This window comes from Camellia sinensis, chromosome 2 (assembly GCF_055761805.1).
Source record: "Camellia sinensis isolate YWXY chromosome 2, ASM5576180v1, whole genome shotgun sequence".
NCBI lineage: Eukaryota > Viridiplantae > Streptophyta > Magnoliopsida > Ericales > Theaceae > Camellia > Camellia sinensis.
Genome location: NC_138962.1, coordinates 26,095,239 through 26,167,327, shown reverse-complemented (window position 1 = coordinate 26,167,327; position 72,089 = coordinate 26,095,239). Strand labels below are relative to the sequence as shown.

The 72,089-nt window shown below is 33.4% G+C and overlaps 3 protein-coding genes and 1 non-coding gene across 5 annotated transcripts; 3 read left to right on the top strand and 1 right to left on the bottom strand.

Moving 5' to 3' along the window:
* The first annotated feature begins 39,871 nt into the window (after positions 1–39,871).
* LOC114285039 (uncharacterized) lies at positions 39,872–42,846 on the top strand. 2 transcript variants are annotated; one of them, XR_014360695.1, is made up of 4 exons: positions 39,872–40,094; positions 40,390–40,516; positions 40,628–40,774; positions 42,674–42,846. It is a non-coding gene; the product is annotated as an uncharacterized LOC114285039 (transcript). The 2 variants fall into 2 exon arrangements; XR_014360696.1 differs by having other exon boundaries at positions 42,619–42,846.
* Positions 42,847–44,474: 1,628 nt separating this feature from the next.
* Positions 44,475–45,832, top strand: LOC145788809 (arogenate dehydratase/prephenate dehydratase 1, chloroplastic-like). Its single transcript, XM_082907598.1, has 4 exons — positions 44,475–44,497; positions 44,631–44,829; positions 45,314–45,391; positions 45,476–45,832. The coding sequence occupies exons 1-4, from the start codon at positions 44,475–44,477 to the stop codon at positions 45,623–45,625; spliced, it is 450 nt and encodes a 149-aa protein (XP_082763724.1). The 3' UTR covers positions 45,626–45,832.
* A 4,417-nt stretch (positions 45,833–50,249) lies between these two features.
* LOC114285016 (uncharacterized) lies at positions 50,250–51,193 on the top strand. The gene is made up of 2 exons (XM_028227995.2): positions 50,250–50,306; positions 50,426–51,193. The coding sequence occupies exons 1-2, from the start codon at positions 50,250–50,252 to the stop codon at positions 51,191–51,193; spliced, it is 825 nt and encodes a 274-aa protein (XP_028083796.2).
* Positions 51,194–59,263: 8,070 nt separating this feature from the next.
* LOC114318221 (Protein kinase superfamily protein) lies at positions 59,264–63,661 on the bottom strand. Its single transcript, XM_028265081.2, has 7 exons — positions 62,903–63,661; positions 61,745–61,849; positions 61,471–61,593; positions 60,573–60,743; positions 60,348–60,477; positions 60,039–60,248; positions 59,264–59,575 (listed from the first exon to the last, which is right to left on the bottom strand). The coding sequence occupies exons 1-7, from the start codon at positions 63,484–63,486 to the stop codon at positions 59,456–59,458; spliced, it is 1,443 nt and encodes a 480-aa protein (XP_028120882.1). The 5' UTR covers positions 63,487–63,661; the 3' UTR covers positions 59,264–59,455.
* Positions 63,662–72,089: the final 8,428 nt, after the last annotated feature.

The window sequence follows — 72,089 nt, the reverse complement described above, 5'->3', positions numbered from 1 at the left end:
CATTAATCATCAATGGTCATATTCTTACTCGTCAAACATGAAAATAGATTCGTATATAATGTTGAGGAGTACTCTTACTAACTGTGTTTTTCTTTTTATCCTCTGTCTCAAATTTCTTTAATTTTGCTTCTCAAGCAGATACTCAGGTTAGGAAGTCTCTCCCTTGCAATTCTTTATTAGTTCCTCACTTTCTTTCTTGAATTGCAATGGGTTAATTAATATTTTGGGTTAATGAATGAACTCTCTTAGATTTCTTTAATGCTTTGGAATTTTCATATTTGGTCTTGGATTTTTTAATAACTAGATTAAACATTATGCTTTTAATGTTTGGTTTAGAAAAAAGTCTAATATAGTGTGTATAGTTATGTGTCTTGGTATAAAACTGTTAAAATTCTAGAAATTATGTGGCATGTTTGTTACGAATAATAGGAATGTATGATGAATTATGTGAATACTTATGGTTTTTTTTTTTAAATAATGATATACAAGTTCATTTTTTATACCCATTTTATAGACTCAATGATGTGTCAAGAATATGATTGGTTGATAATAAGATAATATTTAATTATCAAAGCTAAGTTGTATTTTTAATTCAGGATTTTCTAATCTACTAATTAATTCAATATATAAGAGCAGTTTCTTCTTGTTGAGATTTACTAGGAACATTGACTGTTTTGCAACAAGTATCATTACATCTCAATTCAATTTCATTGTCAGTACTATCGGTGGGAGAATAATAGGAAGAAGTATCACTGGAGGGAATATCATCGCTAGAAGAATGACTAGACGGTACTGGAGTTTGATTTGGAGTAGTGGCTAATTTAAATATGTCAAGTATTTGTTGTTCTGTAATTGGTTAAGTTTAGCTTTAAGTTTTTCTTTTACTTTACATTTATTGGAATAATGACCATTTTTTTCACAATTATAACAAGTAATATCCGGTTTAGGTTTTGACTTTTGAGATCGGTTTATCATGTTTAGGTTTTTTTTTATCTTTATTGGCCAATAAGGATTTCAACTTATTAGTATATTGTATTTTTAATTTAGGATTTTCTAATCAACTAATTAATTCAATGAGAGCAGTTTCTTTTTGTTGAGATTTACTAAGAACATTGACTGTTTTGCAACAAGTATCATTACATCCCAATTCAATTTCATTGTCAGTACTATCAGTGGGAGAATAATAGGAAGAAGTATCACTGGAGGGAATATCATCACTAGATGAATAACTAGAAGGTACTGGAGTTTGATTTGGAGTAGTGGCTAATTTAAATATGTCAAGTATTTGTTGTTGATTTTCATCAGTAATCTGTAATTGGTTAAGTTTAGCTTTAAGTTTTTCTTTTACTTTGCATTTATTGGAATAATGACCCTTTTTTCCACAATTATAACAAGTAACATCCGGTTTAGGTTTTGACTTTTGAAATCGATTAGATTTCTTATGATAATTTCTCTTTTTGGGTTTAGTATAATATTTATCAGTTGATTTAGAAGGGTAATATTTCTTTTTATACTTAATGGAGTATTTATAAGAAGATTTCATTTTTATTATTTTTACTTCGAGAAGGTGCTACGGGAGGTAAGCCATATTGTTCACAGAAGTTACCTAATTCATATTTAGCTTTATGTTTGTCTTTAGCAGCTTTTTGACTAAGTTTCAGATCGATGCACATATTTAGTCCTTCCTTTTGAATTGTGCTAATTATATCACCATAGGTTAAGTGATCATATTCTATAATACCAGTGGGTTGACTAAGAACATCGCGAATTTTATGGGCAAAAAGACTTGGTAATCCATTAATAAATTTTTCTTTCCAAAATGACTTAGTACAATCATCTCGAAGCATGACTCTAGAAGTAAAAACATCTTTATACCATCTAAAATCACTTAGAGTAGGGCAAGTTAAATTACAGAGTTGATCATGGATACGAGAATGAATATTAGTCGGTGTTCCTACAAAATGTTTGACTATGGTATATATTAAGATATTAATACCATCAGGTATACTAGAACCTATTTCTTCATCAAAGATAGGAAAACCATTATCATCCATTTGGACAGCATGTTGGATAGATTCTCGTTGATCAGAAGTGAGATATTTGTCCCACCAAGATTTGAGCATACCAGTAAATTCGGTAGTAATTAAAATAACAATTTCAGGTTGAGTATAATCAGGATAATTAGTAAGGTAACTGTTCGCAACCATGGATAAATGATTGAGTTTTTGGAGAATTTGATGTTCACTAAGACCATCTATATTCCATTCATATAATTTTTTAGCAAAAACAAAAAATTGATTGCTAATATTGGTTTCTTCAAATTGGAGATCGAGAGGTGTAGGTTTAGTGTACCAATTTTTGGTAAGAGTGGTAGGATTAACTTTAGGGTGTGTGATTCTATTAAGATGAAAAGGTTGAAATTGTTGTGCTAACTGAGTGATTTCATTATCGGTAGATGTATCAGAATGACTAAGAAATTCTAGAGAAGGTTGTTGTGTTAGGACAGTAATTCCTTTGCTTGTAGACATTTTAGTAAATAATTTTTCAATGGCTTCAACTGTAGTATTATCTTGAGTAGCTAAGCTTAATTGTTTTCTAGTATTAGGAAGATTAATAAGAGGTTTATCTAAAGGTTTACTTGTAGAAGTATGACTGGTAGAGTAATCCTCAAAAGTAGTTTCGAGTTTATCTAGTTGTTTACCAATAGTTTTTAAACATTGATTGGTATAATTATTTTGTTCAATGACCTTTTTAATTTCACATTCGTCACTAGGGAGTTTAAAAGGAGAAGCATGAACAGTGGCACCTTTATGTTCAATCAAAATGGTTTCTAAAGGAGGGTGACTAGATGAAATAGAAGTGGTAGGGGAAGTTTTCCATTTAGTTTTGGTGATAACATTTACTTTTTGATAATAATTTTCTAAATAATCAAAGAAATTAACTTCAGTATTGATTTCTGTCATAAATTTATACCATTTCTTGGTAATTTTAGCTTGTTGTTTTGTATCATAATTATGTCGATATGTGTGTCTTTTTGACTTATTTGCAGTAGATTGGAATTCAGCATGAAGTTTATTAAGGTCTAGAGTAAAAGGTTTACTTAAAGTTAACAATTGTGGATTGACAGAAGAGATAACTTCAAAATCAGTTTAAGTAAGTGAATCTTGAGATATAGCATCTTCTTCTTGAAGATGTGTGTGAGCGGAATAAACTGGTGTACTAATTTGAGAAGTAGAGGAATTATCAATTCCTTTTAATTTACTATGTATATGTTGGGTTTGCGAGGAAGGTTCGCAAATATGAAGTTTTCTATATTTTCTAGTGAATAATGGGGTATTGAAGATTTCATCTTCATCAGTTTTAGTAGGTAAACTGGAGGTACTATGTCGAGAAGATTGACTAGAAGGTCTATTAAATCTAATATGAACAGAACCATCATTAAATTGTTGAATATTCTGAACACCATATATAGTCAAAGCTTGTTGATTTTGGGAATAATTTTCATTTACCGTAACCCAATCATCTGGAAGATTTATATTGTTAGGTTTTTATTCTTGGCAACCCCGTTTGACAAAACTCCTTTAAGTTGTATTTGTTTTCGCACTTTTTATTTCAGTGAGACTATGAGTGTTTAGATGCGAATCCAACCCGAATTGTGCCTTGCAGAGAAGTTTGTGATGTTAATTCTTTCAAGATTGCTACTTCGCTGATTATGACGGGGATCGAGCTGCCCGGTCAGCTTGCGGGGGTCTTGGGAGCAGCGCCCCTTGGCAGGTCCGGGGCAGCGCCACGGCGGGGTCAAGGGGCTGCGCCCCCGAAGCAAAATGCAAAAATGCATTCCAAGTTGCCTGTCCGCTCGAGCGGACATTCCCCCGCTCGAGCGGAGAATGCTGAGTTCCAGAAGTTTATTCGCCTGCAAAAATACTGGATGTTGTTTTTTTCCGCTCAAGCAGAACTTTCCGCGCTCGAGCGTAGGTCCGCTCGAGCGGCCAATCCGACGCTCAAGCGGAGATCGCGGGACAGTTTTCTATAAATGCGTGTTTCAGGCTAAATCTAGGATAACTTCTCCAGATCTTCTTCTTGGGTCCTAGGGTTTATATCTGGGGATATTTTGCTAGTTTTCTTTGATGTTTTGATTGAGTATTCAACTCATGGTTTAAAGAGTATACATCAAAGGATTATTTGTTTGTTCTACACAAAAGAGAGAGTTGTTCTTCGGTGGATTCTGAAGAATTCGAGCTTGAAGCTTTGGTGGATTCCGGAGTGGCTCATCGTCAAGACAATTCTGAGGTGAAGACGGGGTTAGAAGAGGCACAAAGAATCGGGCGTGCATTCGCTAGGTAGTTGAATGTATGCCTGTGTAATTCCTTTATATCTTCTTAATGGATTGTTTTGTGGCTGTTGCCCGTGGTTTTTTTTTTATCACAATTGGAGGTGTCCAATTGTGGTTTTTTCACGTAAAATCGTTGTGTCGATTTGTCTTGATTGTTTGATTGGGATTGTTATATACTACTTAAAGTTGATACATAATTACAAATCAACATCTAGGGGATTTCTAGATTTTTCATATATCTTTCCAACAAATCATTTTTGGAATTGAAATGTTGGTTTCATTAGTGCTACCTTGGATTAATAAGGTTTTATCTTTGGGACTTTTAGTTAAAGCTTGAACATTTAAATTAGTTTTTATGCATTTGTAATAAATTCGATAAATTAATGCAATATTATGAACACTTTCTAACATATTGGTATATTCACCAGATAATTGTATATTTAATGTTAAAGCCTTTAATATACAGGGATCCCATAAACTTAAAGTAAAATCAGGAAAACAATTAAAATGTACTTGGACGTTTATGAAGACCAAATTCCATCATTTCCATTACACTAGCATGATAGTTAATAAAACAAGCATCTCTTAAACATAAAAGGACAGAAGTATTTTTACCTTGTTGAGTTAATGAGTTTATTCATACTTGGATTAATCCTAAATGGATAAAATTATGACCAGCTTTGAGATGCTTTCTGATTGACTCTTTAGATAATAATTGGCAAGTTTCCCGTGGTTTACTTAAAGCATAAACTTGTTCAACTGTTTTGACTTGTAAATCAACATTAAAGGTAGATTGTAAAAAACTAGTTTTATAAATTTCCTTAGTTTTTACTTTAGGAATATTCCAGCTTAAATCAATTTTAACATCTTGATATTCATGTTCTTCTTCATTAATTAGTATATCCGTACTAGGGATAGGAGCTAGGGTTGTAGATCTAGAGCTAACTGAAGAGTTACTTCTGAATAATCTACTCATTTTAATTCTATAAAATTAAATCCAATTTTCTAAAACTCGTTTTGTAACTTATCATGTTTTCACTTACAATGTGTTCGCTTATACCCTTTCCGAGAACCTCTATATCCTTTGACTGCCTAAACCTAAAGACTTACACTGGATTGGGACGAAAGGTGGGTGGCTACTGGCAAAGTGGAATACAAAGATAAGTTAAACAAGAATAGGGAGGCTGGAGTTAATTTAAATAGAGTGGAAATGAGAAGAATATAAATAGAAAAGATAACTCAATAAGAAACTCAACATACTAACAACTTGGCTCTGATACCAAAGAGACGGAAACAACACATAAATTTAATAAATTAACAAATTAAAACAGACAACTTAAAAATTAAAACAAACAAGTTAAATAAACTAAATAACAAGTTAAATAAACTAAATAAAATATTTTAAATAAGAACATATAAATAAATTAAGGCTCACAATATTAACTTAGAATTGGTTACTGGAAAATACAGAATTGTTTACTGGAAGTAAGTGGGAAATACAGCTTCTACTTGCATCCTTAAAAAAATTGGTTACTGGATAATACATAATTGTTTATTGGAAGTAATTGGGAAATATAGCTTCTACTTGCATCCTTAAAAACTGAATTTTAAAACAAACTTAAAATTTTACAGAGATTGAAAGAAAATTGTAAACTCCTTTTTTCTTTTTCTTTTTTTTATGCCCTATCTAGGTCTTGACTGAGAAGCCTCTTTTATAGGCAAAGTGGATAACTGTTGAGCTTGTGAAACTTGGAGCTGTGAGGTCCGTGATTGGAACTGTGAAGCTTGTGACTTCAAAAGCTGGGAAATGCTGTGAGACTTGTGACTTCTGAAAAGCTTGAAAATAAGAGGTACATAGGTGCAGAGAGCATCTTTCCGTGACCAAGAACTTTTTTATTTTTTATTTTTTTTTATTTTTTTACTTGCAGTGAGGGAACGTGACTGCACAGTTGACTGATGGGGAATCAATATATATATATATATATATATCAGCAGCTTTTCTCAAAGTAAGAGTAGTGACTGAAGTTAATTTATACATATATAGAATCCAATGGCTGATTGTTTAAGCATATGGGTCCTGAGGATCTTGAAACTGGGGCCTATAAGGATCATTATTGGTTGAAACCTCAGAGGAACTAGATTCTTCAGAGGTTTCATCTCCAACCTGTGACGTGGCTTGGGCCATCAATAGCTTGGCCATCTGGATCAATTCATCACTGGATGACTTGGTCTTAGCTTTGGGCTTTGACTGAGCTGACTTGGATTTGGATGATTTGGGCTTGGAAGAGCTGGTTGTTGGGCTTCTAACTCTGACTGGTGGAATTAGGCTTCCTTGAGTTCCTTGGGTGAGTAAAGCAGTTGGGTTCTGCTGAGCTTTGACCATTGCAGGTGTTGGTGCATGGAGATTGACTGGGAATTCTTCTTAAACTTGATCAATTATGCGTTGGGGTTTAAAATTATCCCACCATTTAAAAAAGTGTTTGCGGATAACCAGGTTATCAAAAATAGCATATTGCCATTTAAATATCCAGGGGACTTTGTATTTGGATATAAAAATGAGTAACCAAGGAAATTATTTTTGTTGTTGACTGAGTTTAAAAACAGAAGAGAAACAATTTACTTGTTCAGTTAAAACAGAGGGAAAAATTTCAGGAATAGCACCGTGCTGAGTCCACCATCGAAGAAACCAAGTGGGAAATTCTGACTTGAATTTATGGTCAAATTGGAGGAACCAAGAATGACTGTACGACTCATTTTGATACATGAGAACTTTAAACCAGGCATCCATATAGTCATAATAACTATATTGGATTTTATGACCAGGTAAATCTCTGAGTTGAAAAGGAGGACCCCATTCATCAAGAGAAACTATATTGTGGATGTAAAGAGAATGGTAAACAATTTTACTAGTGTATGTACGATCATAGATGGGTTTAATGACTATTGACTGATGATGAAAGAGAATATCTTTGTAGTAGGTAATTGATTTTTCTGGATGGAGTGGAACCAAATTCCATCCAGGAGGGAAACTAGATCAAGAACATTATGGGTATTCTTGTGAATAGGTTCTTTGAAAAAGAGATTAGTTGATTGAAATTTGACATAATCAGATCGGACTGATTTGACTGGGTTAGGAGAGTAAGGAGTGAGTGACTGAGAAGAAGAAGCGGATGGATCTGAAGCAAGAGCGGATGTATAACTAGGTTTAGGGATATTACCAAGAACTTAGTAACGGTTGATAGTGTCAATAGGATGATATCTGGTGACTAGGTCAACAGGAGGAACAGGAATGGATTTACTAGTTGGAACAATGGCTTTACTAGAAGGCCTTGACATCTGTAAGCAAATAAGGTGAACATAATTAGCATCCACTGAGGATATCTAATTTGTTCACATGGAAATGAAGACAATTAGTATAATGAGCAAGTAAATTGCAACGATTGGTAATTTGATGAAATTGTATGAATTGTGCACGGCGAGTAGTTTTGCGAGCTATCTTAAGGCAAGCAATACGGTAAGTAGTTTGGTAAACAAGTTTTCTATAATATGTGACTTTTAATTTATGGTAGGAAATAAAAGGAGTGGCCATAAAAGAAAGAAGGAGTTCACAATTTTTTTTTAGTCTCTGTAAAATTTTAAGTTTGTTTTAAAATTCAATTTTTAAGTATACAAGTAGAAGCTGTGTTTCCCAGTTACTTCCAGTAAACAATTTTGTATTTTCCAGTAACCAATTTTTTTAAGGATGCAAGTAGAAGCTGTATTTCCCAATTACTTCCAGTAAACAATTCTGTATTTTCCAGTAACCAATTGTAAGTTAATATTGTGAGCCATAATTTATTTACCTGTTCTTATTTAAAATATTTTATTTAGTTTATTTAACTTGTTTGTTTTAGTTTATTTAACTTGTTTGTTGTTAAATTCTATGTCGATTAATTTTTCTTTATGACAATTATTAAACCTCATTCTACCTTGTTACAGTTATCTTTGTCAAATTTACATAACCAGACACTTTCAAGTTAAGACACCATTGACGTTCAACCGCTAATTATGGACAACATTACTATTTTTGGTCATGTAAGTCATTTTGTTTTTTATTCATTTGAAAAAAAATACACTTTTCTTATAAGCTGAAGTCAATTTTCTTTTCTTTTCATTATTTTTTATCTAATTTCCTTATAACAAAATGCTTTTTTCTTATAATTTACAGATGGATGGAGACCTATGTCGAACTGTATTATTAACTCCTTTTACTCATTTTCTTACATGTATAAATTTTTTTATCTCTAATTCTTTTGTATTTTTAGGTTCAATTTCTTCAAGAAAAAAATGCTAATGTTGTTTTCCGTGATGAGCGTGACCTTAATATCATCCGTATTCGAGAGGTAGACCCAATTTAATTATATAGATTTTTTTTTATTCAAAACACCATATATTCTTATTTACATTTTTTTTTAAAACTTTCTATTGTTGCTAATGTTGTATTTTTATTTTTTGTAGGCAAAGGAAAAGGAAATTGCCAGGGCATTGTTGAAGAAAAACGAAAAGGCCACCGTTTCGGGCAAGGGAAAGGAAAATGCATGTTCAGAAGTATGGCTCTTTAACATTTTCATTATAAGTTTTTTTTTTTTGAAATATTTATTTTGGAGCCTGAACCTAGATCATGTTTTTTTTTTTTTAATGTAAAATTGACGTACCACTTGCACAGTGCCGTGTATTGTTTTTATAGTAAACAGTTTCATGTAAATTTGTGAAATATTTTTTTTAAGCATGCTAAAATAGTATTTGTACAAAAACATTATATGTGTTTTAAATTATTATTATTCTTTTTTGGCTTTTTGCTATTGGCATGAACATCTACAAGAGAAGAAAAAATGAAGAGAACAAAACAGGAATGAGGGGAAAGAGGGATACAGAATGAAAAGGTTTTCAATTTTTTTACAAAATATCATAAGGAAAGGGAATTAAGATAAAGTAAATTAAAACAAATGAAAAATGAAGAGAAAAGTACAAAATAGTAGATGATAATATTCATATTTTAGGCATCTTAAGGTTAGTATTGTAATTTTAAGTGTGCCAGTAAGGATTAATCAGTCCTTACAAAATATTAATTGCTAACCAATTATCAGACGATTGTGTTTTAGTTCTTTCAGCGTTAATGAAGAGGACTTTTATTGGTGGCTTGTTTAGGAGGATTTAGTAAATAACAACTAAGTGAAGAATAATTTAAGAATTTCATTAAGTAAAATGAAAAACTTACAATGATCTGACCCAACCTCGTAGAAGTTTACAATAACAAGCTATGAAACTACTCATATGAATGAAGTGCAGTATAGGAATTTGAAGTACATAAATGTAAAGAACTGTAAAAACTAGAAGGGAAAACAAAGTAAATAAAACTGGTTTTTGATCTGAGTCTAGATTTTTCACTCTGGGGCTTTCTCTGCTGTTTATAATTCTCAATGATAACCGTCAAAGTGGGCTTCTAACCGTCGAAATGTCCTCCTATGATTACTGAACATGTTCTCTCACAGTCAGTCCCACTGCGCCACCTTTATAGTTAGGCCTCCCTCCTAATTTTGAATTTGAACTTTGTGAGTAACCGTTAGGCACATCACCTTATATCCCTCGATCGTTCTAGTGCTACGCAGACCCTTATTATCAATACGGGCTGACATGTGTCTGACTATGGTTGGCAACTGGTATTAATTTCCCAAATTGCCCTCTTCATACCACGTGTTGAATTGTGATAAGCTTTTACAAATTATATAACCAACATTACCCCCCGCACTAATATACCCAATACTTGGTGATATTAGTGGATCAAGGCACTTTATCCACGTCCTAGGACGTGCATGGGCTTTGCATCTTCTTAGAACTGCAACCGACGTTCATCTTTGTAATGTTTGTACTGCATTAAATTCTCTTCTACACCTTGAACATTTCCTACTATCTGAGCATTCGAAAAGACTGATACAATCCTCATGGCCAAGAAAATCTTTTCTTTCATTGATCGAGCATACGAGGAGTCTATGGAAAATGATTATAGGCCTCGAAAAAATCTCGATGCATTTATTAATTACACCTATCCGCATCCATTTATGTGAGTTATGGAAGCTTTCGCAACGTACCAACCTCTAGACCCGAAGTTTACCAATTACGAACCCTTAGATCAAGCATTTGCAAAAATAGATCTTGGAAAATCTTCGTCTACCCTATCATCTTCTGCATGGGACACAGCTACTTCTTCCTCTACCCTACCAACCTCTGCATGGGACACAACTACTCCTTCTTCCTCCAGGTTCACTGGCTGGGGAAGCTAGCCAAAACCTGATGAATCCAAGCTAAGAGAGCGAATTAACCATCGATTCGTTGAATTCACTGATCCTCTATCTTTCCCTCATTTTGCTCAGAGCTCGGTGGTTTACCCCTATGTATCCATCGATCGCCGACTTACTTATAATGTGGTTCATATCTTCCATGCCTACGAAGATAGTGAGAGCAACTCCTCGTCCTAAGGACGCACAAGGATACAACCCGTCATTCTTAGCCAATAAGGCAAAACTTTGCTCTTCTGACTGGCTTGAAAGTGTGAATAACTCCCAGTTCCCTTCTTCCTTTGAAATGGACCCTCCTATGCCTCCTCTTCCTTAAAACCCTCACTGGATGGAAGAACTGAGACTTACTCTCTTTGAGAATTAGTTTCTTTCTTCCTACCAACCTCCAGATCTTCCCACTATATTTGAGCGATATCAAGCTCAACTTCTACTTGCAGCCTTTTCTCACTTGCCCTTCAATGTTCTTAGAGGTGATATTCATCTTAAGAACTTTCGATAGGCTTGTGACATTATGACTCGAGGTCATGTCCTCAACCCCATTGTTCAAGCAGAACTTCAGATGTTTTTGGATCAACTCCCATTGCTTCTCCATTGGTACCAAACTTCTTCGGCTACCACTCAATCTTTGGACAAAATCTCAGCCCATCGAATTCACACCTAGTATGAAGCAGAGAATCTTATCGACGAATATAATGACATCAAGAATAAAGACTCTGCATACTAGGATGATCTAGATATGGATGAGATGGAACAAGGATTGAAGGAAATGGAGTTCGAAATGAAAGCTGAACAACTTTTTCATCAAATAAGAACATATCACCTACAGCAATCCAGCTTGGAGATGATAGAAGACAGAATAAAAAAAGAACAAAAATTCATTGACCACTGTTAGAACAAATTCCATGAACTTGTTATTCTTTCTATTCCTTATTTTTATGAAATTGAATTTGTAGCCAAGAAGTCTTTCTAATGTAATTACTTTCATATTAATAAAGCTAGGTTTTCCTTTTTTTATTCGGCATGGTCTGGTTTTACATTCCAATTGCATACTTGTAAGCATTCTATTCCCCCAAATCAAACAAAATCATAGCTTCAAATTTACCAATTTTGTCATTTGAAACCCGATTTGAACATTTCTAATGGAACACTGGAAACCTAATTTGAATATCTCCAACATATGGAGTATAATTAACTATATTTGTCTTAGGTCTTCTCATTCCAATCATATGGTTTAACACAATCAACAGCTTCGAATTAACTATTTTTGCTTCGAAAAAATAGTCTACGTTTTTCGAAGTATGGAAACTTCCCTTAGGGATTGCACTGTTTGATTCTTAAAAAGTGAGTCCCTTTGGGCTTTTTCACTGCTTAACCAACTATTGGCTTTTTGCAACTTCGAAGTCTAAAACAAACAAATTCTAGTTGCAGAGTATTTTAAAGTTTACTTCGAAGGACTTTATTTTCAACAAGAAACTTAAAAGAAAGTCTTTAATACTCCTGAAACAAAGCAAAACCTGAGCATTTTGTACTCTTAGGTATAAAACGTGCTTCAAAATCAACTGCCTGCTTTCGAAGCCCTAGCTGGATATTTGTCATCTGGCTTTGGAGCTAAACCTTGGCTTCGAAGCCAAATATTTTATTTCGAAGCCAATCTGAGTGTTTGAGATACGTTTCCCTCCCAAACGATCACTTTTGAGAGAAACTTTTGATATCCGTACCGTCAGTACTTCTTATGAATTTTGCCCATTTAAACTGATTGGGCATCTTTTGGATAGAAAGGTTTAAAAACCCTTTCCTTTCGTGCTTTTAATTCACTTGCTTGCCCAACACACAAACCCTTCATCTCTATTGACTTCTCCTCTTCTTTACCCTCTTTCTCAACTTCGTCCTCTAAAAACTTCTATCAATGGCTTCTTTCTCCTCGAAGATACCAGTCAGAGAGCGTATGAGTCCATCCGTAGCTTTAAAAAGGATCATTGTTGAAGAATGTGAGAAATACAAAACTGGCAAGAAAAGTGCTATTGATGGGCGCATTTTCATTCCCTGTCTCCATGAGCAACAGGAATATGTGCTTGGGCCTATTTTTAAAGAGGCCCCTACTCAGCTTCCAGCTCTGTACCTGCGTTTGGAGGACCACTGCCTCCTTTATGAAGGCGGTCTTGATTGGGGAAGCTGGAGAGTGAACCAACCTCATCGCTGCTGGCCCATAGTAAGACCAGAATGCGAGGAATGGTATGATCGGGTCGTCCCTGCTAGGACATTGGATCTCCAGGAACTTTCCCTCTTCGATGTCCTTCAACTATCCAGGTTCACCATTTCGGAGGACCCATTTTTAATACCTGCTGCTCTTTGTTTTTGGAATCCTGCTTTCAATTTCTTCCAATTTAGATATGGTATGATGGCCCTTACTGTCCTTGACATTTGCCATCTATTAGGGTTATCCCCTATTGGTACTCCCTTTGGTCCATACTACCCTGACCTTAACATCCCTTTTTCTCTTCTCCCTCTGAACTCATTCTATAGTGACTTTGTCAAGGCTAAGAGCAAAAAGGAAGGCCCTGTGCCTGATAGGGAATTCTTTTCTTTTTTATTGTATTGGCTCTGCAAATTCCTCTTCTGTACTTCTTTTCAAAGGATTATGCCTGAGTTTACCCCTCTTGCCAAAGCCTTTGTTTTGCATAAAAAGGTGGCCTTAGCTCCTTATGTTTTGGGCCATGTCTACAGAGCTTGTTCCCTGTTTTGTGAAAAACCCATAGATGCCAATCAAGGAGGCCCATTTTGGATACTCCAACTCTAGCTTTTTGCATACTTCACTGATTTGCGTTCTAAGTGTCTAAAGTTTTTAATACCAAACCCTACCACTTATGGCATGAAGTTAGCCAATGTCTCTCTTTATCCTTCCAACTTTGCCTTCTACTTTTCTTTTTTTCACCAACTCCCAACTTCCCATTCTTCTCACACCTTTTTCTACCCCTTCAAAGCTAATATTGGCCCAGCCTGGTTGAGGACCTTTTTGAATGATAGGTCCTGCTCTAGGCCTCAGCACAAAAATATGTGGGCTTCTATTTTGATCCCAAGGGAGCTATTCATTAGCACTATGAACTCTAGAGCTTATAAATGTATCTCTGAGCCCTATTGCCCTGCCCAATTTGCTAGGCAATTTGGACTCTCTCAAGGGATCCCTATCCCTCTCTACCGTCAGTCCAATTCAAGCCTTGCGAACAGAGAACTGAAAGTTCCCAGATCTAGATTAGAAGAGGCAACCTCCAAGTTCATCCAAGACTTAATCGATTTTGAATACCTACCCTTCATTCTCCAAAGCAACACACTGAAAAGGTACCAGAATTGGTGGACGGCCAATATGGAGGTGCACTTGGCCATTTCTCCTCAAGATCTATTAGTGATACTAGATGTGCCTCAAGCCATGTCCAAAGGGACTGGAGTTGTCACTTCTTCAATTACTCATGCTACCCCAGCTCTTACCCCTACTACCATAAAGTTTGCTCCTGCTGCCTCACCTCTTCCTAGAGTCACTCGAGCTGCTTCGAAGAAAGGCACGCACTACTGCTTCCTTTCTTTTCTTTTCCTTTATGATGCTTTTGCTTTTTACTTATAGTTCTTTCTTTGGTGTAGGTGTCCCACAAGGAGACTCTCCTCAAAGAGTGCAAGCTTTAAATCTCCTCAAGAACAAGCAGCAACAACAAAGAAAAAGAAAACTCTTACTTGATCCTGAAAAGGAGGTACCTAAGGTTCACGTGGAGAAAGAGCAAGAGACACCATTAAAAAGAAAGAAGAAAATGACGGTCTCTCCTTATGATTTCACTAGGGATTCCATTCATGAAGCATCTACTAAAGCAGTGGAAGTGGAACACTCCAAAGAGATCATTGTATCCCAGAGGACTGAGAAGAGGACACAATAGCAAATACTTAGGGATGAAGCTACTGCTGCTGATGCACTCCAAAGAGAAACTGGAAAGAGGCAACAAACTGCTGAGCATTAAACCCTTCACAATTCTCCAACCATTGCTACCACTTCTGAAACTAGTAATTTCCTTTTGTGTCTCTAGTTTCCTTTCTCAAGTTTTCAATACTAAAACTTAACATTGCTTCGTATTTCTTTTTTTGCAGCAACAACTACTCTACCTTCTCCTTCGATAAGGACTTCTTCAGTTTCATCTGAAGTTGAAAGACCATTAGAAGCGCCCTCAAAAAAGAAAAAGAAGACTGACACTAAAGTGCCTCTAAGTGTAGATCCCATTCATGCAATACTCCCACTTCTTAGTTCTACACTTTTAACACTTTTTTTAGGCAAAGCATTCCTATATCTTTATCCTTTGGCTTAACTCCATATCTTCCTCTTTTAACCTTTAACTCAGCCCAATTTATTCTTCTTACAATCCTTGCTGCTCTTTCCCCTCCTGAGGAGATCCCAGTTATTACTTCATCTCCAGTGATGGCTGATTCCCTCAGAGAAGATACTGGTAGCTCACCAATTCTTTGTCCACCATCACTATCCCGCTCCAGCCCTTCTTTTCCTGACCTACTGGTGGCTAGGACTATGGAAACTTTTAGGGACACTTCATCCTCCTCTCCTATCCCTATGCAGCCATCTCTTTCGACCACTAAAGCCCTTTCTGCACCACCAATGTCAATGGAAGAGATGGACATTTTCGAAGCTAGACTGGCTAGCCTTTTGGACATGCCTTCTACCATTCCAACAGCCAATAATGAAACTAAGCCATTGGTTATAGTTGATTCTCTCTTGGAAATTTTTGAGAGCTCTTCAACTATCTGTAGGGCTTCCTCACCTTCACTGGATTTGAGCATCTGTTTGGAGTTCCTGACATTATTCTCGAGGATCCCATTCGAAGCCTTGCAAAGACCTATTATCAAGAATGGTTTCCTCCAGTGCTGCAAGGTCATTGAGCAATCCAACATGGCTATTTCAAGTCACTTGTCTCAGGCAGCAGTTACCATTGACTTTTATGTCAACATCTGCCATGTTGCCAAAGCTACAGAGGAGAAATTATTGACAGACCAGGAATTTGTTTCCCATATACATGTTGAGGTGTTTGAATTGAAAGAACGACATTCCTCTGTCTCTCAATTTCGTGCTCAACTGTTGGAGAAGAAAGCTCAATTAGAGGAAGAGTTATTAGCAGTTAACCTAGCTTTGGATCGAACTACCACAAAGTTACAAATCACCAACCAAGGACTGGCTGATCGAAAATAGGAGATGATTACAACCATTCAGTTGTTCTCATCCCTTAAGAGTAAAGAATCAATTGTAAGGGAACAACTGAAACATTGTACTGACTTTTGGGCTAATCTATGGTTGCATGTACTTAACTCCTTATGAAATAAATTCTTTATTTATTATTCGAGTGTTTTCATGCTTTTCTTGTTTAGCATTTTCTATACTCCTTGTGTTTTCCATGTAGTTAGATAATAAGGCTTCAAGTACCTGCCATTAATTTTCTTAGGGTGTACATACCCATTCAAATTTCTCAAACGGTATGCTCCCCAAGGCAAGACTCTATGAACTTAATATGGTCCTTCCCAATTAGGTGACCATTTGCCAAACTTATGGCTTTTAATTCCTATTAGAAGTATTGTCTTCCATACCAAATCACCTTCATCAAAGCTAATGTGCGTGACTTTCTTATTATAGTTTTTGGCTGCTTTCTTCTTTTGGAAAAGAATGCTATTTAATGCCAAAATTCTAGCTTCATCCACATTTTCTAATTTCAAGAACATGCTCTGATGGTACTGCTCAGGAACTAACTGATCCTGGCATCTCACTCTCAAGGACTTGATGTTAAGTTCTACGATAACACTGCATCATGCCCATATACTAAGCCATAAAGAGTAACTCCTGTACTTGATCTTAGAGAAGTCCTATAAACCTACAATATATCCAACAGCAAGTTATGCCAATCCCTAGGTTTGTCTTCCACAATTCTCTGTATTCCTTTTTTCAAAGACTTATTGGATGATTTTGCCTGACCATTTGCTTGTGCATAATAAGGAATGGAATTAACAAGGCTAATTCCAAACCTTGCCGCGAAAAACTTTACCATCTTTCCATCAAATACAGTCCCATTATCCACAGTTATGGTCTATGGGATGCCAAACCTGTGAATCAAATCTTTAATAAATCCAATAACTTCAGTTTGGTTTACAACCTTATATGGTTTAGCTTCGACCCACTTAGTGAAGTAGTTTGTGGCCACTAAGATGAAACAATGGTGCTTCGAAGAGGGTGGATGTATTTTCCCTATCATATCCATAGTCCATCCTCTAAATGGCCAAGGCTTCACAACTGCATATAAATCAGTTATTGGTACATGTCTTATCATGCCATGCTTTTGGCATGCCTAACAACCTCTAGCATATTCTATACAATCTTTAAGAATGGTGGGCCAATAGTAGGAATGTCTTCGAAGCAGTCATCTTATCTTCACACCAGCCTGATGAGCACCACAGATGCTTTCATGAACTTCAACCATGGCTGTCAATGCCTCCTTTGGCCCTAGACATTCCACTAACAAACCATCTGCTCCCCTTTTGTAAAGAGCATTACCATACACTATGTATTGCATAGATTGTAGTTTGATCTTTCTGCTAGCTTTCGAAGATGGGCCAGTTAGGTACTGCATTATTGGATGCCTCAAATCTTGATCTTGTAAGTCATTATGATTGACTTTTAACACCACATTCCTTTTAGTTAAAGGTGGTATTAATTTTTGATATGTTACTTGACTTATGTTCATTTGAGTGTCATCCCTTCTCCTGAAATTCGAAACTTTCTGAGCTGCATCATTAGCTTTGTCATTCATGAATCTTGGGATATAAGTCACATTTGCTATTTGAAACTGAGAAAGCAAATGTAATGCAACAACATAGTATGCCAATATGCTTGCACTTTGACATTTGAAAATTCCTTTCACTTGGTTGACCACCAATTGAGAATCCCCAAATATATCAACTACATGAGTTTGTAATCCAATAAGCATTTCCAGTCCCATTATTAAAGCTTCATATTCAGCTTGATTATTGGAACAAGTAATTTCATCAACTCTGAAACCATGTGTGGTTTCTACCCCCTGTGGTGACTTAATCACCACACCAATTCCAGTTAGACCATTGGCTTTTGATCCATCAAACCACATTTCCCATGGCTCAATATTAACCATACCAAGATCCATTATCTCTTGGCTTTCTGTCTGACATGGATGATATGCCGAGAAATTATCTAAAACTTGTCCTTTTACTGCTTTTTAGGGGACATATTCTAGATGAAATTCTGATAAGGCTAGTATCTATTTGCCAATTCGTCCTCTCAACATAGGTCTAAATAACATATACTTAACCAAATATGTGGTTGCAATTACCAAGACAATTGTAGGCAAAAGATAGTATCTTAATTTCATTGTAGCAAAATACAATGCAATGCACAACTTTTCTATAGCTGAATATTTACATTCACAAGAATTTAAAAACCTACTAAGGTAATAAACTGCTTACTCTTTGCCTTCTTCATTGTCCTGGGCTAAGAAAACTCCTAATGAATCTTCTGCTGCAGTAATGTACAACTTCAAGAGCTTATCACTCTTTGGTGGCATCAGCACTAGAGGCTTGGCCAAGTAGGTTTTAATTCTTTCAAAAGCAGTTTGATGCTCTACTATCTACACAAACTCCTCCTCATCTTTCAACCTTAATAAGGAAGAGAATACTTTAGTTTTCCTTGTAGTGTTGGAAATAAATCTTCGAAGAAAATTAACCTGTCCAAGGAATTTTTATACTTCTTTCTTACTTGATGGAGGCTTGGCTTCAATGATGGCTTTGGCTTTATTCTGATCAATCTGTATTCCCTTCTTGTGTACTACATAGCCCAAGAAGTTTCCAGCTGATACACCAAAATCACATTTGAGAGGATTAATGTCACACCCCAAATCCGGGTATAACCGGCCATGGCCCACAGGGACTCAGCCCAAGGCACACGTAAGCCTAACCACTAATCTATAATCACAATGAGCAACTATATAAAAGTCCAGTAATAAATAACCAAACTCAATCCAGTGACATGCCACAACTATAAACGGCAAAATCAACCGTAGTCAAAACCATCCAAACTTATGGGGTATAAACAGCCCACATATCAAAATAATCCTAAACGAACCTCAATAAAAATAAAAAGAAATATTCACAAACTGGACATGACAATCTAAAACAAAATAAATGTATGTCCTAGAGGTCCATGCAATCGAGTCTCAGCTACGTCATGAGTCCACCCTACGTCCTTCTAACACCTAGAAGTGATAAAAACTAAGTTAGCTGATAGCTCAGTAAGTAGCAACATGGATAGTAAATACAGTTTTGAAAACATGGCTCAATTCCAAAATAAGATATATATCACAGAAACTAGATTGACACACAGTTTGGTAAATACAATCTGTTTCAAAAAGAAGGTTCCACAGTTCAACACTTAAAATACTCATGTTTCGCAAGAACATAATAAATGACATTTTCCACTTAAAACAGATTATAACATGAACACCAATAATTTTCTGGGTACCAATAAAAACAAATAATATGCCACATAGTTCTCAAGGCTATAAGCCCCGTTGGATCCAATACCGAACTAGGAGTCATCCTCAGGGTGGCAGCCTGGGCCTTTTCTCGAAGTTGATCCGATTGAAGGTCACCTAGCTTTTTTTTAAGGTCTTTTTCTTACAATCGTTGAGCACTAGAGTCATCACGGCCCAACCCGGATCTGTTCCCTAGTGGCCAGAGTCATCACACACAGTGGAATAATTTCCCTGGACTAAATACACACATGGTCCCAATAATCAATACACATCAGTTTCGCAAATCATGGTAGTTCATCATTATAAACATGAGACCAAAACAAATAGTTTACAGTATGCCAAGTTCACACATGTTTCAGAAATAATTTGATTCAATTGATAATACAATAATTTATCAAAACAGTTTAGTCATGAAACAACAATTTAATTTTCCAACAATTCAGGATAGGAGAACATTTATAAAAATATGTAGCATGAAACTACTCCCTTGAAACCGAAATAATATAATCCTCGAATAGAGTATAAAAGTCCAACTAGTGCCCTGAACCAAGTATAAAAACTACACGTCACTACTAATTTAAAAATACTAAAGAATAGGAACTAAGTAACCTCAAATTTAAAGCGCACTAACACGGCTCAACCCAACTCACCGTTACTCTTAAATATTACCCAAATTCATACTCTTTAAGGTCTAAAATCACCCAAGACATGGGTTCTAATCGAAACTTAACTAAAAATAACTTTAAGATAAAACAAAGTTTTAAACAAGTTTTCCCAATCTATTCACTAACTTTGAAAATTACAAAACCCACTCCACACTATTCGAAAAATTCCAAAAACCTCCAGATATCAACTAATATATCCTAAGTTTCAAACCCAATTGGTTTCACTTGATTTGCTTATCAAAATAATTATCTACAATTTATTATATCCAAACAGGTTGTTTTCTGCAGCACTTTAAAGAAATTGTCGTTTCTCTTAATATACATGAGCAATCAATGCAAGGCCAAAAATATAAGAAACTAAACTCATAACCGGTTCTAATGACACTGATTTGATAATTTTTGAATTTATACCCAAAGAGAACAACACTCCCGAATTTACTGTTTAAAACCAGTTTTCTGGACAGATTTGAACGCATCAGTTTATATGGATTTTGACTCCCAAAAATTATGAAAAAATTCAGATATGCAATTCAATATGTAATTAATCTACTGCAAAAATTTTAGTTCAAAATTCATTCGTTTGATATGGTTTCTTGATTTTTAAAGTTTGTGATTCTATGCAGAATTTTTGGACTAAAAATTACACCATTCTTTATACATGAATTTAACTCTTCAGATTTCTTAACAGTATATATATATATATACAATACATACACCCACAACCTCTCCATCAATGAATAAAATAATAATAGAATAAGAATGAAAAAAACAAAAGCAAAAGGAAGAAGAAAGCTAGAGAACACACCCAAAAGTCCTTCATTGTTTGCAACCATTTTTTTTTTCTTCTTTTCTCTCAACCCTTCTCTTCCGTGGCTGTTGTGCTTGCTGCTGCTATATTGTATTAGGCAACCTAGGGTTACTATATATATATATCTAACCAAAAGGCTCAAGTTATTTATCTTTTGTTTTATTTTATTTTCTCTCTCAATTAATTTAAATAACATACAAATATTATTGGATTAAAATATGCTTACTAATTTGACACTTTTTTTTGTTTTTAAATAATAAATCTTGCCTCTAAATTAAAGACTTTCACCATAAATTTATTTTAAGTTTAAAAATTAATTAAAAGTCCTTCCAAATATTTAATTTGCACTTTAGGATTCACCACCAAAATATTTGAGATTGTAATATTATTATTATTTAATTATTTACTTAATTTTTATATTCGAGTTCTCACAATTAAGCTTCAACTTGAACTTTCTCATTCTTTCGAAGGTTGCTTCCAAGTGAACCAAATGTTCCTCCATGGACTGGGATTTTACTACAATGTCATCAATGTAACACTCTAAATACCCTCCAATGAGATCATAAAAGATAGTGTTCATTGCCCTTTGATATGTAACCCCAGCATTTTTTAGGCCAAATGGCATTTTAACCCATTCGAAAGTGCTAATGTTCCCAGGACATCTGAATGATGTCTTATGGACATCCTCCTTTGCAATGCAGATTTGGTTGTAACCAGAATGTCCATCCATCATAGATAAAATCTTGTGCTCTGCTGAATTATCTACCAATAAGTCTACTATAGGCATGGGGTACTCATCTTTTGGAGTTGCTAAATTCAAGTTTCTAAAATCGATGCATATCCTCATTTTACCATTCTTTTTAACCACAGGCACAATATTGGATAGCCATTCAACATATCTAGCTGTTCTAATAAAGCCTGCCTTCAGGAGCCTAAGAATTTCCTCATTGACCTTCTGAATCACTTCAGGACTCATCCTTCTTGGCTTCTACTTGTATGGCTTGAAATTAGGCTTCATAGGGAGCCTATGTTCTACTAATGACCTATCCAACCCTAGCAGTTCATTATAAGACCATGCAAAACAATCTTTATATTTCTTTAAAACCATTAATAACTGGTCCCTGTCAAGAGCACTCAACCAAGCATTGATGTAAGTGGGTTGCTGTGCAGAACCTTCCCCTAAATTAACTTCTTCCAAGGGGTCTTGTATTTGGAAACGCACTAATGCTTCTCTTTTGATTTCTTCTGTCCTCAAAGCAATTTCTTTGCTTTGTTCTACTCCCACTTTCTCTGATCCAACATTTTTGCCTTCTTCCTCATAGAAAAAGCCTGTCCATAAGACTTCTTCTTCCTGTATTTCCTGGACTTTTGTTTCGATGTCCAATGCATAATATTTATCAAATGTCAAAGGTCTGACCTGTTGTTGTTCCTGCTTATAGACAACTACCATGGCTTCCTTCTCTTGTTCCTAAACTTTTTGGACTATTGATTTTAAGTCCAATGCTGAAAACTTTACTAAAGCCAAGGGTCTGGCTTCTTGGTTTTCATCTTCTTGCCTACAACCAGGCATCATTATCATCTTTGATGATAAATTCTTCATCAACACTCTCCTGTACTAAGTGCTTCAGGTGTGCTACTTTCTCATCAGCCGTCACTTCGGCTGAACCATCAAGTTTTTCCAATATACTGAGTGGTGTCACTCCTTCAGTATACAACTTGGCTTCTGCAAAGTCAGCACAAACGACAAAGGGTTGAGGGTCTGCATTAATCTCTTTTGTCTCTCCATTACATAAGGCCATCATTATTTTCTGATGTAGAGAGGAAGACACATATTTATTAGTGTGAATCCAATCCCTGCCAAGTAAAACATTATACTTAGCATTACTATCAATAACAAAGAATGTCATCATGCAATCTCTTATTCCCACACTCAGGTTGATGGGTAGAATACCTGAGTCATCTGCTTATCCCCAACAAAACCAGCAATGGTTGTGTTCGTTGGGATTAATCTGGGGTTCCTTTTCCCTAGTTTTTTCAAAGAGGATTTCAAAAGCAGGTTCACTGCTGCCCCATCATCCACCAATACCCTATTCATTTGTATCCCATCAAAAAAAGCCTTGATATTCAAGGGCTTGACATGCTATGTCATGGATGTTGTAGGATGCTCAAAAGGATATGAGAGATTAATACTCACTTCTTCCTCACTTTCATCCTTAGTTTCCATTAGTGTGGCCACTTCAGATTCATCTTGAACCATACTAACCTGTGAATCTTCATTAGAAACTGGAATAGGGTCAATCTCCTGACCTTCTTAGTTTCCATCTTCAACCTGGAACTCTTGTGGTAGTATATGCACCATATTCACTGACACTGAAGGAAATGAGCCAAACTGAACTACTGGCTGCACTTACTTTTTTTCCAGGCTAACTTGTTCAGTTATTTCAGAAGCATTTTCCATGCTGCATTCTGACACTTCAATACTAGTGACTTCCTTCGAATGGTCTGTTTCTGCTAGTTTTTCAACCAAAAATGTCTGTTCAGCTATGAAGGCTTCAAACATCTCCTCCTCAACCATTTCTTTCCTTTGGCCTAGGTCAACTTCTCCTTCTATCTCACTGTCACTTTCCATCAAGGCCTTTTCAAGACCTGCTAAGCTGGATCTTTCCTTGGTTTCAGTTTAGAGTGAACTTTAGCCAACTACTCTTTGTTGAAACTTCTTCTGTTCTAAGGAGTAGATTTTGGACTATGATCCAATTTTAGACTTTTTCTTTCCTCTGTCTGGCCTTTTTGGCTAGGCCAATGAAGAACTCTCCCCAATTTCCTTCAGATCCTTTTGGTACTAAGTGTACCTTCGCTGGATCTTCTTCCTTTGGGACCTAGAAATTACTGAAACCATATCTGGTTCCTTTGTTTTTGGGTGCTTCAGTAACACCTAATTATTTGGAGCCACCAAGGGAGGTTTAACCATTCTACCCTGGTCTCCAACAACACTTCTCTGGGTATGCATTTTCTTAGGCTTGTTCTGCATGACAAACCAATCTGGATCCCCAAGTACCCATGAACGCACTAGCTTAGTTGCTGAACTAGCTCTTTCTGCCTTCGAAGCCAGCTTCGAAGCTACCTACAGAGGCCACTACTTGGCCCTGATCCCCTGTCTTGGGCCTAATTTAGGCCTTTTGTCAGGGTGGTTAACTTCCATCTTGTTTAAAGCTAATCCAGAAGGCCAATCTCTGGCTCTAATTCCATAACTTGAGCCCACTTCAGGCTTCCTCTCCAGATGATTGCCCTCCATCCTGTAGTAGTTGGGTGGTCTGAACTCATGTAAAGGTCTCTTGCCCTTGGAATGCACTCCAGTGGCTAATGGTCTAGCCAAGAATGGCTGCTGTCTGGGACCAGTTGGGTATGGCCTCTTGTTGTAGGTACTGGTTAGTTTAGGACGTCTCTACACATTCTTGTAATACTGTTTCCCATCAATTGGGAGCCCTTTCAACCACTTGTAACTTAACCTGCATTTGGGACACAACCTTTGCATGACAGCTGCCTCTAGGGAGTCATCATCCAGTGCCTCCTCACTAAAGTCCTCCATTTGGTCTGCAAAGGTCTGTCCATTCGTTGGTGAACTTCTGGTATCTTTCTTGACAGTAGTCTGACTGGCAACATGCATCTGCACATTAACCTATTGCGAGTCCTTCAAGAATAAGATCTAGAAGTCTGGCATAACAACATTGGTTGTAACTTCTCTAATCTCTGGGAATGGATTAATGTCAATCTCCATAGCTTTCTCTGCTTTAGCTGGGAATTTTAAACTCCCCTTCCAAATCTGTTCTTGGATCCTGTCCCAAAAAACAATACAGTTTTTAGTTGAATGAGACCAAGAACTGTGCCATTTACAATACATTTTCCCTTTAAGTTTTTCTGGAGAAGGAATTTTAACTCATTTTGGTAACTTTAAGAAATTCGCTGCAAGTAAATGATCAAAAATGTCATCTGTCTTTGTTAAATCAAAAGAGTATTTCCTATGAAGGTCTTTCTTTTTAAACTACTGGTCTATTATAGTGTCTTTATGAATTAATGCCTCACAGATCACAGGCTTTTTCCCTACGATCTCTACTGCATCAATCTCATAATTAGGATCCCTATAATAAGTCTTGTATGATGCATTACTTTGATCTTGTTCTTCCTCAAGTAATGATTCATATCTAGACACCTTATAGGTTAATTCCACTAAGTCTCGAAACTCAGTTGAGTCAAACTTCTTTCGAAGCCTAAACTCTAAAACATTTTGAGCCAATCTCACAAATTCAGGTTTTGGTAGAATGACCCTACACTTGTTTCGTGCTCTTTTGAATCTGGCAATAAATTGAACAGCCTTCTCATCAGACCTTTGACTTAACCTTGCCAAGTCTGCCATAGAAACTTCTGGCTCCGTTTGAAAGAATTGGGCATGAAATGCCTCCTCCATTTGCTGCCAAGTTTGGATAGAGCCAGGTATAAGGTTAATATACCATACAAAAGCTGCCCAGTTAGAAAATTTGGAAAAAAGTCTTAACTTCATGTAATTATTATTGGTAAATTCACCACATTGGGCAGTAAACCTAACAATGTGTTCTACTGTTGACTGGTTTCCATTCCCATAAAAAAGAGCAAAGTCTGGTATTCTAAACCCCCTTGGGTATTCATGCACCCTATCTACCCATTTTGGGTATGGCTTCCTATACACAGGAGTTTGAACCCCCCAAGCCATATGTCTACACATTTCTCTGACAATATCAGCAATTTGGTCCCTAAGAACCATATTTTGTGCTTGTTGGACTACCACTGGAGGAACAAACACAGGATTTGGTGGAAAACCTTGTGCCTAAGGTCCTCTTGGTCCATAAGGAGGTATATTTGGGACTGGTTGTCCTTGTGGTACTGGCTGCTGTTGAGGGTATGGTTGACCTCTCTGAGCCTGTCTTGAGAAAGGACCTGCGAAAGGTGCTTTAATATGAGGAACATGTGTTGTTTCTCTTCTAGCCGAAGGAAACCCTTCCAACCCCCTCAGTGTGAATTTGAACAAGGGATTAGTGAACCCCCTTATGCCAGGTATGGTTTCGAACATGGGATTTGAAAACATTCTCATGCCATTTTCTTGTGTTGGTCCAGATCCACCAATTTATATGGCTTCGCTGTTAGGTAATGAGGCATTTTGATTTACCATAGGCCTCGAAAGAGGCTCATACCAAGACTGAGGTATAGGTGATGGTCTTTCATAATTTCGATTACTAGTCTAACCATTAGTATGTCCATTACTTTGCATAGACTGTTTATCTCTGGCCAATCTTTGCTGAGGAACATTTGAATTTTCCTCCATATGCCTTGTGTTAGTTGGTTGATGGGAATTCATCTGATCCATAAAGAATATTACCCATCTTTCCATTGTGTTCATTAACTACAGTCCCATGGCATCTACTAGGCCTCCCCATGGATTCATTGGCTGAGTAGATGGAACAGTGGATGGTCCAATTCCATGGCCTCGTCCAATATTTTGAACATGTGGTGCATGTTGGTATGTTCGACCATAGGTTCTGATAAGATAGGTGCTTTCATAGGATGTGTTATCACATTATCCTCTGGATCAGGTGCCTCTACCTCTCATTCCACACCTTTTTTCAGGCGTTCATTTTCTCCTTGTCTCTTACGTCTAGTCATTTCACTTAGTCCCACTGGGTGTGCCAAAAATATATGTTGGCTTTTTTGGCTTTCGAAGGTTAGTATTGTAATTTTAAGCGTGCCAACAAAGATCAATCAGTCCTTACAGAAGATTAATTGCCAACCAATTATTAGACGATTGTGTTTTAGTTCTTTTAGCCTCAATAAAGAGGACTTTTACTAGTTGCATGTTTAGGAGAATTTAGTAAATAACAACTAAGTGAAGAATAATTTCAGAATTTCATTAAGTAAAATGAAAAACTTACAATGATCTGACCCAGGCTCGTAGAGGTTTATAGTAGCAAGCTATTTGTAACTACTCCTATGAATAAAGTGCAGTACAGGAATTTGAAGTACATAAATATAAAGAACTGTAAAAACTGGAAGGGAAAACAAAGTAAATAAAATTAGTTTTTGATCTGAGTCTAGATCTTTCACTCTGGGGCCTTCTCTGCTATTTATACTTCTCAATGATAACCGTCGAAGTGGGCTTCTAACCGTCGAAATGTCCTCTCATGATTGTTGAACATGTTCTCTCACAATCAGTCCCACTACGCCACCTTTGCAGTTAGGCCTCCCTCCTGATTTTGAATTTGAACTTTGTGAGTAACAGTTAGACACATCACCTTATATCCCTCGATCGTTCCAGTGCTACACAAATCCATTATTATCAATACGGGCTGACACGTGTCTGACTATGGTTGGCAACTGGTATTAATTCCCCAAATTGCCCTCTTCATGCCACGTGTTGAATTGTGATTGGCTTTTACAAATTATATAGCCAACAGGCACATAACAAAAATGTTATATCGAAAGCTGCGTTGGCTCAATGTGTACGGCAAGAACGTGAAAAAAATGAAAAGGTAAGCTCTGCATATATCAATTGGGACAACGTTTGCGACATGAACGAGAGAGATCAAGAGAATTGATTCCACCAAGAACAACTAATACTCCACCGAGCACAACTAATACTCCACCGACTCAAAAAGGAGTAGTGTTTACACATCTTACTTTGCCAAGCACATCTTTAGCTTCGCAAAGGAATTGGTAAAACACTGTGTTTAATTCTATAAATAGATATTCTTATTGTTAAGATTTAATTTTATAAATTTTATTTTTGTACACAACAAATATTTGTAAGCCTACTCATACAAGCTCATTCCTCCATGAGACTAGGAATATTGGAGTTGTTATTCGCAATGAGTGCAATCTCAATATTATCCACATTTCTAAGGTAAGTAGAAAAATCAAGTTGAACATTGTATTCTGAATAAATTTCGTATTCTTAATAAATTCCATAAATACATAATATTTTTTCGTATTTTGAATAAATTTTATTTTTTTGGTAGGCAAAGGAAAAGGAAAAGGCCAATGCAATGTCTAAAGGAAAAGAAAAGGTAACTTCTTTTGATAAAGGAAAAGAAAACGCATGTCCAATGGTATATTCTTCAACATTTATCTTAAAAATATTTATCAAGTAAAACAAAGCCAATCATATTGTTAAAGTGAATATCGATCATGTATATTTTTAAAAATGTAAAATTTGTGTTGTCAATTTTTTTGTGTGGATTTTTTACATTTTACAAAAAAAAAAAAATCAAGAGGACGAAAAAAGGTATGGTTGAAATTTATTTTTCAATGCTCTTTGTTTTCTGTACACTCAAACAAAGTATTTTTAGCTCTCTTTAACATTTCCTAAAAAATAGTTGTAACCTTGATCAACTCCAAGAAAAACTTTATAACATCTGAGCAAAGGAACAAAGGTATAAAAAATATTTCCAATTTTCTTAAAATTATCATGAGGCAAGGAAGCAAGACAAAGAAAATATTTCCAATATTCTTAAAATTATCACAAGGTAGGAAGAACAAGCCAAATATAAATAAAATAAAAAAAATATTAAATCAAGAAATGAAATAGTAGACGATAATATTTGTATTTTAGGTACCAATGATATAATGTTCACATTTTAGGCACAAAATAATAATGTTATATCAAAAGCTACATTGACCCAACGTACATGGCGAGAACGGGAGAAATCAAGAGAATGTATTCAACCGAGACAAACTTCTTTAATACCTTGTCGTCGTAGTCGTGCTTGCTTGGAACTAGGAACAAAGGCAACTGAGGATTCTTAGTCGACGCAAAAACAAACAATGGTTGCACATCCTTCCATATGTTCGTTCTCAATGCCAAGCACATCTTTAGCTCCACAATGGAATTGGTAAAAGACTGTGTTTAATTCTTCAAATACATACTCCTATTATTGCCATTCTATTTTAATTTACACAGAACCAATATTTGTAGGCCTACGCTTACAACTCCTTCCCTTCAAGAGGATCAATGTACTGATGAGGAATTAGAGGATCTGCTTATGAGTCCAACGGTTGGTGCTTGAGCACATATAAATTCATGTCGTCATTCTCTTGGCAAGATGGAAGTATTATGTCCTTTCTGTTCAATATTACATTGGATGGATGAAAAATTAGTAAAACCATCTCAAAACCGTCCTCGATTCGGAACATGTTGTTCAAAAGGAAAGGTTAAGCTTCCTCTGTTTATTGCACCCCCTTGACTTCTTCAAGCATTATATGATGGGAATGATGATAAATCAAAATCGTTTCAACGTTATACTTGAGTGTACAATGCAACCAATGCTTTTACAAGTCTTGATGCTACATTAGATCCAAGAGTACTTACTGGAAGAGGCCCTACATCATTCACTATCCATGGGAAATTGCAACATCGAACAAGATCACTACTACCACAATCAAGGTAGGATGCCGTTTATGCGCAATTGTACATTTATGACCCTGATTCAGCTTTAAAAGTTCACAATCGTAGAAATCCTCAATTAAGAGGAGATGTTCTAAAAAACTATTCAAGATAGTTTATTACAGGTGAATGCATTCGTTGCTAAATTTTGCCAAGCTCATGCAATTTTAAATCAATTAGCCTTGACAGGACGAAATTTACCTGCTCATCTCCACTACAATTCAACAACAGATCGACGGCAGTATAACCTACCAACTACAGATGAGATTGTAGTTGTAATACCAGGTGATGGGACTAAGGTTAGTGGAATGAGAGATGTTATCTTACATCTATAAGGAAATAATGAGCTAATGCAAATCAATGAATGTCACCCAGTATATTTTCCATTACATTATGTTTTATTATTTCCACATGGTGAGCTTGGATGGGAACGTGAGATGAAACTGTGGGATGTTCAACGTGATCGGCTTTCAACTGAACGGCTAACTCAAATGGATTTTTATAGTTATCGTTTGTTTGAATAACCCACAGAGTATTCAACAATTTTGAGAGCTGGAAAATTATTCTAAGAGTTTTTGGTAGATGCTTAGGTTGTAACTGAACAAAATAAGTTGACTTACTACAAGCTTAGTCAAGGGAAAATCCGTGCAGGACTTTACCAAGATTTGACAGATATTGATCCAAATGACCTGTGACCCAATCAAATTGGTCAAAGGTTTGTTTTGCCATCTTCATTTCTTGGAGATCCTAGATACATGTTTGAAATCTTTCAAGATTCAATGGCTATCACACGATACAACCAACATCCAGACATTTTTCTCACCATGACTGCAAATCCTAATTGGCTAGAAATTACTTCGACATTATTACCACACCAAAAACCTATTGATTGTCCTAATTTAATTGCCCGTGTTTTTGAGTTGAAGAGAAAGTGTTTGATGAAGGAGATAGAAACAAACCGGGTGTTTGGTAATAAAGTTGCACATGTTTTTACAATTGAATTCCAAAAACGAGGCCTTCCTCATTTGCATGCACTTCTATTTCTTAAGGGTCTAGACAAAATTTGGACATGTGCTCAAGTAGATAAATTGGTTTGTGCAGAATTTCCAAATCCAAAAGATGAACCTATGCTTTTTGAAACTATCAAGTTTTGTATGGTATGTAGAGCACAAAATCCACAAGCACCATGTATGGAAAATGGTAAATGCACTAAGAGATACCCTTGAGCGTTCACAGAAATAACTACTATAGATCAAGATGGATATCCTATCTATCGTTGTCGCAATAATGGTCAAGTTCATATTGTGAGGGAGAAAGAAGTTGATAATAGAGACGCCGTATCATACAATGCATATCTTTTTAAACATTTCAACTGTCACATAAATGTGAAAGTTTGTGCCGAAATGAGATATGTCAAATATATACACAATTACATTTACAAGGGTTATGATCGTACAACAATGGTGTTGGGATTGATAAATGAGATACAACAATATCTCGATGCAAGGTATATTGAACCTCCAAAAGCTGTTTGGCGAATATCTGGTCATCTATTGCATGCAGAGATACCAACAGTTGTACACTTAGCACTTCATTTACCAGGAATGCACCGCGTTCTTTTTAATCCTGATGAATCATTAGAAACAAGACAGCAGGGATATGTAATCAATAGAATGTACTTTGCTAGCCCTAATTGTGGTAAGAGATTTTATTTGTGTTTGCTATTAACTGTTGTCAAATGACCAAAATCGTTTCAATGCTTACGCTCGGTCAACAATGTTTGGTATGATACGTTTAAATCAGCATGTGTTGTAAGAGGATTTTTAGAAGATGATAAAGAATGGATACAATGCCTTAAAGAGGCTGCAGTTATGAAAACTGGTTATCAATTGAGGAGATTGTTTACTATTATTCTTACTCAGTGCTCTCTACCACAACCATATTTGTTATCAATGCCTATATGTGATGATCTTGCACATAAGATTCGAACATTGTTTGCCATTTTTGAATCAAATGCTCCAAGAATCAGGAAAAAGTTTAATTGAATTCTCGCCAATGCCACAATCTTCTACAAATTAGAGTGCAGTAGTTGGTAACAGGTTGATATTCGAACATCAACAACTATCGAATGAGGCACACCAAACAGATGTAGAGATTATTATTGATTGTCTCAACAATGATCAATGAACAGCTTATGATGCAATCACTTCCTCAGTCTTTGAAAATAAAGGAACTATGTTCTTTTTTAATGGAGGTGCCGGAACAGGGAAAACGTTTTTTGTACAATACAATTGCATTGAAGTGTCGCAGTCTTGGCCATATTGTTATTACTGTGGCTTCATCTAGAATTGCATCATTGTTATTGGTAAGAGGTCGCACTTCTCGTTCAACTTTTTCCATTCTGTTGGATGTATTGGAAAATTCAATTTGTGGATTTAGCAAGCAATCATTACAAGCAGAATTGTTTAGAGAAACAAAACTTATAATTTGGGATGAAGTTCCTATGCAGCATAGACATTGTGTTGAGGTAGTTGATCGCACACTTTGGGACACTTTTGATAGTGGAAAGCCATTTGGGGGTATTGTTACCTAGAAGACAACCTAAGAGGGGGGTGAATTAGTTTTTACAATTAAAATTTATAATACCCTAATAAAAATTATGACTAGCACAATATATAAATATAATTAATGAAATAAAAATAATTAAAACAAGTGTCTTAACAACTATGTCAGTTAATTATTTTAGCACAGTAAAAATGTGAAATATAACTATGACAATTTAAAATAAAATAAAGAGATAAGGGAGAGAGAGGCAAACAAATTTATAGTGGTTCGACTTCAACTTGGCCTACGTCCACTCCTCAAGCTTCACTTGAGATTTTCCACTATCTTCTAGTTTCACAAGGGTGCTAACAACATCTTTACAAATGGAGCAATCCTCCACGGATTTTACACAGACTTCACAAGCTCAAACCCTTACAAATCTTAGGTGATTCACAATCACTCTCAAGATTTCAAGAACACAGTGTTTGCAACACTTTTACAAGATGAAATGGTATTTTTGCTTTCAAAGAAAGCTTACAATAAATATCTCTCAAAGATAGATATATAAAATGAAACTTTGATTTTTCTGTAAATCTCACACAAGAAAGATGGGCTTAAAGTTATAAGGCTCAATGTATAATCTTTAAGAATACATGTGAGTGATTATAGATCAAAGAATATTTTCAAGTTTTTGTAACTTGTTTACATTAGAGGCTTTGGTATATATAATGAAAATTATAGCCGTTTATAGCAGTTGTAGTCATTTGAATTTATAGCCGTTTATAGCCGTTGTACTTCCATCATTACCAATTTGAATATCTTCCACTCCATCATTACAAATTTGAATATCTTCCACTTGAACCTTTTGAACCTTTTGGTCTTTTGGACCTTTATAACCGTTTATAGCCGTTGTACTTCCATCATTTTTAATTTGAATATCTTCCACTTGAACCTTTTGAACATTTTGGCCTGCTGCTGTGCTAGGCTGTTTGAACCTTTGTTTTGGGCTGTTTGAACTGCTGATTTAATCAAATATTAAATACATTCTAACAACATTTAGGATAAAGGTTTAGATGAGAAATAATTGGACAAAATAAATTTTGATTCTATTTTTCTCTTTCAAATAAATCATCAAAATAAATTTTGACTATATTTTTCTCTTTCAAATAAATCATCAAAATAAATCTTGATTAAAATATAATTAAATAAATCATCAAAATAAATTTTGGATTCTATTTTTCTCTTTCAAATAAATTAAAACATAATTAAATAAATCATCAAAATAAATAAGTCTAACAATCTCCCCCTTTTTTATAATGGCACACAATGATATTTTGATTTGATTTGGGAGTAACAAGGGCTCCCCCTCAAGTCAAGCTCCTGAATTCATTTCTAAATACATAGGTTAGCACATGTGCAATAAATAAGCTTTAATCAATAACATGATATAAGATTAAGATATCAAATATAAATATATAACATCAGATTAGTTTGAAAATAATACCATAATACATAATATCATATAATTTTCTCCCCCTGTGACATTATCAAAAGGAAATTATGGCATAGAATCTGAAGGAAGAGGAAGAAAATGATAGTGATAAATGGCATCAAAAAATAAATAATCAAAACAAATATATACATATATATATATATACGATTCGCCCGCGTCTCTTTTTTGTTTGTTCGAAAAGCGCGTCGGACACACGTCCTCGCTTTTGCGTCAACCGACCGACAAAAACGAGATGGGTCAATCAGTCAATCAGCTGCCTCGGCTCTCTCTCCCTCTTGTTGTCTTCTCATCCGTCTTCTTTTTAATCACTCTCTTCGCTTCTTCTTCCTCATTTGCTTCGTGAGAGAGATAGAACAGAGAGACTGAGCAAAACAGAAAGGTTGCTAAAAGCTACTCTCCTTTCGATTACATCTCTCTCTCCTACTACATGGCCTCATCCCGTCCCCTTACACTGTTTCCGGACTTGAATGATCCTGTAAGCACTGCAGGGCCGAGTGCCCCGGCTCCCACTCTTCCCAATCTTCCTATGATGTCGATTGAGCAGATAATGGCAGCTCAATCAGACATTGAAGCCAATCATTTCACCCTGACGTCCTGTATGGAGACGGTGACTGCAGTCACAAAATTGGCTCACCGACTGCAAAACAGGACGAGTGAGCTCCATCAGATCAACGCCTAACTCGCTCTGCTCTAGCACATGTACAAGGATGCGCAAGCAGAAATAGGCGCACTGAAGGCCGAAAATAAAAAGCTTAAACGGAAGACCATCTCCATGGCCCGATTTGGAGCAATGTCGTTCTTGGCGTTTGATAGTCAGCGGGGAGTCGTCGCTCTCGATGAAAGCACAGGGGCAGGGGCGTCAAGGGTCGCCCAAGGTGATAAAAAGAAAAAGAAAACGATGAAAAATGCGAGTAAGTGAGATCGGCGTATGGCCGGAAAAAAATGAAAGGGTTTTTTTTTTTTATGGAAATATGTGTATTTTGATTGGCATATGGCTGTAAAAAAAATGAAAGGTGTTTTTTTTTTTTTTTTAAGTACTGAAAAATGAAATAAAAAGCAGAGAAAAAAAATAAGAAAATTAAGCCCAAACAAAAAATAATATAAAAAGAAAATAAAACTAAAAGAAATTAAGCCTAATAGCAAAATAATAAAAAAATAAAATAAATGAAAATAAAATAATACCAGCAAAAATTAAACTTAATGAGACGTTGGTGTTGCTGGAATGCAAAAAAAATACCATAAGAGTTTTAAAAAAATCAATGTATGCAAAGTTAATTTTACCTTAAGATGTAGAACCCAAAAAAAAATTGCATAGTTGAGAATAGCAAACTGTTAAAGAGAATAAATGTATGAAGGACTTAAGAGCATTCAACTGATATAAATGTTTCCATATCAATGTACCAATACACATATATCATGTTAACAAAAATTCAAGTTTCACAGTTATAACAAAACTTTTTAAGTAAAAATCAACATTCCAAGCTCGCCACAAATAAAATTGAAGCGATCCTCGCTTAGGGCTTTTGTGAAAATATCCGCTAATTGCTTGTCAGTGTTTACAAATTCAAGTACAATATCCCCTTTTTGAACATGATCTCTTAAAAAATGATGTCGAATTTCAATATGTTTTGTTCGTGCGTGTTGAACTAGATTTTTGCTTAAATCGATGGCACTAGTATTATCACATTTAATAGTGATATGATCATAATGCAAATCAAAGTCCTCTAATTGTTGTTTCATCCAAAGTATTTGGGCACAACAACTTCTGAAAACTATATATTCAGCTTTGGTCGTTGATAAAGCAACATAATTTTACTTTTTGCTAAATATTGATACTAATGAGTTACCAAGAAAGTGACAAGTGTCACTGGTGTTTTTTCTATCAGGTTTGCATTCGGCAAAGTCGGCATCCGAGTAACTAATTAAATCAAATGGAACATCTCTAGGATAAAACAGTCCCAAATTTTGAGTGCCAACAAGATATCTAAAAATTGTTTTAACAGCACTGAGATGTGATTCTTTAGGATTTGATTGATATCTAGCACACATACAAACATTAAACATAATATCGGGTCTACTTGCAATTAAATAAAGAAGTGAGCCGATCATACCTCGATATTTTGTTTGATCAATGGACTTACCTTTTTCATCCTTGTCTAGCTTAATGGATGTGCTCATAGGTGTTCCAGCTATTTTTGAGTCATACATACCAAACTTTTTGAGTAGTTCTTTTGTGTACTTAGCTTGGTTGATAAAAATTCATTCCTTACATTGTTTGATTTGAAGCCCAAGGAAATAATTTAGCTCCCCAATCATGTTCATCTCAAATTCACCTTGCATACACTTAGCAAATTCCTTACACAAGGTTTCATTAGTAGCACCAAATATAATGTCATCCACATATATTTGCACAATAAGTAAATCATCATTTTTAGTTTTAACAAAAAGTGTTGTGTCAATCGTTCCTCTAGAAAAATTATTTTCAATCAAAAATTTACTTAATCGTTCATACCATGCACGAGGTTCTTGTTTCAAACCATATAAAGCTTTTAATAGTTTAAAAACATGATTTGGAAAAGCATGATCTTCAAAACCTGGGGGTTGTTTAACATAAACTTCCTCATTTATAAAACCATTAAGAAAGGCACTTTTTACATCCATTTGATAAAGTTTGAAATCTCTAAAACATGCAAATGCAAGTAACATGCGAATGGCTAGCAACCGGAACAAAGGTTTCATCGAAATCAATACCTTCTTCTTGATTGTATCCTTGTGCAACAAGTCTAGCATTGTTTCTTATAATTGTGCCGGATTCATCAAGCTTGTTTCAAAAGATCCATTTGGTACCAACAATGGTACGATATTTAGGTTTTGGCACAAGTACCCACACTTTATTTCTCTCAAATTGGTTAAGCTCTTCATGCATAGCTATCATCCAATGTTCATCGAATTCGGCTTCTTGAAAGTTTTTAGTCTCAATCTATGAGAGAAAAGCCAAGTTACTACAAATATTTCTAAGTGAAGAGTGAGTTTCAATACCTTTTGTAGGGTCACCTAGGATTAAATCCTTAGGGTGATTATGAACAAACTTCCATTCTCTTGGGAAATCATCATTGTTTCCTCCTTCTTCTTGAGATGGGAGAATAGGTTGTTCAATCCCTTTGTTCAACTTACATGGTTGGTTCTCTTTTTTGTAGATACTTGAATCTTCCACATTTGGCTCCAAATCTATATTATCACTAACAATTTACTTTTAAGCAGAGATGTTAGTTTCATCAAATGCCACATGTATAGATTCTTCAACAACAAGAGTTCTTTTATTAAAAACACGATAGGCTTTGCTAGTTAAGGAATAGCCAAGAAAAATTGCTTTATCAAATTTTGAATCAAATTTATCTAAGTTATCCTTACCATTATTATGCACAAAACATTTACAACCAAAAACATGCAAGTGACTAATGTCAGGCTTTCTATCATGTCAAAGTTCATAAGGAGTCTTTTTGAGAATAGGTCTAATTAATGCACAATTTAAAATATAGCATGTGGTGTGAACAGCTTCGGCCCAAAAATATTTAGGAAGATTATTTTCTCAAAGCATTGTTCTACTTATCTTTTCTAAAGTTCTACTCTTCCTTTCTACTACACCATTTTGTTGAGGGGTTCTAAGTGCTGAAAAATTATGTCCAATACCATGCTCATCACAAAACAATTCAAATTTCTCATTTTCAAGTTCTCTACCATGGTCGGTTTAAATATTAGTAATAAGAAAGCCTTTTTCATTTTGAATTCTACGACAGAGTTTTGTAAAAGAAGAAAATGTTTCATCTTTGTGTGCTAAAAACATAACCTATGTAAATCTTGAATAATCATCAACAATAACAAGACAATAATGTTTACCATCTAGACTAGATGTCCTTGAGGGACCAAATAAATTCATATGCAACAGTTGTAAAGGTCTAGTTGTGGAAATATGAGATTTTGATTTAAATGATATTTTAGTTTGTTTTCCTTATTGACAAGAACTACAAAGATAATTTTTTTCAAATTTAATTTTTGGAAGTCCAATGACCAAATCCTTTCTCAAAAGTTTAGCAATTAAATCCATATGAGCATGACCAAGTCTTCTATGCCATAACCAACTATTTTCATTATTGACATATAAACATTTAACATCACTAGCATAGAGATCATTAAGATGAAAAACATAAGCACTATTATGGCGATTACCAACGAATAAAGCTTTATGATCATTTGTGCTTTCAATTGTGCAATGTGATTTATCAAAAATAACTCGATTACCTTTATCACATAATTGACTAATACTAAGTAGGTTATGCTTAAGTCCATCAAAAGTATAACATTTTCAATAGAAATGTTAGGAGAAATACCGATGCTACCAATACCGATGATTTTTCCTTTCTTGTTGTCTCCAAAAGTAACAAATCCTCCATTTTTCGATGATAGTTTAGTAAAGAATGATTTATCTCCGGTCATGTGTCTGGAACATCCACTATCAAGGTACCACTTCCCTTTTTTAGCTTTGGACTTAAAGCAAACCTACAAGATGACAATCAAGTGTTGGTTTTTGGTACCCATAGTTTCTTGGGTCCTTCTTGGTTAATTTGTTTGTTAGATCCCTTAATAATCCAAATCTTTTTAATTCTCATGTTCATATTCTTTTTGAATGGACAATAAGATATATAATGGCCTTTCTTTCTACAATAATGATAAGTAATATGAGGGTGTGTCATGAGACGTGCATTTTCAAAAATTATATTGAGATTCCTTTATTTCTTAATAGGGTCATATCCAATACCTGCTTTATCAAAAACACATCTTTGATTTCCAAGAAGCATGTTGAGATTATATCTCTACCTTTTACAAAATTTTCAAGTGTTTTTTTTAAATCATCAACATTGTTTTTTAAAGTAGTTTTGTCATTAGAGATAGTATCAAAATCATTTTTCAAAATAATTTTTTCTTTCTTTAATTCTTCTACATTAATAGATAAAGATGCAACAGATTTCTTCAACACATTATTTTTGGCACAAACTTTTCTAAATTCATTTGATAGTTCATGGAATGCACTTTGAAGTTCTTTATAAAGAGTAGTTACCTCATCTTGAGTAGAGTCTTCATCTTCAAGAACCATGAGACATAAGTTGGCTACTTCATTTTCAATTTTATCACTTGAGCTTTCATCTTCACTTTCTCCCCAAGCTGCTACCATGGCCTTTTTGTTTCTTTTGTAGTCTTTTTCATGATTCTTCAATTTTGGACAATCCATCTTCATATGTCCAGGATTTTTGCACTCATAGCAAATAATAGGCTCTTTTTTGTTATATTTGTTGTACTCTTTCTTGAAAGGTCTTCTTCCTCCATAATTATTTTTCTTGAAGTGCTTTTTGAGATTTCTACTAAACATGGCATAACTTTCATCCTCACTGGAGTTTTCATGTTCTTCTTCATTTGATGAGGCTTTGAATGCAATTCCACTTTCCTTTTTGTTTTCAACATCCTCATGTCCTTTCATGGTGATCTCATGAGTCATAAGGGAACCCATAAGCTCATCTAATCCAAGTGTGGAGAGATCTTTGGCTTCTATAATGGCGGTGACCTTTGCTTCCCAATTTTTTGGTAAACACCTAAGAATTTTTCTTACCAACTCACTGTTAGTATAAGTTTTGCCAAGAGATTTCAAAGAGTTTATAATTTCAATAAATCTAGCAAACATAATTGAAATAGATTCATCAGAGTTCATTTTAAACAATTCATAACTATGAACAAGTATATCAATACGAGATTCCTTTACTTGGTTTGTACCTTCATAAGTTACTTCAAGTTTGTCCCAAATTTCTTTTGCCGAATCACAACTTGAAATTCTATTATACTCCTTAGAGTCTAATCCACAAACAATGGTAAGTTTGGCTTTAGCATTGGCTTGCAATAATTTGTGATCCCTCTCATCATATTCATCTTCAGTTTTAGGTACACTAATATTGTCTACTAATTTGGTAGGAATTTTTGGACCTTTAGTGACAATAATCCACATAGCATAATCAGCGGCTTGTAGGTATAGGGTCATCTTATCTTTCCAATGACTATAGTTGTTTCCGTCAAATAATGGTGGCCTATTGGTGGCTTGTCTTTCAATAGTGCTAGTGCTAGCTAAAGTTTCCATGGATCGAAACTCTCAGATGGTTAAATCTAAAACAAGAGTCTAGGCTTTGATACCAATTGTTATCCAATAGACAACCTGAGAGAGGGGCGAATTAGGTTTTTACAATTAAAATTAATAATACCCTAATAAAAATTATGACTAGCACAATAGATAAATATAATTAATGAAGTAAAAATAATTAAAACAAGTGTCTTAACAACTATGTCAGTTAATGATTTTAGTATAGTAAAAATGTGAAATATAGCTATGGCAATTTAAAATAAAATAAAGAGATAAGGGAAAGAGAGGCAAACAAATTTATAGTGGTTCGGCTTCAACTCGGCCTACGTCCACTCCTCAAGCTTCACTTGAGATTTTTCACTATCTTCTAACTTCACAGGAATGCTAGCAACCTCTTTACAAATAGAACAGTCTTCCATATTTTACGCAGACTTCACAAGCCTAAACCCTCTCTCTCCCTGTTTTTGCCTCACTCTCTCTCCCCCTGCCCTCTTCTCGTTTTTACGAGCTCCCTCTCTCATCTTCTCGCTTTTCCGACCTCCGTCTCCCCTCTTCTCTATCTCGTTATCCCCTTTCTCGTCTCTCACTTTCGTAACTCATTTTTCCCCAATTTGAACTCTAATTTGTTGGATGCTTCGCTGCCTACGACCTCCTCACTTGGTTTTTCTCTAACCCTATTCAGTATCCTTCAAATAAAGATTTTTTTTTTTTTGTGTTTATTTTCCTGAATTTTTGAAGATCGCAGCTTCAATTTTTGTATTGTAGCTCAATCTTCAAATCTCCATATTGATTTTTTTTTTTAATTACATGTCAATTGTTTTGCTATTGGGTCTGAAAATTGCTTTGATTTTTCTTTGAATTTTTGACCTTGGAATCCAATGAAACCATTCTAAAATCCCAACTGAGAGAGCTACTTAAGCTCATTGTGAATTATTTTTTATGTTATTTGAATTAGTGTTTGTGGGTATTTGACTGCCTACTGGATATGTTCATAAGAAGTTCAGTCAGCAATATAAAGCTACAATTGGGGCTGATTTTGTCACCAAAGAACTACAATTTGATGACAGGCTTGTCACTCTAAAGCGGGTTCTCAGTTCCATTTCAGTTTTGTTGTTCTGTGCCTGCTTTTATTTAGAGCATGTTTGATCAATATCTCTCTATTTGTTGTGTGATTGTGTGCTTTGCTTTGGTAGATATGGGACACAGTTGGGCAGGAGAGGCTTCGGAGTCTCGGCGTTGCCTTTTATAGAGGGGTAGATTGTTGTATTCTTGTATACGATGTTAATGTCATGAAATCATTTGATACTCTTAACAATTGGCATGAAGAATTTCTCAAACAGGTTAGTTAGTCATCTTTATCTATTTGCTGCCAATGTTAAACAATTTGTCATATATCTTTTATTTTTTGGTCTATTTGTCTCAGTGAGTGTGTGTAAGTGTAAATGCATCAATAAACAACTGCTGAGGCCCATTGTTTAAATTGCACATTATGCGTAACTTACAAGATAGTCAATCAATCATTTCAGAATCTTGAAATATATGGAGCTGTTTAGGCTGTCATTTTCTTTTTGTATCGAAGGATTCAATTAGAGGTACTTTGCTCTCAAATACTTGGTTCATTGATTCTTTTTGTCTATAGAAATTTTCACAACTACTAATTTTGAACAAATACGAGGGAGTGTAGTTGTTTCAAGTTTTATGAGGATAACATAACCATAAAATTGTCGAAAATATTTTGGTCGTTCTGCTGTAGTGGTTGTTTTCTTTATATAGGTTGATTCTTCCTACTTCATATATATTTTACAATGTTGTGGCCGTCGTTGTTATACATGTTCATTTTTTGCTTCATCAAGACTTTTGGGTCCATAGATAACTTGACTTCTTATCAACTCTTTTTCTAGTAAGGGCTAATTGAGCTGTCATTGTTGTGCACCCCCTAAAGGAGACCTTTCCCAAGAACCCCCCCCCCCAATGCCTAGCAGTTAAGCAATATGTGTCATCCTATCAAGCAATCCCATTCAAAGGTACCATTTAGGATTGAAAACTAAAAGAAGAAACAAATTTAATCACCAAAAGAAAAAACCTTAGACCATGTTTGGACTTGCGAAGCAATGGCAGTACCTTTTAAGGCCTTAAATTCTAAAATATTCCTTTTGATTGCGAAGCAATGGCACTGCACACAAGGTGTTAAAAAAATTCATAAAGCCCGGAACCGGACAAGATTTTAGGAAAGTCAAACCTCACCTCAACAATGTGTGAACTCCATTCTATATATGAATCTTCCTCCAATATACTCTAGAAATTGAATTACTATCATCAAAATGGTTAATCAGAATACAGTAACACCTACATTTTGTCACAGTTCTTTGAAGAAAAGATTTGTTACCTGCAATGGTAAGTGATAAAAATAGAATTTGACAAGAACAATGAAATAATTAATGGAAAAGAAATACAAAAGCATAAATAAATAGTAGTTGTAGGGCATTACCAAGAACACCACCACCACACTTCAAATCAATAGTGATGTAAGTTAGATTCAGAATTTGAAGATTTTAGACATTGCCTAGGAATATGTCATAACTTTTTCCATTATAAATGAAGCAAAAATGCTAGAGGCCAAGAAACCAACTTTGGAAAAATACAAAGAAAAAATTGTATGGCTTAGCTTTAACACTTGTATTGTAAGTCCACACTTGAAATAAATTTTTCCGTGTATTTTTTTTTTTGTTGATAATTAGTTTCTTGATTTCTAACATTGTTATGAATGGAGTGGATCCAACTATAAAGAATGTGTTGGTGGGAGTTGAACATCCGACAATTTTTTTTATTATTATTATTATTTTTTTTTTTGATAAGTTCTTAGCTTGGTCACTTCAAATGTTTCAAAGGATTCTGCATGTAAGGCAAAAGAAGCTAGTTTACATCATCATTGATTGAACCACCAATGAATTTTCATATGACCTTACTCTGATGTTGATTTGTAAGAGCAATCTTTCACAACTTTTTTCTTTGAATTCAAATTTGTAGTTAAAAAAATAAATTAAAAAATATATCTTTTCTTGAAACTTTTGGTAAATTAAAAAAAATTTCGTCACAGATCATTTTAGTGACGAAAATTTGATATTTGGAGACAAAATCAGTCTGTCACCAAAGGCCTTTTTTGTTGTGGTGACATATTTTGCAGGCTGTCGAACTCTAGTTGGCTGATAAAACAGTTCTTCCGATTGAAAATTCTTTAGGTGGAAGCATCCATCGCAACTACGATTTACTCCTTCAGCATAAGCTGCACATAGTGGGTGAGGTTCAGCTGGCTGTTAACCTTTGCCTTCTAGCACTATCAGGTGTTCGAACAGAGTACATCTCTCTAAATTTTATAATTTTGCAAAATATTTAAATTGAGTGGATCTGAAAAGTGAAAAATATTTTGATTAAAATATTAAAAAGTTCACTAAAAATTTAAAAACTATTTTTGGAAACTCCAAAACTAAGTAAGTTTTGAATTTTAAATTTGTAAAAATTATTTTCATTCCAACAATATTTTCACCGTGCCTTCAGACATGAGTATACCCTAGTTCACTTATAACTAGGGGCAGAACTATAAATTTTATCTGGAGGGGCCAACATGTATATGCATAAAAAATATTGAGTTAGTTTAAGGTTTAAGATTTAAGTACATTACTAATTGAACATAATTTCTTACATAAGCATTGTCAAAGAAGTATTTCATGAGAGAATTAAATAAATCTAAGGAATATTTTTTTTTGTTTTTAAAAATTTTGAACTACTAGAATTAAACAACTATTTCAAGCTATTTTATTGAATGATATAATTAAGTAAAGAAGAAGTGAAAAACGCTTAAGACTCTTAAAACATAACTTCAAATTTACACTCAATGACGTTGAATATTACATGCTAGTTGATTTATTTAGAAATTAATCAATTAAAGACCTAACTCATGTCATATTATTGTGGATAAATTTAGGAATAAATTTCAGGTTCTCTAACATTACTCATAAAAAAGTGTACACACCATTTTTTTTCTTAAATTTAAAAAAAAAAAGTGACATATACCTCTTATATTAATAAACTTGACTCGATAAAATTGATGTTGTTATTTAAAATGTAAAATAATTAGAGATCATTTTTATTATAAATTGTGAAATATTAACGAAATAAAAAACTAATAAAATAATTTTATAAAATCAATAAATTATCCCATTACATATTTTACAAATATTTATAAATATAAAATTAATAATAACTTATAACAAAATCGAAGGGAGCTAGGGCCCTCTCAACCTCTATACAGTTTTGTCATGTTTCTAACACGTTTGCCACTTATTTTGTTTTTGTAAAACAAGTATAACGCAGCGGGTAAAAATATCAGATCATACCTTAAATGATAGAGCCTGAAACGAAGAATTTTGTGAGTAAATCAGGTGCTTCAAAAATGCGAACAACGAACTTTCAGCAGTGGAGTGATACCACAATATAAGTATCACCCACATAAGTCACAGTGCAAAGGCTGGATCGTTCTCATAATGGGGAGAGTTCGAGAGAGAGTTTATAAAAAATGTTATGGGTAAAAACCACATAACGTATCTGATATCAATATATTATTCAAATATATAATCAGATATATAACCATATATATCAATCTATCCATATCAGTTGATATGATAGATATAGATATCAATAGTGGGTTATCCAAATAGGTTTTGAATTCAAATTCAAAACTTACATAGATAAGGGTCAAAGGTCATGCCACATGGGCGCCCAATTTTTAATAGTTCTATTTTTTTAAGTTACCTCATTTTAAACTGTCTTTTTTATCATATGGTCACAATTGGAGAGATACATCATGCGATGAAAATAAAATTTAAAATAAATTATATTTATTATTAATAAATTATTTTATAAATTTGAAATAATTATCTTAACAAAAATTAGTATAATTTACCTTCAAACTTAAGATAATTAATGAAAGTTTTGGACAACTTAGATGGAAAATAATAATTTTTCTCCAATTTTGTATCATCAATGTGGTGGACCAATTATTTGATGTACAAAATGCCCTACTTTTTGGTGGTCATAATTGAGGAATGCTTTCTTTTATATTTTTAGGACATATTTTATAGTTTTTCAGAATATATTTTATACTATAGGAAAGCTTACTTTTTGGTGGTCATAATTGAGGAATGCTTTCTTTTATATTTTTAGGACATATTTTATAGTTTTTCAGAATATATTTTATACTATAGGAAAGCTTTCTGTTCTCACTGTATTAACTTTGGGTCAGTTGGTAGCCTCAAATGGACTGAGGGATGCTGGTGCAGTTGCAAGTGCTCGAGCTGCAGAAATTTATGGGCTAGATCTACTTGCTGAGAGAATCCAGGTTAGTTTCTTCTTGACCCGTTTCTAAACTTCAAAGTCTCCAATTGCCTGGTTCTTTTAGCCGCATAAGGCGTCTTCAACCTTATCACCATGTCAGTAGGAACTTTTTTATGATCACAAAGCTTATTGAGCAAAAAGACTTACGGAATGGGATCAAAGAAGTCAGAACGAATCTGTTTGAAATGCCAAGAAATAGGATAAAATAAATTAAAAGAAAAGAAAGAAAGACAAATTGGTAACATTGTAACTTCTATTTTTTGCTTAAATGGAGATTGAAACATTCAATTCATCTTAGTTAAGCTTCACTTCATCATGCAATACAATCCCTTATCATATTTTATATCGTAATGTGCATAACATCAGTTATGAGTGCAGTCAGTTATTTGTGTGATAGTCTTCTTGATGCTAAATACCACTTGGTTGTATAATTATTATGTGGTCCAAGAAATGATACTCAGGTTGCTTGTATTCCATGACCTCTGCAGGATGACTCTGATAATATTACTCGCTATTTGGTACTTGCAAGGGATCCTATCATTCCGAGTACTAATAAGCCCTTTAAGGTAAAATTTTGTTGCCTTGGTTTATTTGCTTAAATGGTTGCCTAAAAAGTTGTCTGAGTTGAATTTTGATGTCCTTTATTCCAGACGAGCATTGTCTTTACTTTGGAAGAAGGTCCTGGAGTGTTGTTTAAAGCCTTGGCAACATTTGCATTGAGGGACATTAATTTGACAAAGGAAATTGCTCGGTTATCCTTTGGTGGAAAAGCCTTAGTATTGAACTCATTTCTTTTTTGATGCAATTTCATATTGAAAGTTGGCCACAGAGAAAGCGCCCATTAAGGGAAGTTGATAACCCAAACAATGGAAGTGCTAAGTGAATACTTATTTCACATTTGATTTGAATAGGCTGGAAAACACATTGAACCTGTATCACTTGCCTTAGAATAAGTACATATCATCTGATCCATACAAGATGATGGGAACATTCCCATAAGTTTGTTGGATGTGTTTGATTTCTTTTGGTTGAAAGCTACATTGCATGGATATTGACATGGGAAGTAGAGTATACACTATAAACACTCAGAATTGCTGGCACATTGAATCCTAAAAAGTTTGAACCTAAACATGCCAAAGTCCCCATATTATACACCATGCTGATGTTTAAAAACAAAGTGAACTAATGTGCTCAATTCAGTTCAATTAACCACACCTGAATTGATTGTGCTTGCTGTTTGCTTACAAGTAGAATATTTACATGATTATCTGCGTAAGTAGCGAGTGGCAATGTTGAAACCTGTCCTCAGCTCTGCAAGATGTCAATGATGTGTTCCCATAGTTTTCAAATATCACTGATCAGTCATGAGTTGTCCAGTAATCATTTCATGTGTCCATTGAAGGTCTTTTGAGCTATTGGGAAGACCATTGTTACTTGAACAAGTATCAGTGATGGTGAAAACAAACCTAAAAGACCATTGTTACTTGAACAAGTATCAGTGATGGTGAAAACAAACCTAAAAAACCATTTTTAAAAGTCAGAGAAGAAACAAAGTAAGAAGATACAAAGTATCATAGAGTGTTCGAGGCAGAAAGGTATCACGGGAAATTTTAAGAGTGGGGAAAGTTCAGATTCTGATGGACAAACTCTTAGTTAGTATATTATGTTTCTATGTTAATTTAGTAAATTTTTTTTCTTCAACTAAGATACTGAAATATGCATGTAAAAGCCCGAGAAACATCACAAACACTGAAATATGCACGTGGCTCACAATCAGAAAACTACTTTGAAATTTGCACTATTCCAAGATGTAGGCATGAAACCAAGTCAAAAAATGAACGTTTCTAACACTTAAGTTTGAAAATAGGCCATCGAAGGCCAAAATCATGTAACAGCCACGAGACTGCCCAGGTAACACCTCAAACACCTCGGGCGGGACCAAAGTAAGTTGTGGAAACTTACGGAACTAACACGGGACTCCCGGTTCGAAAACTAAGTCCGAAAATGTACTTTTTCACACTTAAGCTTGAAAAATAGGCCATCGGAGGTCAAAATCATGTAACAGCCATGAGACAGCCCAAGTAACACCTCAAACACCTCGGGAGGGACCAATGTGAGTTGTGAAAACTTACGGAACTAGCACGGGACTCCCGTTTTGAAAACTAAGTCCAAAAATACACTTTTTCACACTTAACCTTCAAAATGGGCCATCGGAGGCCAAAATCGTGCAACAGCCATGAGACGGCCTGGGTAACACCTCAAACACCTCAGGAAGGACCAATGTGAGTTGTGGAAACTTACAGAACTGGCACGGGACTCCCGGTTTGAAAACTAAGTCAAAAAATGCATTTTTTCACACTTAAGCTTGAAAATAGGCCATCGGAGGCCAAAATCGTGCAAAAGCCATGAGACGGCCCGGGTAAAACCTCAAACACCTCGGGAGGGACCAAAGTGAGTTATGGAAACTTACGGAACTAGCACGGGACTCCCGGTTCGAAAACTAGGTCCGAAAATGCACTTTTTCACACTAAAGCTTGAAAAATGGCCATCGGTGGCCAAAATCGTGTAACAGTCATGAAACTGCCCGAGTAGCACCTCAAACACCTCAGGAGGGACCAATGTAAGTTGTAAAAACTTATGGAACTAGCATGGGGCTCCCGGTTCGAAAACTAGGTTCGAAAATGCACTTTTTCACACTTAAACTTGAAAAATAGGCCATCGGAGGCCAAAATCGTGTAACAGCCACAAGACGGCCTGGGTAACACCTCAAACACTTCGGGAGGGACCAATGTAAGTTGTGGAAACTTACGGAACTAGCACGGGACTCCCGGTTCGAAAACTAAGTCCGAAAATGCACTTTTTCACACTTAAGCTTGAAAAATAGGCCATCGGAGGCTAAAATCGTGTAACAGCCATGAGACGGCCCAGGAAACACCTCAAACACCTCTGGAGAGACCAATGTGAGTTGTGGAAATTTACGAAATTATCACGGGACTCCCAGTTTGAAAACTAAGTCTAAAAATTCATTTTTTCCAACTCTTAAGCTTGAAAATAGGCCATCGGAGGGCCAAAATCATTAAACAACCCCGAGAAGGCCCGAGGAACACCTCAATCACCTCGGAAGCAACCGTTGTAACTTGTATAAACTTACGGAACTAGCATGGGACTCCCGTTTTGAAAACTAAGTCCAAAAATGAATTTTTCCAACAGTTAAGCTTGTAAATAGGCCATCGGGGGCCAAAATCGTGTAACAGGCGCGGAAACGCCCGCTGAACACCTCAGACACCTCGGGAGGGACCAATGTAAGTTGTGGAAACTTACGGAACTAGCACCGGACTCCCGATTTGAAAACTAAGTCGAAAAATGCATGTTAAATTGTATATTTAATTGATAAGATAATAATTGTCTAACTTGCATTCTTTTTTTTCTTTTTCTTTTTCTTTTTTGTGTTTCATTTTTTTGCAAATTGGAGAATTGATATGGACATGTTTGGTAATTTGGAGAGTAGAAGCTAGCTCATTTTGTGTTTTTGTTCATATTACCTTACATGTATTTTGGTTGCGTTGTAAATTTTATATTTTTGTTAGTATTACAAGACATGTTTGGTTATCCGCACTTGATATTTTATTTTTGTTGATATTAGTAGACATGTTTTTTGTGGATATTAGGAGACGTGTTTGGTAATCCGCATGCGGTTGAAATTATATTTTTGTGGATATTAGTAGACATGTTTTTTTGTGGATATTAGAAGACATGTCTATAATCTGCATGCAGTTTATATTATATTTTTGTGGATAGTGCTGAAATTCAATTGTGATGTTTATGAAAATGAACAGATTTTTGTATTGATTTGTAATAGATATTTTATTGAACAGGTTATTGAATAGGCCATCAGACAGGTTATTGAACAGGTTGCTGAAATGCGCAGGGAATTTTTACTGAAAAAAAAATTTAATATGAAAATAATACCCCCTTTAAAAAAATTTAATTTTTATTAGCGACAAAATGAAAAATGTCGCTATTAGTTTTCAAAAAACATGACGAATAATTTTGTCACATTTGTTGAATATTTCGTCGCTAAATTGAAATATTTGGTGACAAAATGTTTTTTGTCATTGAATAATTTTCTTTTCTGCTGATTTTAGTGACGAATTTTTTTGTCACCTTAATCCATATCATTGGTGAGGAAACCTTTCGTCACTAAAATATATTTGGTGACGAAATATTTCGTCGCCAAAAACAATTAAAATAAAATATTAGTTAGTTTTGGTGACGAAATTGATGTTTCAGAGGACGAAAAATTCAATATTTGGAGACGAAATATTTCGTCGCCAAAATTGAAAAATAGGCGACGAAACTGTTTTTCGTCACCAAGTACTTTTAGCGACAACATATAGGCCACAAATGTGGTGACAAATTTTTTTTGTTGCAGATCATTTTAGTGACGAAAATTTGATGTTTGGAGACAAAATCAGTCTGTCACCAAAGCCCTTTTTTGTTGTAGTGCTTGCAAATCTTAGGTGATTCACAATTAACCTCAAGATTTCAAGAACACAGTGTTTGTAACATTTTTACAAGATGAAATGATATTTTTGCTTTCAAAGAAAGCTTACAATAAATATCTCTCAAAGATAGATATATAAAATAAAGCTTTGATTTTTCTGTAAATCTCACACAGGAAAGATGGGCTTAAAGCTATAAGGCTCAGTGTATAATTTCTGAGAATAGATGTGAGTGATTATAATCAAAGAATATTTTCAGGTTTTTATAACTTGTTCACATTAGAGGCTTTGGTATATATAATGAAAATTATAACTATTTATAACAGTTGTAGTCATTTGAATTTATAGTCGTTTATAGCCGTCGTACTTCCATCATTACAAATTTGAATATCTTCCACTTGAACTTTTTGAACCTTTTGGCCTTTTGAACCTTTATAACCGTTTATAGCCATTGTACTTCCATCATTACTAATTTGAATATCTTCCACTTGAACCTTTTGGCCTGCTACTGTGTTAGGCTGTTTGAACCTTTGTTTTGGGCTGTTTGAACTCCTAATTTAATCAAATATTAAATACATTCTAACAACATTTAGGATAAAGGTTTAGGTGAGAAATAATGAGACAAAATAAATTTTGATTCTATTTTTCTCTTTCAAATAAATCATCAAAATAAATTTTGATTAAAATATAATTAAATAAATTATCAAAATAAATTTTGGATTCTATTTTTCTCTTTCAAATAAATTAAAACATAATTAAATAAATCATCAAAATAAATAAGTCTAACATTGTTGCTCTTGGTGGAAATTTTCGACAAATCTTACCAGTTATAACCAAAGGAGTCCGTAAGCAAATTGTGAATGCATCATTAAGACACTCTTTTTTATGGAAGGATATACATGTTCTGTCTTTAAATTTGAACATGCGCTTGAATCATGCAAATCTTGGAAATGCTAATTTTGCAAAATTCTTCATGGAGGTAATATTTCTTTAAACTTTTTCTCTAATATATGCTGCTTTTAAATTGACGAAATACATTTATGTTTATGTATTTTAATTGATTTTACTTACTATTTTATTTATAATTTTTATAAATAGATTGGGACAAATCCTCAAGAAATTGTTAAACTTCCATCAACAATACACAAATGCCAAGATCTACAAGACATAATCTCAATAGTTTATCCGCAACTGGATGTGGCAATGACATCGATTGCAACATGTTTAACTGAACGTACAATTCTTTATGCACGGAATGATGATGTCGATACTATCAATACTGCTGCATTGAATATTTTTCCTCGTAACACATATACTTATCTGGCAGCAAACAAGATGTCTGAAGATGATGAAATTGATCGTACTCTAATAAATAGGTATCTTAATGAGTATTTAAATTCATTAGTTCTTCCTGGGCTACCAGCTTTTAAGGTAGAGTTAAAAGTGGGTTGTCCTATAATGTTGTTAAGAAATATTGCACCAAAAGATGGACTGTGCAGTGGCACAAGATTGATGGTTTCTAGATGCAATACTCGCATAACAGAAGCTCAAATTTTAACTGAAGAAAAATTTGGCAATTTGGTATTCATACCAAGGATATCCTTGACACCATCTTCTTCAAAAACGCCTTTCCAAATGACAAGACGTCAATTTCCAGTTCGATTGTCATATGCCCTGACCATTAATAAATCTCAAGGGCAATCTGTGAAATTTGTTGGAGTTGATTTGCGCACACCAGTGTTTAGTCATGGGCAATTGTACGTGGCCTTATCTAGATGCACATCTTTTGATCGTATAAGTGTCCTCCTTCCCAATAATGAGCTAGATTCTACTACAAACATTGTTTATCCTGAAATTTTGTTATAGTGTTACTTATGAATCAAATTACTTTTGTCAAAAGGCAAAATTTATTTATTGATAAATTTGCTTCTATTGATTACAAATTATTATTTATAAAATATTTTGTTATATATGTCGACTTTTGTAGGATTGGATTAAAAAATATATGGAGCTCAAAAAGATAAATACAGCTAGATTGCTTCGATGGGGATGTAACAAGGTAATTTCAATTTGAAAGTGTTTTGATATATATATATAGATTTTTTTTTACTAATATACTAGCTTTTTATTTTCATAAATTAGTAGATTGTCATGCATGCTCCTCACTAGAGATACATATAAGTTGATACAAAGACTTTTTGAAAAGTGATGAGGCGCTCCTAGAAATTATAAGAAAAAACAAGTTTGAAGATCATATTTATTTTTGTGAAAAGCGTACATATGCTAATTACGATCCAAATTTTGTAAAGCCTTACTTACAATAGTTTTGTAAAGCCTTTTATCTATGTGAAATTTATGACTAAGTTTAGATATATGTTAGATAATATTCATTTGAATTATTGGCTTATGCTATGAGTTTGTTTTTGTAAATGTAATACACTAGGTGATATAGTCTTTTTTGTTTTTTGTTTTTTCTCCCTAATATGCTCTTGAATTAGGTTAAAGAAAACTAATCATATTTTTATTTGGTTAAATTTGAATTTTTGCTTCCTAATATTGGTTGATGTGCTTAATTTATTGTTTTGCATTTTCTTTGTATTACACAACATTGGCTAGTGCGCTTAATTTATTATTTGACATTTTCTTGGTATTGCAGAGCATTGGCTGATTTGCTTAATTTGTTGTTTATTTTTTTCTATTGCAGAGCATTGACTAGTGTATTTTGTCTGATTTGTATTGTTTGTGAGACTTACATTTTATTGTTTGTTTAAAATCATATACTTTTGTCGTACTTGAATTTTACGTAGCATTCATGTGTTTACTTTTCACTATTTTGCTTACCTATAAATTTGGAAAATTTATATTTAAATTGATGTATTTACCATTTCATTTATTTAATTTTCACTATTTCATTTATTTAATTTTTTGCACAATAAACTAACCACCCAACCATAAAAATTGGTAGATTTCAACCATTAGATTAAAATTGATGCAAAACTATAACCATGAGATCTCTCTTCTTTATTACAACCAAAGCTCACTATCTAAAAAAATGTGGTATATAGAAATTTATTTGGGTACTGTAATTAGCCAGGGTAATAAAGTACTTATTTTCTGTTGCGAATTGCAGGTGGGTTAAATAAACAAAAAAACTACAATAGTAAATATTTGGTGATATGGTCTTTGTTTGCATTTATGTCATCACTATTTTCACATTTTTTTGATAAATTGTAGCAATTTCCATCACATTGCCTCCACCACTACTAATCATGGACCATACCATTTTTTGCCATTTAAATTTCTATTTGACAAACAAAAATGCAACTATTTTTGCATTGAGAATTTGAGTTCAAATGCTATATCAATCACAATGACATTATTGAAACTTGCTTATTGTTAAAAATAAAAATTTATAGCAAAACTTATTGTTAAATTCAATTGGACAGTTTTTATATGTTTATCGTTAAGTTTGTAGTACAGATAAGGAGAGTCTAATTTTTTTTATTAAGTTACATCTCTCTAAATTTTATAATTTTGCAAAATATTTAAATTGAGTGGATCTGAAAAGTGAAAAATATTTTGATTAAAATATTAAAAAGTTCACTAAAAATTTAAAAACTATTTTTGGAAACTCCAAAACTAAGTAAGTTTTGAATTTTAAATTTGTAAAAATTATTTTCATTCCAACAATATTTTCACCGTGCCTTCAGACATGAGTATACCCTAGTTCACTTATAACTAGGGGCAGAACTATAAATTTTATCTGGAGGGGCCAACATGTATATGCATAAAAAATATTGAGTTAGTTTAAGGTTTAAGATTTAAGTACATTACTAATTGAACATAATTTCTTACATAAGCATTGTCAAAGAAGTATTTCATGAGAGAATTAAATAAATCTAAGGAATATTTTTTTTTGTTTTTAAAAATTTTGAACTACTAGAATTAAACAACTATTTCAAGCTATTTTATTGAATGATATAATTAAGTAAAGAAGAAGTGAAAAACGCTTAAGACTCTTAAAACATAACTTCAAATTTACACTCAATGACGTTGAATATTACATGCTAGTTGATTTATTTAGAAATTAATCAATTAAAGACCTAACTCATGTCATATTATTGTGGATAAATTTAGGAATAAATTTCAGGTTCTCTAACCTTACTCATAAAAAAGTGTACACACCATTTTTTTTCTTAAATTTAAAAAAAAAAGTGACATATACCTCTTATATTAATAAACTTGACTCGATAAAATTGATGTTGTTATTTAAAATGTAAAATAATTAGAGATCATTTTTATTATAAATTGTGAAATATTAACGAAATAAAAAACTAATAAAATAATTTTATAAAATCAATAAATTATCCCATTACATATTTTACAAATATTTATAAATATAAAATTAATAATAACTTATAACAAAATTGAAGGGAGCTAGGGCCCTCTCAACCTCTATACAGTTTTGTCATGTTTCTAACATGTTTGCCACTTATTTTGTTTTTGTAAAACAAGTATAACGCAGCGGGTAAAAATATCAGATCATACCTTAAGTGATAGAGCCTGAAACGAAGAATTTTGTGAGTAAATCAGGTGCTTCAAAAATGCGAACAACGAACTTTCAACAGTGGAGTGATACCATAATATAAGTATCACCCACATAAGTCACAGTGCAAAGGCTGGATTGTTCTCATAATGGGGGAGAGTTCGAGAGAGAGTTTATAAAAAATGTTATGGGTAAAAACCACATAACGTATCTGATATCAATATATTATTCAAATATATAATCAGATATATAACCATATATATCAATCTATCCATATCAGTTGATATGATAGATATAGATATCAATAGTGGGTTATCCAAATAGGTTTTGAATTCAAATTCAAAACTTACATAGATAAGGGTCAAAGGTCATGCCACATGGGCGCCCAATTTTTAATAGTTCTATTTTTTTAAGTTACCTCATTTTAAACTGTCTTTTTTATCATATGGTCACAATTGGAGAGATACATCATGCGATGAAAATAAAATTTAAAATAAATTATATTTATTATTAATAAATTATTTTATAAATTTGAAATAATTATCTTAACAAAAATTAGTATAATTTACCTTCAAACTTAAGATAATTAATGAAAGTTTTGGACAACTTAGATGGAAAATAATAATTTTTCTCCAATTTTGTATCATCAATGTGGTGGACCAATTATTTGATGTACAAAATGCCCTACTTTTTTTTTTTTTTGAACAAGGGAAAAAGGAAGCTCTATGGTGTCATCACAGCCTCCGCGGGACCTGGCCCCGGGGTAGCCGGTTGCCAGCCAGATTTAACCCAATCCATAGAAAGGGACTCACCACCAAGGCACCAATGGAGCTCAACTACACACCACAGCTTAAGGACAAGGGTCGAGCGGAGTACAGGGCAAGCTCACAGCAGAGATCACATTGCCCCCCCAAGGAATCGACCATGGCTCAACGCTGAGGAATGAGTTGCATTCTCCACCAGGCCACCAACCCTGGTGGTTACAAAATGCCCTACTTATGGAACCCTTTTAACACAAGGCTGTCCTGTTAAATGAATATATAATAATTATAACTTACTCGACTCCATATAAGGTTTTTGAGTGAATTAAAAGTTAACAAATGCATTGACTTTAGTAAAGAACTTAATTTTAATTTGTCCCACATTTAATTTTTGAGATACTTTTTGTTAACAGGTAACCTTGTTTGGTTTTGATTAATTTTTTTAAAATTAAAATTTTTATTTTTCATATTTTTGAGTTTTTAGTAAAAAAATTTAATATTTTAACCAAATTTGTTACTTTTTAGATATACATAACCTAAATGTACCTAAAAAGTAAAATATTTATAAAAAAAAAATTTAAATCAATAAATACACAAGAATATGAAAATGTACTGAACTTTTATATTTTTGATATGGATTTGATTTCTCTTAAGTCGTCATCTTAACTTGATAGAATATTTGGGCTTGGTAGGCCTATTTTAGGACCAATTTTGGTCGTTCAAACCGTTCGCTTTTTAAAACTCGTTAAGTAAAATATTTATGCAAAAGATAAGATTATTCAACATCGATGTTTGAATAATATTTATTTAAAAAAAAATGAACGACAATTATAATTTTAAGAATAACTATCTACTTTTTGTAATACAAATTTGATTCAAATATATAGTTATCGATATCTGATCATCTTAATTTTTGTATAAATATTTTACTCGATGAGTCTTACAAAGTGAATGATTCGGATCACCAAAATTGATTTCAAAATGAATCTATTAGGCTCAAACACTCTCTCAAGTTGAGATGACCAACTTGAGACAAGTGTTGAGAGAAGTCAAACCTTTTTTAGAAGTATTTATTGAGTTTGTTAAAAGTTTTTTTCATAGATATTTTATTTTTGAAGTATATTTACATTAATGTCTCATTTGGCAACTTTTAGTTTGAGCTAAAAAGTCAAAAAAATCACTATAAGTTATCACATCGCTCTTTTTATTTTTCTGAATATCTTTTCGTAAAAAAAGTTAAAAAATTACTAAAATAAATTGTTTCCAAACAAAGCCTAAGTGTATCTAAATTTTTTTTTTTTTTATAAAAAAAAAATCTTATAACAGCATAAAAAAAAAACTCAACAATGATAAAGAGCTCTAAAAATGATCTCTAAAACCAGCTCTAATGAGCTGACAGTGAAGAGAAAAGAAAAAAAAAAAAAGAAGTTAAAATATCACATTAATAGGTGAAACCCACCTAGAGAAGAACTCTAACTATACTCTGTATTTTTCACTAGCTAAAGTACGAAAAAAGGATACTCTTTATTTTATCTAATTACTTAAGTTATTGTGTTCTCCAATCATACTATTTATTTTAGCTAATCATTCAAATTAACTTAATTAATTTTTAAAACAAAAAATAGTAATTGCTGATATTTTACTAATATAAATTTGTAATAATAATAAATTTCCTCATACAAACATACAAAACCTGTAGTAGAATGAGGAGAAAAAAAAATACAAAATAAGTTATTCCGTAATTCATCAAACATAATTGAAAAAACATATAAAATTGCTACATACACATATACATATATAAAATATATAAAATCTCAAATTCAAGACATAAATATACAAAAAATCAATATATGCATACATATTTATTTGGAAAGCCTTTGAGGCTCTTCAATTGTAGTCACAAAAAAAAATAGGATGATAAAGTAACTAGTTCAATAGCCAGCCCATTAAAATTCAAAATTAGAATTACATTGATTAAAATACTTAACAAATCTTTTTAAACTATCGCTTTAGAGATGCTTAGAGTTCCTAATTTAGGACGCTTAAACATTTTTGAAAATTTTTTAAGAATAAACCAAACAAAATGATTGCTGTTATATTTCAGGTCACAACCAATGAAAACCAGTGTTGAGCAGGCCGGGAGAGATGTTGTCCTAATAATGTTGTCTCATTGTTATGCGGCACCGGAACATGTCAATGCAGAGGGCCCACTCATATGTTATCAAATGTCATTTAAATGGTTACATCGGCTCCACCATGTTGGGATTATGAGTATCATGATTTTCTGATGGTAATGACGTGTCCCCATTAAAACGAGAAATAATTCTTTGTAGACACGTGTCGATATTAATGAACATCAATATATATTTTCAGTTATGCTTCATATGGCGCCCCAGTGACGTGGCGCGCCCCACTGGTCGGAAATCAAAAAAAAAAAAAAAAAAAAAAAAAAAAAAACTGTTTTTTTGGCCAACCCCCAGCTGACACCTCACTGGGTGTCACCCCCAGCTGGGGGTAGGAAGCTTTTCTGATATATTTTGATGTTTAGAGGTTATTTAGGATGATCTAATAAATATATTTTTTGACTTTTTATAAAATATGAGTTAAGTTTGAATTGTTATATTAGAGAAGTAATATAATTTAAATAAGATAATATAATTTAAATAAAATAATCATTTTTTAACTTTTTCAAACATGTCAAATCAATCCTTAGTCGAATATTAAAAAAATACTTAGGAGCACTAGAAATGGAGCACTAGAATGAGCACTAATGATGTGGCAGTAGGCTCCACTCACTTTCTATGTTTTGTTTCTTTTTTTTTCTTCTTTTTTTTACCATTCCTAATACATTAGTACTATTAATAGTGTATTTTTTAATAGTCTAAATCATTGTTGAATATTAAATGCCACGAAAAATTACTGGATAGACTAACGATGGATTGCAATATTCGTACATAGTTAGTTAATATGTTTTAAATGTTAAAATATTTGTTAAGTCTTGAAACGTCATATTTTATGATTTGAGATAGTGGTGTTTTAAAAAGTTGATAATAAATGAATTTTTTAATTTTTTTTTGATTTTTTTAATTTTTTTTGTATAAAAAAATAGAAAAATAATTTGACTTTAAAAAGTCAAAAAAACTACTCTCCCCATCTTAAAATAATAGTTCTTTTTGAAAAATCTAACTTTTTTTGATAGTACAATTATTGCACTTTAAAAAAATTATGGCCTTGTTTAGTTTGTGTTTCTTAAAAAATTTTGAGAAAAATTCTCTACAAATAAGTTTTCAAAAGTAATTAAACCAAACAAATTTTTTCAAATTTTTTTTTCAAAACTTGTTTGGTTTACAAATTTTCCAAACAAATCTCTCTCATACACATCAAGTCAATTACTTTTTCTAAAACTCTCTCTTAAAATAATTTTTCAAAACATCTTTTGAAAAAAAACTAAACCTAACATATTTCTCTACAAATTACTTTTTGATAATATATTTTTTTGAAGAATATCAATGTCATAATTGTACTTTTTATGTTAAGAAATTTAAAAGAATGACAAAATAAGAAATTTATATTATTTAAGAAATTTATATTATTTTTGTACTTAATTTTTAAAAAGAGATTAATATTTGAGAATAATAAAAAAATAGAATTTGGGAGGGAGGGAGTAACTTTTTACTATATTGTCAAAGCTCTCCATAATTTTATTGGTGCAAAAGCAATAACTTTTTTGTAATAAAAATAAGATACTTTGAGTTGTCATCATGACACCTGTGAACCCAAATCCTGAAGTAACCGATTGCTAACAATTTATAAGAAAAGATCCACTGCCAAAACACCAACAGGGCTCAACAAATTAAGAACACCAATTAAGTTTTTGATCAAAACAAATTAGGATGGAAGAGGAGACATATAGTGTCATTTATTAATTTTGTATGCCACATAGACTATCCACATGACGGCACAGCACGTAATTTTCAACATCGCATTTTTTTTTCCCAAAATTGAAGGTAAATTTATTTTAGGAGTACATTAAAAAAAATTTCAAAGATTGAGAGTCAAAATGGAAAAGAAAGGCTGTGTTTGGTGTGAAATTCTAATTATGATTTCACATTTATATTTAAGTGTGACGTTTGAATATAACTTTTAAAAATTAATTTCACATTTACTTTTAAAAATTCGTTCCAAATGGGGTTCTGAATTTTAAAATTTGACTTACCCGGTCGTTTGACGTCCGGTCGGTTTGACCAGAATAGTGTTATTTTTATTTATTTATTTATTTATTTTTAGGACAATTAACACCTGTTATTTTTATATTTTAAATAAAAATATTTTCGAAATTTTTTTAAATTTTTTATAAGCTTTGAATAAAATTTTAAGTTGTATGTTTGATAATGAGTTATAAGTTTTTTAATCAAATATCATATGTCATTATCAAAAATTCCAAATCTAATTCAAAATTCTTTTCAAAACTTATAACCAAACAAATTTTCCACACTCAAATCATAATTCCAAACAAAAACTTAAAAAATAACTCTATTATCAAATCATAATTTTAAAACTCTACCAAATGCTACCAAAATATTTGAAGGGTCAAACTGATAAAATTATGAAACTTAAAAGGGCCAAGTGTAACATGGAAATCAAACATATATATTTACAAGGTTCTGTTGAAAGTCTTATAACATAGATCATATAACAAAAAAATGTTTTCAAGGACTATAGAATGAGCAACAATGCAATTCCTCCATGTAGATAAGAAAAAAAAAATACAAGGTACAAAAATATTTTACCTTCCCATGCCGTGTCCTGAGCAGAAAATAATCATCTCCATTTCGACCTTTGGGCGTCGCCACCCACCACATCCTTTGATGCAACCGGAACTTTACTAGTAACAGCGGCCTCGGAACGGAGAGGAGCTGTCTCTTTGATTGTGCGCGGTTCCTGCAAAATATGAAGCAATTTTCACTGAATTGAGATAGACAAATGCAGAAGACAACAAGAATTGAAAGGATATAACCCTCAAAATAAAACCGATTTCACTCTAATTTACCATGCCGAATTATCAAATGGATCAGAAATGAGAATTGATGTTTTGAGTGTTTCATTATAAAGTAGACAAGGGGGAAAATAGTGTGGAATTACTATTTTACCAACCCTACAATCTTAGTTTTTAATCAACGAATCAATTGCTTGCTTCGTCAAACGCGGAATATTAAGCATCAGCACACACCAAATACCTCTTTCCAACTACTCTGACATAGAGAAGTAAACTAATAGTCACTGACAACTATTTTCCTTTTTACTCTTTTTTAAGTTCAAAGTTGAAACTATATAGCTTATCAAACTAACATTTAGAACACTACTGCACAAACACATCCATGACCAGGTGTGGAAAAGGGCTTACAGATCGGAAAGGAAACTCATCTGCCTCCAGCATATGTACAATTTGCCCCATCTTTGGCCGCTTATTAGCATCCAAATCTATACAGCGAAGGCAAACCAACAATACCCGCTTCAAAGCTCTTGGAGAGGGTTGTACTTGAATCAGGGGATCCACAACCTCCTCCCCACGTCGACTTGCTACCATTCCTTTAAACCAATCAACCAAGTTCATCTGATCCAATTCAAAAAGAGAAACTACAAAGATGTTATGATCAATACCAAAAAGAAGAGATAGACAAACAAACAAGAGAAACAAAAACAATTTTTTCACCTCTCCAGGTGCTCTCGAATAATCAACTGGACTCCTTCCTGTAATTATTTCCATGAGCAGAACTCCAAAGCTATATACATCACTCCCCTCGTTGAGCATACCTGTATTGGCATACTCTGGAGAGACATATCTGCAACAGAAAAATGAGAATAACCTAATAATATTATAGGAACTTTAACCAGCTACTTAATTGACCTTATAGAGGAATTCCAGAAAAAAACAGACCCAAATGTTCCCATCACTCGCGTAGTGACATAGCTTTTCTCGGGTCCCAAGAGCTTGGCCAGTCCAAAATCTGATACTTTTGCATTCCATTTTCTGTCCAGAAGAATGTTACTGGATTTTACGTCACGGTGCACAACTTTGGGTTCTAATCCTTCATGCAAATAGGCTAGTCTGTGACAGAAGCAAGGCATATAACAGTTCAGGCAAGAGAAAACAGAAATGAAGAAAACAGAAAAGAAAAAGAAAAAAAACCCTACTGTTTTGAAACAGAAACCAGTCATACAACAGTTCAGGCAAGACTACAAAATAGAAGGCAAGACAAAAATTACTTGAAAGATGGGCCACAGATAAGATAGGTAAATGACAAGAAAAGTGAAACCATTTCAAATTCCATGGAATATAACCAATAGAAGATATTTTCAAATAATTAAAAATTTTGAATACCTTGTGGGAAAAAAAAAAAACAACAAAACAAAACAAACACAAATAGAAATTTATAATGGTTATAACAAATTAATTAATTTGGGCCAGAAACTGGTAATTTTGGCCAGTACATTAGAAATTATAAAGAATTAGTCTTATTCCTTACTCTCTGCTTTCTTTAAGCAGTATTGTATGGTTTTATTGCTCATCTTCAAAATGTGGGGTCTCAATTGCTATCAATAACAGCAGCAAACTCGTACAGGCCGGTGGAGCTTTGTTGAATTACAGAGTCAGTAAAATTATACCGCAATCACTTTTTAAGGCAAAAGTAAATTCAAATATTTCTCATCTGTAGTTACAATTTATGATTTTAGAAGTGAAAAATCAAAGTCCAGTTTTGACTGATCATTCTCAACTAACATCAATTAGGAGCTAGGACACCCATGAAATGAAAAATGAAGCTAGAATATCTCACCCTTTTGCGGTTCCAACTGCAATCCTCATTCTAATATCCCAGGTTAGAGGACTAACAGGCCCTACATCACCATGTAACCATTGCTCCAAATTGCCATTGTCTATGTACTCATACACGAGCAATCTGATTGGGCAGTAGAAGTTGCAACAGTCATTTTGGGGGGCAATAATAAGGAATTCTTTTATGCATTTTTTTAAAAATTTATATAAATATTCTTCTATGCATATTCAGTAAGACAATACGATAAGGAAGCCACAAGGCCAATGAAAATTACCTTCTAGCACCTTCTGCACAAAACCCAACTAGACCCACCAGATTCTTATGCCTTACTTTTCCAATTGCTTCTACTTCCACCTTGAACTCCTTCTCTGCCTGCCCCCTTTATACAAGACGATCATAAAATGTGAATAACACATCCAGAAACTTATGATTAGTAGTAAAATATTGATGGTTAAGACATTGCTGAGACTTCACACACAGGGAAGAAAATTTTTATTACACAATCTTGAAGCATAGTTTTGAAGTTATAAAGCTTCATCATATCATATAACGAAACACATTTCCGAATCTTCTAAGTGTTGTCCAGTAACTCATTAAGTTTCTAAAAATTTGCACATCTAAAAATTCTAAAATGTGGAAAAATATATTAGCAATCCCACATTGTAATCATACTTCCTAGAAGGTTGCCCATTAGTAAAAGTTCACAACAACTTTCCTGGTTTCAGGAAAAACGAATTTACTATTGGTCACATGAACATGGTTATATATAAGAATCCAGCAATTTTCTCCATCTCTGCTTCAGGTGACACGTGCTACACCGGGAATAGTCTATAATTTCTCATTTATTTCAGAGAAAAAAGTAACTGATCATAATTTATATTTTTTTTTGGAATAACTGGGTGTCCGAGCCAGTTTGTGCACATCTCGAAGGGCTGAAGTAACTAGTCCATAATTTGACAGCAATCAAAAATATTTTTTGTTATGCCAAATTCAGTAATACTATTTTTTAAGCTAAATGAAAATCATTCTATAAGATAAAAACTTAATCTGGTTCACAAAATTGTTATTAGAATCAAAACAAATCTAATCCATTTACTCCAAAAAAAAAAAAATTGCAAAAAAACAAAAGTGAACAAATTCTACAGCAAAGCAGAGAAAATAATGAAAACTACTAAAGTAGGTAGATTAAAAAATTAAAGAAGACAATCATAAAAAAAACAAAAGGGAATAAAGAACAAAGTAAGAGTTTACTTTTCCTAATAAATACTTAGTAAATAAGACAAATTCAGTTACCAACGCCGACATTATATTTCAGATCTAAGAAGCTCAGATTATATAACACCATTATAGACTCTTCCAAGCTGTACCAACAAAAATCAAAATTCAAGAAAATTTCAAAAAAAAATAATTAAATAAAATTGAAGCGACTCACTTGTTGTTGAGGAGGCTTTTCACAGCGACCACAGAGGCATCATGTAAAACACCTCTGTATACAATACCATAACCACCTTCACCGATCACATTCTCAACAGCAAATCCACGTGTCGCAATCTCCAGTTCCTTCAAGCTGTACCACCGCCCCCACCCGATGTTCATCCCCTCCGCCGACACCGCCGACGACGACGTCGTTGTTTCGCTCTGGCTTCCACCTGACACGTTGCTCTCAGAACTCCCTTTCTTCTCCTCAATCTGATCAATCCCGATCTCGCCAATTGCCTTGTTCTCTCTCTCCAATTCCCCAATTTTACAGTTCTCAGCTCGATCCGAGTCCTTGATTTCGCTAACATCCTTGCAGAACAGAGGTAACATGCCTGAACTGTGCTTCACGCGCATTCCTCGACGTTTCGAGCTTCGATTCGAACGAAGCCAAAGAAGGATCAAAACGAACACTATAATTAGGCAAACAAAGCATAGTCCGATCACAAGGTAGAGTCTTAGCCCGAGAAATGGCGTCTTGGAGTTGAGACTGTGGAACAGAGAGGTATCGGAGCTGTGATGATCGTCGGAAACCACCATTGTTTCCGGCTAGATGAGGGAGAGAGAGAAAGAGGGAGAGAGAGAAGACTATGAAATCGCCATTGGAGAGAGAGAGGGAATTGGGAGAAGGGAGAGTGTTGAGTGATTGAGAAGGTGAGAGTGCTAAAATATTGGAAAATTTGGAAAAAGCAAATATGCATTTATTTTTTTATTTTTTCTTGTTCAACGGATAGAAAATAAAAAGGGAAGAGAGGACTTGTGCTTTTAATTGGGTCCGAGTTTTAAAGATATTACGAGAAGGCCACTGTGAATTTGGTCACGCATTTTGCCTGAACAGAATATAACATAATAATTCATCTAAAAAATAAAAAATGAATTACTTCTCTCAAAATTGTACTTTTAATTGTTTTGATATTTATTCACACATTTTAAAAGTATGTAAATAAAATCAAAATCTTAAAAATATTTGAATACTTTTAGTTGTTTTAATATTTGTTCACATACTTTAAAAGTTTCTGAATAAAATCAGAGTTCAATATATTTAATGTGAGATTCTGAATTTTTGAAGTATTAATACTTTAGTAGGAGATATTGGTTGCAGTTTGGTGGTGAGATTTTTGGATGAGAACCTAACTTATTTCCTTATCTTATCTCTTTTTAACTCTATCTCATTAGTATTCATCTTCTTGTGAAATAGATTTCTGTTTGGCAAGGAGATTTGGGGCTATTTTAGCCATAAAAAATAAAATAGGCTATTTTAGCCACAACAAACAAAGTATCACATCCAACCCATAATCATTACACTCTTCTCTCACAAAAACCATAATCATTACACTCTTCTCTCACAAAAAATGCCAAAAAAGTCAAAAAGTCCTTCCCAAACCAAACTTTTTAGCCCAGGCTAAAAAAACTAAAAAAATTAAAAAGCCAACCCACTTCCCAAACGGAGGCTTACTTTTCTTCCTTAGGCTTCGTTTGGGAAGAAGGATTGGGGTTATTTTAGGCACAAAAAGACAAAATAAACTTTTTAATCTAATAAGACAAAATATTACATCCAACCAATAATTATTACATTCTTTCTCTCACAAAAAGTTTAAAAAGTCAAAAAGTTCTTTCCAAACGAGACTTTTTAGCCCCAGGCTAAAATAGCTAAAAAGTCAAAAAGCCAACTCACTTCCCAAACGAACCCTTAGTAAGCAAAATCATTTTTATTTTATTTTCTCTCCAAGTTACTTTCTTTACAAGGAAAGTTCGTTTTCTTTTTCCCCAAGTACACCTCTTTTTTGCCCACCAAGTAAACTTTTATTTTATTATTTTTTTTCTTTATTTTGCCCCAAGTATCCTTGCCTTATAAATTGTGCCTTTCATATCCTTTAATTCCATCTCTTCAAAGCTCTGCCTTTCTTCTCTACTTTCTGCTCTCTCTCTCTCTATTTGTGATTGTAGGTCACGAGTCAAGGACTGACCAACCATCTCTGGAAGCCCACTGTGAGTAACATTCTTGTAAAGATATGTTTGTATAAATTATGGTCAAATCATTATATGACAAAGATATGATTTACTAAATTGTTATTTTGCTATGTGAACGAATGTCCTGTTTGTGAATCTACCATGGCATCAACAGATAATCCCAAGTCATTGGGGACGACATGTAAATACGAGTCCATGACATATACATAATTATGAGATATCGTTGGTCATTTCATTGTGGTGATATGTGTTTAATCGGTATCCAAAACCGATTACTCTAGTCGAAATACGTTATGATATGTTCTGTGGGATGTACCAATATTATATATGATATAAGCCTGATATGACCAATATGTATGATTTGTTTTTTGTATATAATATAACTTGGAATTCGTTCACTAACCACTTTACGTTAATGTTATTCATGAGCTTTAACTCACTGTTTTGTATATATATATAGGTAAGCGTCATGGAAAACCATCTTAGGGAGAGAGTCGAGTCACCCTTTAAAGCCTTACGAGTTTTGGTGCCTCCGAGTTGAGGCTAGGTCGCGAAGACCGTTGTATAGTCTTGATCTTATTGCCGAACTTTTGTTTATATATATAAATCCATGAATGATGTTTTTGTATGTATGTATCGTACAGTGGGTAAATTAACGTTTATATACATCTGAATTTGTGCATATAGATGTATAGCTCAATGGATTATTTTTTGTCTTTATATTATAAGCTTCCGCTAGCCCCGTTTATTTTGATTGGTACAGGAAGGCCTTTGGTAATCGCGGATTACTGGTCGATTACTTTACCGACCCTTATTGGGCGGGGTTTGGGTTATAACAGAATGGTATTAGAGCACGAGTTAATTTACCCACACACGTGTCCAATTGAGCTATAGGATGCCTTTAAAAAATAAAAAAATAAAAAAAATAGGAGCATTGCATTAACATTTGTGAGTGTGTGTGTATTCTATGAGCACATATTTGAAATGAAATGAGAATGTAAATTATGAGAACTATTGCCTATGTTGATTATTGCCTCTGTTTATAATTAGACCAATGGAAAGAATGAGCAATGCAAATAAGTCTGAATATTCTGATGCAAGAATTGATCGGTTAGAAAGAATGGTAGGAATTTTAATTGAACTAGTGAGACAACAACAAGAGCAAAGACAACAAACTTTACCTCCTCCACCACTAGTCCAAATAGAGCCAAACAACAATGAGGATGTTATTGTTCTGACACAAAAGGTTAACAAAATAAAACCACCGGAATTTCTCGAAAGCATTGAACCCCTAAAGACTGAAGCCTGGATATTTGAGATCGAAAAGATATTCGACGTATTTCTATGCTCAGAGGCCCATAAAGTTTTGTTGGCAACATTTACTTTGAAAGAGGAAGCCAGACGATGGTAGATGTTGGTCCAGAATGATAACGAAGCTATGACATGGGAACAGTTCAAGGAAATGTTTAATGAGAAGTATTTTCCGCAGTGCTTTCGGGATCCTAAAGTGGCAGAATTTGAACAACTGAAATAAGGCAACATGACCATAGCCAAGTATGAAGCCAAGTTCATGGAGTTAGCCTGATACGCACCTCACATGGTAGACACTACTTTCAAAAAGGCTAGGAAATTTGAAAGAGGGCTTAATTTAGATGTACTCGATTGGGTCAACGTTTTAAAATTACCAAAATATGTAGATGTGTTAAATAGAGCTCTCTTGGCCAAAGAAAATATAGTTACATTGAAAAAGCTCACATTATCAACCAAATGGGAGAGTAAGAAACAAAAGAAGCAGAGAGTTGACATAACCGGTGATTCAATGATTTCCGTAAATGGCAATTCATAACCGGTGATTCAATGATTTTCGTAAATGGCAATTCAATCCGGGAAGACAATGGCATACCTACTTGCAAGGAATGTGGAAAACAACATTGGGGCGTTTGTCGTCATTTGTCTGGAGTTTGTTTCAAATGTGGAAAAACAGGACACTTAGCCCAATTTTGCCCACAAGTTCACCCGAGTACCAATAGACCCATTGCCAGTATGATTAGATCTACCTCTGTACCAAGAACAAATGCAACTGCTGCTTCAAAGGGGAAAAATCTTAGACAAGGAAGGGTTTATACTCTAGTTCCAAAAAATATCCGGTAGACTGAGACAACTGTTGCGGGTACTATTCTAAGTTGAGCAACATGTTTGTGATGAACTGTGAAAGCGTTGCTAGACCCAATTGAATTACTAGAATTGTTAATTTCGAGGACGAAATTTATTTAAGGAGGATAGAATGTGAGATCCTGAATTTTTTAGGTATTAATATTTTAGTGAGAGATATTGGTTGCAGTTTGGTGGTGAGATTTTTAGATGAAAACCTAACTTATTTCCTTATCTTATCTCTTTTTATCTCCATCTCATTAGTATTCATCGTCTTGTGAAATAGATTTACTTTTCTTCCTTAGTAAGCAAAATCATTTTTATTTTACTTTCTCTCCAAGTTACTTTCTCTCTAAGGAAAATTCCTTTTCTTTTTCCCCAAGTACACCCCTTTCTTGCCGACCAAGTAAACTATATTTTTTTTTTCTATCTTTTGCCCCAAGTATCCTTGCCCTATAAATTGTGCCTTTCATATCCCCTAATTCCATCTCTTCCAAGCTCTCTCTTTCTTCTCTACTTTCGGCTCTCTCTCTCACTCTCTCTCTCTCTATTTGTGATTGTGGGTCACGAGTCAAGGACCAACCGACCATCTCTGGAAGCCCACTGTGAGTAATATTCTTGTAAAGATATGTTTATATAAATTATGTTCAAACCATTATATGATAAAGATATGATTTACTGAACTGTTATTTTGTTATGTGAATGAATATCCTATTTGCGAATCTACTATAGCATCTACAAATCGTCCCAAGTCATGGAGGACAGCATGTAAATGTGGGTTCATGACATATATGTGGTTACGAGATCTCGTTAACCACTTCATTGTAGTGATATGTGTTTAATCGGTATCCGGAACTGATTACTCTAGTCGGAATACGATATGATATGTTTTGTGGGATGTACCATTATTATGTTGTAAGATGAGACTGATATGACCGATATGTATGATTTGTTTTCTGTATATGATATGATTTGAAACTCGTGTACTAACCTTTTTATGTTAATGTTATTCACTGGGTTTTAGCTCATTGTTTTATATATATGTATAGATGAGCGTCATGGAAAACTAGATTAGGGAGAGAGTCGAGCCACCTTTAAAGCCCTACGAGTTTTGGTGCCTCCGAGTTGAGAGTAGGTCGAGAAGACCGTTGTATAGTCTATAATCTTATTGCCAGACTTTTGTTTATATATATATGATGTTTATATGTCCATGAATGATGTTTTTGTATGTATGTATTGTACAGTGGGTAAATTAACGTTTATATACATTTGAATTTGTGCATATAGATACACAGCTCAATGGACTATTTGTTGTCTTTATATTATAAACTTCCGCTAGCCTCGCTTATTTTGATTGGTACAGGAAGGCCTTTGGTAATCATGAATTATTGGCCAGTCACTTCATCGGCCCTTACGAGGCGGGGTTTGGGCCGTGACATTTAAAGTATCTCTAATGTTTACTCTTTTTCTTCATCAAATTTTAGTAAAGATTTAGGTTAAAAACTTCTTCTGATACCAAGCATTCTAATGCTAAATTTTTAATTTTCATCAAGCAACCGATCAATCGAGAGGATGTCCAAGTGGTTGACCGGCCTAGTGTAATTTTTCTTCAAATTTTTCCCACTCCGATCGTCCACCCAGTTATCCGGCCAATCGTCCACCAACGATCATCTGCGAGATTTGATGAAAGGTTAAACGCTCCTTTAATTTGATGAAAAAAGTAGGGTTTCATTCACTTGATATTAATTTGGTGAAAAGATTAAAACACCGTTTTCGCTAATTTTTCATCAAATTTAAATTTGATAAAAGATTTAAGTCTGGATTAAAAATAGTCTTAAATACTTTAAAAGTATGTGAATAAAATTGGACTTTAATATATTTAAGCACTATTTTAATAGAAAAGATATGACAATATGGTAGGTCAGTTCATGCCAATTTGTGTTCGTGTTAGTTTTTTTTTTTTTTTTTTCAATATTACTGTAATTTGTTTATTTTTTATGTAATTATGTTTTGTCATTTTGAATTTATGTATTGTCCAAAAAATACAAAACAAATCACCCTTAAGTTAAGAATACTATTTGTATAAGGGAAAATTTCAAATCAATATATGTTTTCAAAAATAATTTCAACTTATAGTGATAAATTTTACTAATTTTGATAATTAAAGTTATAAACTTTTCTATAAATTTGTAAATATTTTGTGAAGTTACTATTGATTTGCATTTTTCCCTTTATAAAAGCATTAAAAAAAATTTCCTCCCAAATTAATTTTCATGAAACTAATATCTAATATATTAAATTATTCGTAAAAAAAAAAACTCAATTTCAATAACCTATGTTAATTTATATTTTTGGAAAATTTTATTCTTTATAATATATAGGATTAATTACGTTAAGATCCCTCAATTATTAGTGATTATTATTTTATTCTTTTTATTTATAACCTTATATATTTTGATATTTGAACTATAAATTTTTTACAAATGTCTCTTCAACCAGAAAGAGACATGTGTATAAGATTATAGATTAGAGTTAAAATAATATTTGCTAATAATTAAGGGATCATTGATATAATTAACCTTAAAATTACAATTCAATTGGGATTTTTAAGACAATTCAGTTAAAAAATAATTACAAATAAGTGTTAAATTTTATAGATGTTAATAATTAAAAATATAAAATTTTCATGATTTTGTAATAAACTTATGGAATTACCACTGAATGGTAATTTTCCCTTTTAAAATTATGAATTATCTTCTTCTTCTTTTTTCTTTTCTTTTTTGTTTTTTAACAAGGTAATGAAATTTTGATGCATAATGAGAAATGAATCTCTATCTTTCGTCTCAAAGGAAAATACTAGAGACTCCAAAGATTATCAAATGTCTCACTAACATTACTCATCTCTAAAAGAGTCATATTTTAAATAGTAGATTTTTCATTTTTATAAGAAATTGTGTATCTTCTTATTTTCTTTATAGGAGTTATAACTAAAGCATAGGATGAGTTTTTGTTTTTGTTTTCCTGAGACTTTTTTTTTCATATTCTAAATTTTGATCAATGAAAATATAAGGATAATTAAATCCTAACACAAGTTTTTTTATTTTTTGGATAATTGGAGAAATGAAAATAATTGGGCTATAGAACCAACCAATTAAATTAATGATAATGATTAGATAATTGGAGCTAAATGAGGACGAAGAATCCAATGTAGAAAAATTGATGAATTTCTGTACCTATCCATCTCTAATAAGTTCTCAAATTAAATTTTATCATATTTTGATTTGGGCAAATTACAAACACCCCCTCGAGATTTGGTGAAAATGTAGATTCTCTCATGAGGTTTGAGAAATTACAAATTGCCCCCTGAAGGTCAAATTGCATAACAAATTAGGAGGGAATCTGTATGAAAATAAAAACTTCAGGGGGCAATTTGTTATGGAAATATAAACCTCAAGGGCGGAATGTAATTTCTCAAATCTCAGGGGAGAATCTGTATTTTCACCAAATCTCGAGGGAGGTGTTTGTAATTTGCCCTTTTGATTTTTAATAATTAAAAAAATCTTTTATTGCCGACTCTTATTCAAGTAGAAAAATATATAAAAATAAAAATAATATCTCTTGATTTATGACTTTCAAATGAAAAGTATATCAAATCTATAAATAAAAAAATGAAAAGTATATTAATCCATTTTAAAATTCAAATTTGAGCGTCACTAAATATAGAAAGTAATCTATTAATTTAAATTTAAAATTGTCACAATATAAATTTAAAATTATAATAATCTATCTTATGATTTATAAGTTTTAAATACAAATTTAAATTATCATAATTAACTCATAATTTTTGTATTAAGGTGCAATAAGAGTGATGTTGAGATTATTTATATATTTTGCAAAACAATACTTTAATAAGAGATATTATGGGAGTTTCAAAATGTCATACAAAATCTACAATATTATTATAATTGCAAAACGTTGTCGTCTTATTAAAATTGAAAGTTGTAATTCTTTTTTTTATTATTTTTGATTTTGTTTAATTTTTGTTAATATGTGTTGCAATAAGATTGGTCTATAAATTAATTTTGTATTCTTAAAATAAAATTTTAAATTTAGATTATTCTTTAAATTATGTTATCAGAATAAGATCAATATTCATTCCTTAATTTATGCATCTTTTATTAAATTATAAAATAAAACTTTAAATTTAAATTCTTTTTTAAATTATGTTACAACAATTAGAATGAAATCAATATTCACATGTGTTATAATATTATTGATCTAAACATAATATATTATTAAATATACATATTCAAATTATTAATCGCTATTAAAAGTTTATACCAATTTGGTGAAATGATTGAAACACAATTTTCACCAAATTTTTATCAAATTTAAATTTTATAATAAATTTGAGTCTATTAGATTTGAATCTGGGTTAGATATGGTTTTATTCCCATACTTTTAACTTTAAAAGTATGCAAATAAAATCAGACTTCAATATACTTAAGCACTATCATAATAACAAATAGGGCAAATTACACTAATGGTCCTTATAGTTTGAACCTTGTGTCACTTTGGTCTTTGACTTTTCAATTGTGACATATTTGATCCTAAATTTTGAATCTTATTTCAAATAAGGACAATTGAAGATACAATTGCTCAATTTCAATGGCAAAATTATCAATTTGATAAAATATAAACTAATTTGATAAAAATAAATGTCAATAAAATATTTTTGAATTTTTAAAATTTATTTTTACCCATTAAAGAAAAATTATGTAAAATTGACAAATTTTTTAGATATTTATTTATTTATTTTACCAAATTAATTTTTATTATGTGCTTTGATGATGATCATGTAATGGGTGATTATTTTTATTTTCATTAAATTAGTTTTTATTTTTTCAAAAGTCAAAAATGGCGACAACTTTGATATCATTATTAAACCAATCTATTAAATCAAAAAATTTAAAATATAAAATATTTCATATATTAAATATATCGATTACACATTAAAAGCT

Coding starts and splice junctions, on each gene's coding strand:
- LOC145788809 (XM_082907598.1), top strand. CDS start 44,475: ATGTGGTGGACCAATTATTTGAT. Junction 44,830..45,313: donor TACTTGCTGAGAGAATCCAG/GTTAGTTTCTTC, acceptor TGACCTCTGCAG/GATGACTCTGATAATATTAC. Junction 45,392..45,475: donor GTACTAATAAGCCCTTTAAG/GTAAAATTTTGT, acceptor CCTTTATTCCAG/ACGAGCATTGTCTTTACTTT.
- LOC114285016 (XM_028227995.2), top strand. CDS start 50,250: ATGCGCTTGAATCATGCAAATCTTGGAAATGCTAATTTTGCAAAATTC. Junction 50,307..50,425: donor TTGCAAAATTCTTCATGGAG/GTAATATTTCTT, acceptor TTTTATAAATAG/ATTGGGACAAATCCTCAAGA.
- LOC114318221 (XM_028265081.2), bottom strand. CDS start 63,486: ATGGTGGTTTCCGACGATCATCACAGCTCCGATACCTCTCTGTTCCAC. Junction 60,478..60,572: donor CGAGTGATGGGAACATTTGG/GTCTGTTTTTTT, acceptor TTTCTGTTGCAG/ATATGTCTCTCCAGAGTATG. Junction 60,249..60,347: donor ATTCGAGAGCACCTGGAGAG/GTGAAAAAATTG, acceptor GAATTGGATCAG/ATGAACTTGGTTGATTGGTT.